Raw genomic sequence first — 61,943 nt, 5'->3', positions numbered from 1 at the left:
GATTCATACCACAAAGATACATGCTCAGCTATGTTCATAGCAGCACTATTTGTAATAGCCAGAACCTGGAAACAACCTAGATGCCCATCAACTGAAGAATTAACTGGATTAAGAAAATGTGGTACATATACACAAAGGAGTACTACTCAGCAGAGAAAAACAATGGCAGCATGAAATTTGCAGGCAAATGGATGGAACTAGAAAAAAATCATCCTGAGTGAGGTAACCCAAACCCAGAAGGACAAACATGGTATGTACTCACTCATAAGTGGATTCTAGATATAAAATAAAGAACAATCAGACTGCAACCCTCATAACCATGGAGGCAATATATATAGCACAGGGGACCCTAGGATGACTATGGCTTATAATAAGTTTTGGTTTTACTCAATTACTGAGCAAGGCTAAATGAAACATTTCACTATTAAGATAAGAATTTATAGTATATCAAACATAATAGAAAAATAAATAAATAAATAAATTTTAAAAAAGAAAAAGAAAAATTTGAACTATTAAAAACAAACAAACAAACATATTTTGCTAAAGTAAAAAGGGGGAACTAGGGACTCATCATTCCTCTCCACATTCTATTCTTTCCCTTGTTTTATATATTTTAAAATTTTTATCGGTGGATTCTGCTGGAGTATCTGTTGCAGATAAGCACTGGAGGGCTCCTGTTGCAAATCATCCTCTTGAGCGATGGAAGGGTCTTTCTACTGGCACTTGGAGGAGACCCAGTCTGGTGTTGGTGTGGACCCGGGGTTCTGTTTATGGCTTTCCTCAGGACAATGGGGTTCCTCTTTGGATTCCTGAGTTCTGGGTGCGCCCTTTGGCTGCTGCCGAATCCCAACATAGCAGAGACCTATTGGACCTTCGTGAAAAACTCTCCCCATCTGATGCCAATGGGTATTGAGAGCCTCATATGGCCAGCCTTGGCAAGCATTTAATGCAAGCCTAGGAACTGTAGCCATGAGGTTGGATTCTACAGAAGGTAATGTACGGTAGCTGCTTTCTCAAGTATGTTTGAGAACGTGTCACCCAGACACTTTAGAGACTAAGGATAACCCTGAAGGTCACTGACCTCCATTTATTAACAGTAGCATGCCAGCTAAGCCTTTTCATTTTCACAATCCTCTTCAAGCTGGTGTAGCACCTACTTTTCAGGAGTGGCTCTGTGCAACATTTATTGGCCTCCTGAAATTCATTTAGCCCTCTTTGAAGATACTTTAAAATTTATGAGCCTGAATGTAGCCATTATGAGACCATTAGTTATGCTCCTTGTGAGCTGCCTGTTTTTTCTTTATGGTTCTTAGTTGTTCTTTTGCAGAGCTACCAGCTTAAGTTGTGCTGGGATCAAGAAAAATGGGCCTTGGCGGTTCATGTTCCTGGAGTTGTATCCATGCCAGTGGATGCCCACACGCTCCAGAAGAGAATTTGACATCATTGCTGCTGTTGTTGCTGTTATAGCAGTGTGGGCACCGCTGCCACTGTTTCTGGGATTACCATTTCATAATTGCTTACTACAGCTAGCACAGTGGAGACCCTGGCAGCAAAAGTAGCTACTACAGTTAGTTAATTTTTCATTCTTTTGGGCATGATAAATTTAATTCAATAGTTATATACAGTTCGATTGGCTTTGAAAATTATAAATTTATAAACTCAAGATCCTTTTGCTTTTGGGATACCATCTTACAAGGACTCCAATTTGCAATAAGGCTTGTTAAGGAAGGGAATGTTAGCCTACTGTCTATGGGTGAGTTAGGACTTCTGTTGGTCTTTCTGTGTTGAACATACAGATTGCAAGCCCAACGCCACTTTGAGATCTTTGGCAGCAGTTAACTCTGCAGCTCACACACAATTGAGCCTGTATGATAATGAGTATTCAGAGACGGGTAATGCCTGGGGGGGGCGCTCACCAACCTAAGACAGAGTGCCTGTGTGGCCTGGGCAGGCGTCTCCATGATGGGTAAGGTGACCTACTGACGGTGACCTGCTGACATCCTATGCAACCTAAGTCAGAAGCTCATTTTCTAGTAAAAGAGGGACCTGTAGGGCCCTGGCCCTCATTTTGGATAACTGTTGGCTTGCTTGCTGACCTTGACCTTGATATCCTTCCTATGCTAATTCCCTGCCAGGTTCCCCCCTCATGAATGCTTAAGGGAAGTTCCTTGTCTGTGTATTCTGCACAATGGACATTAACAGCTTAGATGCAAGATTGTAAAACATTGGTAGCGAACTTCTGCCCTCTGGGGTTCTCCCATTGTGCTGTAAGCCTGTATTTAAGACCTCCTCCCTCCTTCAATAAATGGCATTTGGCAAAAAAAAAAAAAAAGGCTGAAGAGATGGCTCAGAGGTTAAGAGCACTGACTGCTCTTCCAGAGGTCCTGAGTTCAATTCCCAGCAACCACGTGGTGGCTCACAGCCATCTGTAATGAGATCTAGTGCCCTCTTCTAGCCTGTAGTCACATATGCTGTATACATAATAAATAAATAAATCTTAAAAAAAAATTAAAAAAAAAAAAGAAGTGGCTCCTGCATTCACAAAATATGACAGTCAACAGACGAACTGCAGCGAGTTCCCAGAAGCTATACCTTCCGCTGAAACCTCTGCCACCAATTAGCTGATTGGAAGTTAATTGTCTGTGGCCAGGTTGGAATGTTGCGAGTCCAGAGCTTAACTACATTACCTTGTGCTGTTCTCAGCTGTCTAAATAGCCATTCCTTGCCAACCTCTGTGTCTGACTTAATATCTAGTGACTAACAAATAAAGCCCTTTGCATTAATTGACATTACACCCTAGTCTCCACCAATCAAAAGGCTGTGCCATCAGATAGCATTTGAGGTCAGTAGCTGAGATTTCCACGCTGTCTGTGATCCATACTTTATGTTCTCACCAATGCATTTGAAAAATGACTTGACTTGTGATTTTGTTCTGTTACTATAAGAACTTCATCAAATTGTTGGGAGAGATGGGATTTGAGGTGATCTGAATCTGTGTTCCTCAGACATGATCACTCATACTTGGCTTCAGAATAAATTCTCTTTCACCTTTGAGGTGAAGGTTGTGGTTGTGTGTTGGTACTTGAGTGCCTGGGTCTCTATTCATTTGTTAGTTCTTTTTTGTTTGTTTTCGCTTTTTTTTTTTTTTCTAATCAGGGTCTTACTATGTAGCTCTGACTGTCCTGGAACTCACTATGTAGACCAGGGCTGGCCTAGAACTCACAGAGATCCTCCTGCCTCTGCATCTCAAGCACTGGGATTAAAGCAATGGTTCTCAGCCTTCCTAATGCCAGGACCCTTTAATACAGTTCCTCATGTTGTGGTGATCCCCCAACCATAACATTATTTTTGCCACTGCTCCATAACTGTAATTTTGCTACTGCTGTGAACCATAATGTAAGTATTTTTGGAGATAGAACTTTGTCAAAGAGGTTCAGACCCGCTTTCACCAATACACACGGCATCTTTGTGGCTTCTTATTTTCCTTTCTCCCTCCAGTGTGTAGAGAAGTCTGGTTCAACAGAGATGGGCACTGAACTAGCTGGTCACTACAGAAAGGGCTCCAGTCGATGGAGGTGTATAGGGGGAGCTGATGCCATGGACAGAAAAACAGCATCATGGTGGAGACTCTGAGGAAGACTCAGGCCCCTGTGATGGGGGTCGAGAGTAGTGTCCTTTATTATGAGCAGTCCACAGCACAGACCTGCAGGCCAGCTCTGAATCCCTAGGAGAAGGGAAGCAGGTGCATGTGCGTGCGTGCGTGTGTGTGTGTGTGTGTGTGTGTGTGTGTGTGTGTGTGTGTGTGTTACATTGCCAGAGGGGAGGGATCTTGCTAATGTGTAAGTTAGAGGAGAGTAAGGGTAAGTGAAGAGAGGCACATTTAGTTAAGGTATGCCCATTATAAAGATGGGAAAGGTGCCACTATAAGTCCGTCATCTTCCTTTGGGGAAGAATTAGAGCCCCTGTTATGCGCCTGGAACCCAGGCACATGGGGGAGGGGTTCTGTTAGAGGGTCCCTTTCCTCTACAGCAGTTGTGACAATGGAGGAAGAAAGGGGCTGCATCTGGTGGACATGCCCTGATTAACCCCTAGCCCAAAGCTGATGACAGATCTGCTGCAGTCCTTATCAAAGTACAGCTATCTACGATGGGACGTGGGCTAGAGAGTCAGCCCCACACTGCCTGCTGTGGTTTTCTAAGGAGCTCCGTTCAGAGACCTCCACTCAGGAGAAGCCCGGACTCCTGACTCTGCTGCAGAGAAGAATTTCAATGACTCTTAAGTTAAATCTCACAGGGTTGCCAGGTAACCTCACCCCCACTGCTCCTGCTTCTTTTTGGCGAATGAGACGCTAGTGACTTCAGAGATGCCACGGACAGGATTCCAAAAATGATAAGATAAAAATCATAGCTTGCGGGTCACGGGAGTTGCATGAGAAAGTTTCGGTATGTCTTTTGCGGTGAAGGAGGTTTCTCGTGAGATTCCTAGAAAACTGCAGGCTTAAGTTTGGGAGAGGGACAAAGGCCGTGCCTTCAGTGTGAGTCATTGCTACTTCAGCATTCTTATAGGAAACATCTCTATATAAAAGGAATACTGTCTCTGTGTAGGCAATCTTCACAATTGTTCAGCCAGACTCCAGGGTTCTTTTTCTTCTTTGTTCCCGGAATCTTCCCTGTTTTCTCTCCTACTGCAACAGTGTTTTCCAGTGTGGCTATCTGTGAGTTTAGCCTATGTGAGTATATATATATATATATATATATATATATGAATCTGTGTTTATGTACATATATATGCACACACATATATATACAGATGCACATATCATAAGATTTGGAGAACTGGCCGGGCGGTGGTGGCACACGTCTTTAATCCCAGCACTCAAGAGACAGAGCCAAGCAGATCTCACATGTCGATTTTGATGTAGCTTTTTTTTTGTGTGGGGAGGGAGGTCAGAGAAACCCTGTCTCGAAGGGAAAAAAAAAGAATTGGAAGATAATTTTTCTTTTGAGTAATTTTTTGTTTATTTTTCCCCTTTTCTTCTCCTGTGACTCCCAGGATGTAGATGTAGGTGTGCTTCATGCTGTCACTTTTACACTTTTAGTTCTTTTTTTTTTTTTTTTTTTTTTTTTTTGGTCATTGTGACCTAACACCTGCCAGAAACAGAGAGGAATTATTTATGTAACTGTCTGTTTCAGACAGTTCAATTCATTTCTCTTTGTTTCCAGGAAAACTGGGTTCCCTTTGGGGTTTCTTTTCTCATTAATAAAGGAATTTAGAAGTGGACTCAGAAGGAAGCTAGAAGACGATTTTATTAGAGTTCAAGGGGCGGTGGTGGCGCTGGCCTTCAACATCAGCACTCGGGAGGCAGGGGCAGGTAGACCTCTGAGTTCCAGGCCAGCCTGGTCTACAAAGTGAGTTTTAGGATACTCAGGACTACACAGAGAAACCCTGTCTTTGAAAAAAGAATGAAGGAAGGAAGGAGGGAGGGAGGGAGGGAGGGAGGAAGGGAGGGAGGGAGGGAGGGAGGGGGAGGGGGAGGGGGAGGGGGAGGGGGAGGGGGAGGGGAAGAGGGAGAGGGAGAGGGAGAGGGAGAGAGAGAGAGAGAGAGAGAGAGAGAGAGAGAACACATCCCAAGGATGGAAGTGAGCTAGTGAGCTGAGGAAAGCCCCCAAAAGCATCCATCTAGCTACTGGTATACGGTTTCATAGCCCCCAACGTCTGTTTGTATTTTACAGGGTTTATTTCAAGCACAGGCTGTTCATTAGATGATGCCAGGGTCAGGAAGGGCTCCCAGGAGTCCCCTGCAAGCTGACTTTTTCACATGTCGATTTTGATGTAGCTTTTTTTGTGTGTGGGGAGGGAGGCATTGAGATAGGATCACTCTCTGTAGCCTTGGCCGTCCTGGAACTAGATATGTAGACATCTCAACCCATCATCAGAACAAAGGGTTCCCAAAAGGCAGGCAGCAAGGCCCAAGAATCAGATGTTGGCGGAATGGAAAGAGCTGTTGGGCAAAAACCCCAATGTAAGTTCCTGGGCCCAGGGCCTCCAGCCCAGACAGCTAGGTTGGCCAAGCTTGAGAGCAGAGAGCTGAAAGCAACGAACGGCCAGCATGTGTCCTGGGACTGACCAGCCATATTGGCAGGCAAGTGGAGTGGAGAGAGATCCTGCCAAGTGGAGCTTTGCAAAGAGGCGGCCTGGGAAGGACTGGGGAGGGTGGCGAAGCCCAGAAATCGGAAGTCCAGACTGGGGGGCTGGCCGAAGGCAAGGATCTGCTCAGTCTGCAGGCGAGGTAGGGAGGCCATGTCCCCACAAGCCGGTCCCTGGTCCGCTCACAAGCTCCACACAGCGCAGGACTCGTGCCTGCTTCAGCCGCTTCCGGAATCATCCTGGATCAATACAGCTTCCAATTAGAATTCGGTTACTTTAATGGTGGTTTTCATTGCTGCTTATTACGTTGCGAGTTAATAGATTGGAATTGCTTTTTTCTAAAGCTCTGCCCTGACTCCATTTAAACACTGCTTTGAAAAGCTGGGAAATGTCTTGTTTGGTGCAATCCTATACCCTGCAAATCCTTCTTGTCCCTCCACCCACCTCCCCACCCCACCACGCAAATAAGCGACAGTAAGCTTTATTGTTTTTTGCATTTCTTTGGCACCCAAGAACTATATAAGGACGAGACACGAAGATCATGAGCACATGGGGGACGTAGAAGGCAGTGGGGAATGTGAGTTTTACAGGTGGAGAAGCGGACCTAAGGATTGGACCTGGGAGATAGAGAGGTGGGAGCTGCCCTGGGGCTGCGCGTGGTGGGCACAGCACCTGGAGGCTGCCAGACGAAATACAAGATGTAAGAACTGGCTTTGCGGAGAGAAAGGGAGGGTGGAGGCCACTGAGATGTGGGGGAGGGGGGAGGTAGGTGAGGCACTCCTTGCCTGGATCGAGGTGATGTAACCTTAAAGAAGGGCATCTGTGGTGCTCTGGACGGGTGGGGGAGATTGGACCACCTGCCTCCCAGTTCTTTGGCTCCAAGCAGAAGGGCCCCCTGGGGGGACCAGCCAGGAGCTGGCACAAACATGCCCCTGGCCCCACCTCCTCCAAATTGGAGGTCTGGTTTCTACCGTGTCCCTGTCCCTGAGGGCCAACTGGAACAGGTTCACAGTTCCCCTAGGGAGACGTAGCAGTGCACAGGTGAGGACCAGCAGCAGCTGCAGGGCGGTCCTCGCGACCTGAGAGACCCATCCTGGGCGCACAGAGGAGGCAGCTGTCACGGGAGGGGGGGTGCGGGGGGGGCGGTGCGGAGCAGATAGGGCTTGGCTCCTCAGCCCTTCAGGACCAGGGGAGGGGGGTGGTCACATCTGCTACGGGAAAAGGGCAAAGTCTCCCCTGGGCCTCAGGCTGCGTGGATAAGGGACGCAGCCATAAGCACAACTTCAAGACTCGGGCTGGCTGAAGGTGGTAGAGCAGCCTGAGCTCTGCCTCGGGTTCCCAAGACCCCGGCACCAGCTGATAACCCCCTGCATCAACGCCGCTTCTTTTAACAGGAGGGAAGCCATCCTACATCACACCACCCACTCAGACACTCAGGGAGGCTGTCGGCTTCAACTCTGTTGCTCACTGTTTTCTTGGCCTCGGGGTCTTGACAGGTGACCCCATCAGTGTGACCCCACAGAGCTGTGCCAGCCCCTGAGCTTGGACTTCCTGGCTGCTCACATCTGGGTCTTCCGGCCTTGAACCCTGAAAGAGTTAGGTCTCCAGCATCTGTGGATGTGGAGGCCGCTAAAGTCTCCTCCCTGCAAGCTCACCCTGCTCTTCCCTGGCAACTGACCATTGCTGGGAAAAACAACAACAACAACAACAAAGACCACTTCCTCACTGGTGTGCACCTGCACGTGTGGGAAGACATAACGACATTCTCTCGGGTCTGTTTCCACCGATCTGTGTATCTGTCACTTTTCCCTCACCACACACTGCCACGACCCCGAGAGGATGAGACCTGAAACTCAATGTGTCCACCTGGCTGACCTCAGATTTGGGGTGTTCCTTCTGCCTCCGGGTGCTGAGATTACAGGCTCGCCCCCAGCATGGCAGCCCGAGAGCTTGTCCTTACTGCTCAGATCTGGTTTTTGTCTTAGTCACTGTTCTGTTGCTGTGAATATGCCACCATGAGCAAGGCAACTCTTATGAAAGAAAGCATTTAATTGGGGCTGGCTTACGGGTTCAGAGGTTCAGTCCATTATCCTCATGGCAGGGAGCATGGTGGTGTGAAAGCAGACGTGGTCATGGAGAAGTAGCTTAGAGTTCTACATTTGAATCTGCAGACAGAGGGAAAAGAGAACCACTGGGCTTGGCTTGGGCTTTTGGAACCTCAAAACTCTCCATTAGTGAGTGACACACTTCCTCCATCAAGGCCACACCTCCTAATCCTTCTCAAGTAGTGCCACTCCCTGGTGACTAAGCATTCAAACATAGGAGCCTATAGGGGTGTGGGGTGTTTACCCACCAACCCCACAGCTCCCCAGAGTTTCCTTGAGTGTGAGCAGCAGGAAATATTAGATAGAAAATAAAGGATATTTATTTATTTATTAGATAGAAAATAAAGGATATTCCAAGCCCTCCTCGAGAGGGCTTGGAACCTATTCCAATGGGCCCCGACTGTCTCTGCCCCAGGGTATCTATAGAGACACCAAGGGGTGGAGCAAAAGACCTCCTCCCCCCAGCACAGCCAAGTGCAGACCATCTCAGACACCTGCACTCAGGCCCATGGTCCTGATCATCCTCTATGCGGACCTGCTGGGTAAAGCCACCAGGAACCCGAGAACGGGCTCCCACATGGGGGCCATTCTTACTCCAACGCCCACAGTTTGGGTTCTAGTTTTGTTCCTTCTATGTGCATTTTAGAACCAGCTTGTCTATGTCTACAATAAGATCCTGCTGGAGCCAGGCATGGTGGGGCACACATAGTACTCAGGAAGTGGAGACAGGAGGCAGAAGGATTTGAGTTCAAGGCCGGCTTCACCTATGTGCCAAAGTCCAGTCCACCCTGAGCAACACGAAGACACTGTATCAAAACAAAGCAAATCCTGCTAGATGTGTTAGCCAGAAGACTAAGTGGATCAGGGCCCTTGCTGGGAAAGCCTGGTGACCTGAGATCCATGCCCCTGAGCCCACATAAAGATGGAAGGAGGGAACTGACATCATCAAGTTGTCCCCTGACAGCCACATGAGCACCAAGGCACATGCACCCACACACGCACCCACACACACACATCATGCACTCGGGCACACACACGATGAAATAATTTTTAGGAAAATCTTGTTGGAATGTTGACAGCTTTGTATGAAACATATAAACCATATTTTTTGAGCATCTTCACTAGGTTGCCTTCGAATTTCGTAACTCGCAGATTCCATTTGTGGAGGTCTTTCTTTGATTATTTTTTAACAGCATTTTGTAGTTTGCAGTACACGGATCCTGCACGTGTTCTGTTGGATGTACAACCATGCAGTTTTTGGTGGGGTTGTGCATGGTAGCTTTTTAGGCATTTATGCCTATTCCTTCTGTATTTATTATACACCAAGGCTTCTTTTTTATTTTATTTATTTATTTGTTTGTTTGTTTATTTATTTATTTATTTTGGTTTTGGTTTTTTTCAAGAGAGGGTTTCTCTGTGTAGTTTTGGTACCTGTCCTGGATCTCGCTCTGTAGACCAGGTGCGCCACCACCGCCTAGCATACCTTCCCTTTCTTAACTGAGTCACTCTATTTTGATACTTGTAATAATATTTATGTCATCTGTTTGCAATTTCTGCCTGGAACATTTTCATAATAGCTCTTTGAAATTGCTGCTGTTTTCTTTCGGAGGAGGAGTTTGAGACGGGGTTTCTCTGTGTGGCCCTGGCTGTCTTGGAACTCACCCTGTAGCCCAGGCTGGCCTCGAACTCACAGAGATCTGCCTGACTCTGCCTCCCAAGTGCTGGGATTAAAGGAGTGTGCCACCAGAGAAACCCTGTCTTGAAAAATAAAATAGAAATAAACAAAAAAGACTTGAAGAAAAGTATAGATATCTGAAGTCATTGCTTCACTGATGTCTATGATTATTATTTATTTATTTGGTGATTTTGAGACAGAGTCTTACTGTGTAATTCTGGCTATCCTGGAACTCACTTTGCAGACCAGGCTGACCTCGAACTCACAGAAATCTGCCTGGCTTTGCCTCTAGTGCTGGTATTAAAGGTATGTGCTGTAGCTAGAGTTTTCCTGCCTGGCCCACAGTCAGGACAAATCTCTTTCACCTGCCAGTCCCATAGCCGCTCAGACCCAACCAAGTAAACACAGAGACTTATATTGCTTACAAACTGTATGGCCATGGCAGGCTTCTTGCTAACTGTTCTTATATCTTAAATTAACCCATTTCTATAAATCTGTACCTTGCCAAGTGGCTCGTGGCTACTGGCATCTTCACATGAGGCTTGTCATGGTGGCAGCTGGCAACATCTCTGACTCAGCCTTCTACTTCCCAGAATTCTTTTTCTCCTTGTCCCGCCTATACTTCCTCCTGCCTGACTACTGGCCAATCAGTGTTTTATTTACTAACCAATCAGAGCAACACATTTGCCATACCACCACCACCTGACTGATTATTGGGATGTTCATATGTTAAATGATTTTGTTTCTATTCTGGATTTTTTTTTCAAGACAGGGTTTTTCTGTAGCTTTGGAGCCTGTCCTGGACTAGCTCTGTAGACCAGGCTGGCCTTAAACTCACAGAGATCCACCTGGCTCTGCCTCCAGAGTGCTGGGATTACAGGCGTGCGCCACCACTGCCCGGCTTATTCTGGAAAATTTTAATATTATGTTATGAAATTCCAGGTCTCCTTTCTCTAAGTTGGAAAGTTGATATTCTTGTTATTTATCTCATATAGAGTATGTTCCCAAGTCAGCTCAGTTTCCAAAGCTTTGCAGTTCCAAAGCTCAGTTCCACAGCTTTGCTAGTAAGGACCAGCTTGCCTGGACCAGCTTGTGGACTCACAGAGACATAAAGGTTGACCTTCAAGATCAGTTCTCCATAGTGCTCCGATATTCTATTTAGCATCAGACATGTGCACATGCAGATTGAGTGTGAACCCAGGAGTTCAAAACTTTAAAGCTCTTAGGATCATTTCCTTAGGCTTCTTCCTCTCTGTTCTTTTCCTGGTACTCTCCAGTTACTTGGGGCTCCTTTTTCATCCAATACAGCAGTTCTCAACCTTCCAATTTCACTACTGCTATGAATCGTAATGTAAATATCTGATATGCAGGATATTTGATATGACCCCCAAAGGGATCACAACCTACAGGTTGAGAACCATGGCTCCAATAGAAACCAACTGCTTCTACATTTGTAGAATTTGTGGAGAAATTGCAGGCAGATATAGGGGGCTTCCTGGACCGGGGCAATTCACAAAGATCAACTGTATGGTGGGTGATATGTTATTTGTATGTCAATAAATAAAGTTTGCCTGGAGATCAGAGGTCATAGCCAGCCATAAACAAACATCAAGAAGTGTTAGCACACGCCCTTAATCCAATCACATGACAGGCAGAGTCTCTGTGTGTTCAAGGACACAGCCAAGCGTGGTGACACACGCCTTTAACCCCAGTACCAACCATAGAGACCTAGAGGTCTGTACAGACAGACAGTGATGAGGAATGAGGTGGCTGGGCTAAGAGCCAATGAGAAGGCAGAACAGCAAAGCAATAAAGGCACAGGTCAGACAGGAAGAAGCTGGTTCTCTTGGGAAGCTATGGTGGTGTGGTAAGGTTAGCTGGTGGCTATCACTATTTCCCTGATCTCTATGGCTTTCACCCCTATGTTTGGCTCTGTGTTCCTTATTTAATAAGACTATAAATCTAGATGCTGGCAGCAAATGGGCCAAAAATGAAACTGAGAAAACAAGTCCATTTTCAACAGCATGAGAAACAACATGACACATAGAAGTAAATATAACAACCATAGAGCAAGGGTGGCACACTTAAACCCTTAAAGCCAAGTGGCAAGACTGGGGATGTAGCGTAATCGATAGAGTTCTTGCTAGCATGCCAGAAGCCCTGGGTTTGACTCCCAGCACTGCCTAAAACCAGAAATAGAGGTGCACTCCTGCTATCCTAGTACTAGACAGGTAGAGAGGGTCAGAAGCTCAAGGTCATCCTGGGGTATCAAGTTGAAGGTCAGCCTGGGCTACATGAAATGCTATTTATAGAAAATGTAAAAGATTGATCCAGTAGATCCAAAACATTCTCAGCAAAAGAAACAAGTTGGAGGACAGACACACCCTAATTTCAAAACTTACTATCAAGCTGCAGTAATAAAGACTGTACCAGCATGAGGCCAAACACACAGATCCTTGAAGCGTCTACAAATGGTCCACTGATTTCTGACAAAGATATTGAAGTGTCTGGTGGAGGAAAATGTAGCCTTTCCAACACATGGTGCTGTGACAATTGTATGCCCATGTCAGAAGATGAGCTTAGACCCTTGCCTTACACCATGCATGAAAACCAACTCATAATGAACCATAGACCTAAATAGAGGAAGATGCTTTATGCTGACTTTTTGGCTTCTACACATGCATGCATGTGTGAGTTCATACAACACACATATACACACACACCTATACACAGAAACCACACACACACAAAACATAGGATCCAAGTTAAAAGGTTAAACATCTAATCAGATGTTGTAACAAAGAAGATGCATGGAGCCAAGTGGTGGTGGCCCATGCCTTTAGTCCTAGCACTGGGGAGGCAGAGGTAGGCGGATAGATGTGAGTTCGAGGACAGCCTTGTCTATAGAGAGAGTTCCAGGACAGTCAAAAAAGAAAAAGAAAAGAAGATGGAGAAGGAGGAGGAGGAGGAAGGAGGAGGAGGAAGGAGGAGGAGGAAGGAGGAGGAGGAAGAAAAAGAAGAAGGAAGAAGGAGAAGAGGAGGAGGAGGAGAGGGGAGAGAAGATACATGAGTGGAGCTGGATGTGCCTGTACATTTCTGAAATCCTCAGTGCTGACTTAGGAGGATGAGGCAGGAAGATGAGGAATTTTAAATTGTCCTTAGTTGCATGTTGAATTCAAGTCCAGTATGAGCGACTCAAAACCATGTCTCAAAACAGTAGCAAGGAAAGAAGGCACATAAATGTCTTTAAGCACACACACAATGGATGCTTATACCACTGGCGTTTGGCCATTAGAAATACCCAGATTGACACCCAAGATATCACTCCAGCCCACTAGGATGGCTCATCAAAAAGGAATATGGCAGCAGATGCTGGCAGACTGTGGGAACAGCAGAGCCCTGGGTAGCATGCTGGTGGGATGTGTAGCCAGTTTCTTCAAATGGTAACCAACTTGCCGTGGAACCCAAGCAATGTCTTTTGTTGTCATTTGTATCTACCTGAGAAAAATGCCATGTCCACAGGAAGAGTAATCTGCAAATATCTACCATAGCTACATTCATGACAGCCAAAGTGCAGGAGCCCCTGGAATGTGCATCGCCCGGTGAAGGAGCAATCAAAGCATGATTGATCCCTTCCAGGGGACATTCTTGTGAATGGCAAACCTCAGGACCACAGCCTGTGAGAGCAGCCAGACCCTGAACTCAACAAGTTGTGACACTCCATTTAAAGGGAAGGTCCAGAAAAGGCAAATCGATCAAGCAAGCAAGTGGGCTGGTGCTTGCCTGGGCTGACGGTGGGAAGAGGAAGTGACATCTGCCCGGTCTGCGAGCGCGTTGAGGGGATTGAAATCTTCTAAAATTGGATGATGGTGATGGCTGCTGCACAGTTAGATAAACTTACTAAAAATCATAGAATTGTGGGCGGACTTCTGAAACTGCTCAAAGTAGATGGATTTTTATAGAATGTAAATCACACCCTAACGAAGTTGTTTCAAAAATACCTTTTTGCAGATTTTATTAGGTCTCTATTTAGTTCTCTGCACTGTTTAAAGTGACTCAGAGTATTAGTTTAGGAAGAATTTGCTTTAAAAATAAGCCAGCTATCTGAAAGAAATAGGGTACTCTGCTCTTGTTCTCGAGAATATTCTGGGACGCAGTACTCTAGCACATCCTGAACAACCTTGTGGCCACTGTAACCATGTCCATTCTGTGGCTGGACCAAGCCCCATAGCCCTTGGCCTTCCGAACCACCTCCTGCCTCAGGCCCTCGAGCGTAAGCCTGCAGCTCGCTCCAACCTGGCCTCCATACCATAATCTCCTTAAAGTTGCCTTTTCCGAGCATCCCGAGCTCCACAAGGAAGGGTGGAACATCTGCACCAAGCATCTGCAGGGACAGAGGGATGGGATCTCCTGAGAAGCCTGTGAAGACTAGGGCTGAGGTCGCTGGTGCAGTGCGGAGAAAGGCAGCCTAGGAGACTGGGAGGTAAGGAGTGGATAACGGGGGTGGGGGTGGGCGGCGGGGGGGTGCACACCTGGGCCAGAGGGTTTGCAAACTGAGCTGGAGCTTTGACCTCCCAACAGTTGTCGGCCAGCAGGGGGCGCCGCGGCCAGCAACTCGGCGGTCTGGGTACCCGCTGTCCTGAGACTAGGGGTGGCCCCATGGGAACTAGGGTGGGCAAGGACGCTAAGTAACCTGGTGTCCTGACCACGCCCTAGATCAGACCTCTACTTTGCCTCAGACTGTGTCCCTCCACAAAGTGATTCTGTGGCTTCGGGAGTGAGACCACCACACAGGGGCCTGGATGAGAGAGAACCACCGCTACCCATCACCCGGGTGCTGTATCTCATGGCCAGCCTCGGGTTGGAGCGACCCGCACACCCTGAAGGCAAAAGCTTTCACCTCCTTTTTATCCATGAGGGCATCAGGTGCTTGAAAGGCTGGAGATGAAGATCTGACCGGCGCCTACAGCCTGGAGCCAACGAACTAGGGCCAGGCTCTGTGGGCTCTGTTCAGGAGCTAGGACCTGTGGGTCCCTCACACCATGCCCGCAGGTGTCCTGGTGCGACCTGGACAAAGGGTCACTTTTGTCGGTCCTCCTTCTCCAGGCCCCATAACAGGCTCAGGGTGCCCACAGCTAATCTGGCCAGCAGGGTCAGGTACCTGCCAGCGGAGGAGGCTGGGGCCCAGCTGACCACAGAGTGGGGAACAGAATGTCCCAAAGGCTGGAGGACGAGGGAGGGGAGAGCAGGGGGAAACCAGCGGACCAGAGCCGGAATCCCCAGTCCCACCCAGGCCTAGAGGACTGCTGCCCCAGGATAAGCAGAGTTCTCTGGCTCTAACCGGTCAGCACAGTCCGGGCCTGCTCCCTCCTGTTCCACCACACGCTTGTCCTCGGGTGCTTGGGGGAGGGACCTCACGTGTATGGGTATCATAGGGCGGGATCTCTCCCAGGCTGCGCAGTCTCCTGCCCGGCTGGGTCAGAGTGACCTTGTCACTCCTAAACCGTTTGAACCATAACTCCTCCTCTTAGTCTTGGAGAACTGTGACCACTCAGTCCTTCCCTCTTTGCCGGTCCCTGTTCCTGAGGCTGGGCAGGGTCTATACATCAGTGTTATCCTTTCCACCTCCCTCCCTCCCTGCTTTGAGGGTCTGGCATGGTGCCCACCCCAGCCCCCCCTCTATGGCTCTCTGTTGTAATCTGTCTCTCTTTCTCTCTCTTACACACACACACACCACCACCACCACCACCCTTGGGGAATATTCCCTAAATTTCCCTTACCCTGGGTTCTCTGGGGGTAGGGCTACCAACTGTGGAGATAGATGAAATCCAGGATGCAGGGCCCTGGGATGTTCTTCAAACCTGCACCCCGTGGGCAGATGAGATGGCTCCCAGGGGTGAAAGAGCTTGTTGTCAGGGGTGATGACTGGGGTTGGACCCCCGATTCTTCATGGTATTCGGAGAGAACCAACTGCTGCAAGCCGTCCTCTGACCTCCGTGTGCACACGTACACACACACACACACACACACACACACACACACACACACACACGTAAATGTAATAAAAGCTTTAAAAATGAAACCTGCATTACAGACAGTCATCAGCGGCCAACTCCGTCTCAAGATGCACACTCATGTGGCCCTACTGTCCATAAGGCTGGCCAGGGTTCCCATTGAGCAGCCTGGCCAGGAGGACCGGGTGCACAAGGCCTCCTGGGATCATGCCTCCCTCTGTGCCTGCCTGTCTTTCTCCCCGCTCCAGGCTGCTCCTCTGTGGCCATCGTCTTCCTTCGCCTACCAGCTCCCTGGCTCGTCCCCAAGGAACTGCCTCACAGGAGTCTCCTCCACATGCCACTTTGCCCTTTGAGTGGGGGAGGGTGAGTCTTTATGGCAGCAGTGTCGTATGAGGGGTGGGAGTAGGAAGAACACCCTAGTATGGGCAGCAGGCTCAGCCTAGGCTAATTCTACACAGATGCATACACACGTGTGGTATTGTATTCCCCCAAATATTGTGCATGTTAATAAACTTATCTGGGGTCAGAAACAGAGCAGCCATAATATTAAACATAAAGAATAGGCACTGGTAGCACACGCCTTTAATCCTAGCATTCCAGAGGCAGAAATCCAAGTGTTCAAGGATACAGACAGGCATGGTGACACACGCCTTTAATTCCAGAAAGCGAGCCTTTAATCCCAGGGAGTCATGGTAGAAAGCAGAAAGGTATATAAGGCGTGAGGACCAGAAACTAGAAGCATTTGGCTGGTTAAGCATTTGGCCTGGTTAAGCATTTTGGCTGGTTAAGCTTTCAGGCTTTGGAGCAGCAGTTCAGCTGAGAACCATTGGGATGAGGACACAGAAGCTTCCAGCCTGAGAAAACAAGACCATCTGAGAAGCTGGCCAGGTGAGGTTATCTGTGGCTCATTCTGTCTCTCTGATCTTCCAGTTCACCCCAATACCTGGCTCAGGTTTGATTTTATTAATAAGAACTTTTAAGATTCATGCTACACACACGTGCACATACCAGTCCACACAGAGAGTCATACTGGGACACACACACACAAATATACTAAGACGCACATGGAAGCACACATAGGCACTCATGGAGACCCATTTTCTTCTCTTCTCTTTTCTTTCTTTCTTTTTTTTTCTTTTTTTTTTTTTTTTGGTTTTTCAAGACAGGGTTTCTCTGTGTAGCTTTGCGCCTTTCCTGGAACTCACTTGGTAGCCCAGGCTGGCCTCGAACTCACAGAGATCTGCCTGCCTCTGCCTCCCAAGTGCTGGGATTAAAGGCGTGCGCCACCACCGCCCGGCTGGAGACCCATTTTCATAGACATATGGACTCATGGGTACAAACATGTGCACACACAAACACTTAGACATACATGCACTTGGCATTTTACACACCCACTGACACACTCATAATTAAAGGTACACGCTGTGCGCATATATGTGACCTGACACACACAGAACACAAAGTCACATGCACCCTTTTTGTGGGCTGATAGATCCAGCTGCCTTTTTCCACAGGAGGCCTCTTCAGGACCTGGACTGGAGCTAGGCCAACAATGAGACCCAGGTTCTCTCGGATCCAGGTTCTGTGCCGGAGAACACTGGAGCTGCCTGTTCAGCTCCAATCCCATCTCTCAGCAGCAGGATCTGGCAGGGGAAGGCATTCCTGAGCCCTGCTCAGCCTGTGCCTTTGAGGTCAGTCTCCCTGTCCTTGGACCCTTTCCTCAGCCACCTTGAGTAGAGCAGGCTATCCTACTGGAATATTAGACCAACCAGGAAAAGGGTCCTAAGGCGCGTGTGCTAGACTGGGACATCTTAGCTCTTTAGTACCTGCCTTTCTCTTCTCCCTCCTTAAAGCCTAAGCTATTCGTGGAGCGCTCTCTCTCTCTCTCTCTCTCTCTCTCTCTCTCTCTCTCTCTCTCTCTCTCTCTCTCTCTCTCTGTGTGTGTGTGTGTGTGTGTGTGTGTGTGTGTGTGTGTGTGTGTGTGTGGTGAGAGAGAGAGACAGAGAGATTAGGTTTAGTTTAGTAGACCAGGCTGGCTTTGAACTCACAGCATTTCTCCTGCTTCTGCCTCTCAAATGCTACCACATAGGCCCAGGCTATTGTGCCCGCTGGTCTGCTGGTATCCCTTTGCTAGATCTCAGCAAAGCTGCCTGGCATCTTCCAGGCTTCTGTCTGTCACATCTGAAAGCATGGCATCAGTTGTGTCTCAGCTGGGCCAAGTACTAGGAGGGCTATCTATTCCCTCCCAGGTAGAAAGAGGGAGCGTATGGAGAGCAGACACATGGTCAGCAGGTGGAGGCCCCAGGGTGCTCTGCAGAGACCTGACTAGCAGTTATGTGTGTGGACTGAGCACCACAGGGTACCTCCAGGTCCTGGTCCTCTACGCATCACCCACAGCAGGAAGAGGAAAAGGGCCAGGCAGAATCTTTTCAGGATGACAAAGTCCTGATCAGCACCCAGAGCTCAGGACCCCATGTGTGTCCTAGTTAGCTTTGTCAACTTGACATAGCTTAGAGTCACCTGAAGAAGTATCTCTTGAGGGATTGATTGCCCAGGTCGGACTGGCCTGTGGTTATGTCTGTGAGGACTCATCCACATTGATGATGGATGTGGGAGGGCTCAGCCCACTGTGGGCGGCCCCATCCCTAGGCAGGTGTGCCTGGGCTGTGTAAGAAAGCTAGCTGACCTTGAGTCTCTGCGTAAGCTAGAGAGAACTGGCCAGCAACCACGGGTTCTTGCTTTGAATTCCTGCTGCAGCTCCTGTCCTGACTTCCATCCATGGCTTGTGTGACCTGGAACGGTAAGAAATAAAAAGTTGCTTTTGGTTAGAATGTTTTACCACAGTAACAGAAAGGAAACTGTAACACCAGCTTCAAAGCAACCCTGCCAGACCTGGTTTGGTCCTAGGACCCAACACACCTGCCACTCAGGAAACCTGACAGGAACACATTCCCAAGCCTGCCCATTCCTTGTCTGCCGCTACAGACAGCTCTTCTGTCAGATCCAGCCCGAGGGTTTTTAGCCAGCACCTTCCTTCTCCTGGTCCCCTGATTAACTAGCTTGGCCAGGGAGGTGGGGATCACCAGCCACAATGATTGAAGGGGACACAGAGAAGCATCAGCTCCTCTCAGGCAAACTGTGACTGCTGTCTTCTCCAGGGCATCAGCCACAAGCCCATCTTTAAGCTCGGGCCTCAGAATGAAGACAAAGCCTTCAGAGCTCTAGCGACCGACCCCAGGGCCTTGGGAAGGGTCTATTGTAGCCTCCATAAAAGGCTGGTCCAAGGGTTTCCCTGTCTCCTCACTTCCCACCCCGACACTGTGTTAATGGAGGACCAGTTGGCAACTGGGCTGGGCAGGACTAGTGGCCTCCTATTAGCATAGTGGTCAGCAGGAGCCAGAGGCCAGGCCAGAGCCAGCTGGTATCTCTGAGTCCCTTGCTGGGGAGGAGGCTTCCAACCATACTGCCCATGGGGCATCATCTTCCACAGTGGTTAGGTAGAGGCCCTGTGTGGTGACATTTTGTGTATGCTCTAACAAATAAAGCTTGCCTGAAGATCAGAGGGCAAAGCCAGCCACTAGTTAGCCATAGAGACTAGGCAGTGGTTGTTGTGGGTATCGCTCTATATAAATAAAACACTGATGGCCAGTGACCAGGCAAGAAGTATAGGCGGGACAAGGAGAAAGGAGAATTGGGAAAAAAAAAAAAAAAAAAGGAGGGAGAGACACTGCCAGCCACCGCCAGGACAAACAACATGTAAAGATGCCGGTAAGCCACGAGCCACGTGGCAAGGTATAAATTTACAAAAATGGGTTAATTTAAGATATAAGAACAGTTAACAAGAAGCCTGCCATGGTCATACAGTTTGTAAATAGTCTAAGCGTCTGTGTGTTTATTTTAGATGTGGGTTGTGGGACTGCGGGGCTTGGTGGGGCCTGGAGAGAAGCTCTCCAGCAATAAGTGGTGGCACACACCTTTAATCCTAGCACTTGGGAGCTCATGCCTTTGCTCCCAGTACTTGGGAGGCGCACACGCCTTTAATCCCAGCACTAGGGAGGTGGAGACAGAAGTGATATGGCTGGGCAGAGAAAGGAATATAAGGCCTGAGGAGACAGGAGCTCAGTTTTTTCAGCTGAGGAGTTGGTGAGGTGAGAGGTGGCTGTGGCTTGTTCCTTTGTCTCTCTGATCTTTCAGCACTTACTCCAATATCTGGCCTTGGGTTTTTATTAAGACCAGTTAGGATCCATGCTACAGCCCTGTGCTCAGGATCTAGATCTGAGCCTACTTAGGTGATATGATCTTGGGGAGTTAAAATCTTCCTTAGCCTCAGTTCCCCCACCTGGTTCATGCAGGGCTAGACAGAAGTGGCCCACCTCAGGGAGGGGGACCCCTTTGACTTACCCAGGAGGAAGCATCTACCCCAGCCCTTCTAACATTAGGATCCCACCCCCACCCCCAAATAAACCCGTTCCTCCCTTAAGGCGCTTTTGGTTAGAGTGTTTTACCATGGAACAGAAAGGAAGCTGGAGCCGGGCGGTGATGGCGCACGCCTTTAATCCCAGCACTCGGGAGGCAAAGGCAGGTGGATCTCTGTGAGTTCGAGGCCAGCCTGGTCTCCAAAGCAAGTTCCAGGAAAGGCGCAAAGCTACGCAGAGAAACCCTGTCTTGAAAAACCAAAAAAAAGAAAGAAAGAAAGGAAGGAAGGAAGGAAGGAAGGAAGGAAGGAAGGAAGGAAGGAAGGAAGGAAGGAAGGAAGGAAGGAAGGAAGGAAGCTGGAACACCCGGCTGGGCTGGTCTCTAGGTGCTAGGATCATGTGCCTGCCACCCAGAGACACTTTCCTGAAGATGTCTGGTCAGGAAGAAGGCAATAACCAGTATTGGGGAGCAGCCCCTGCCACAGCCTGTCACCGGGTAACAAAAGTGGGTCAGTTGTGTAATCAAAGCTCAGGGTTTCACTAAGGCGGTCTGACAGTCATGTGTACCCATCCCGACAGAGGTTCCTGTAGAAAGATCATTGGAACTGCCGAGAAATCCAGGGCAGAGTTCAGGGATGAGCCAGGCCTCTGGTCTCTTATCTAACCCACTGCTCTGTGCTCCGGGGCCAGGTCTGCTTGATACTCTCTCCCCCAGACATGGACTTGGGTCTAGCAACTTCTCTATATTGTCTCCCCCAGACCCCTCCTGGGGCCGTGTCCAGACTCTGGCTATTCAATAGCTCTCTCTGCAGAGCCCTGTTCTTCTGGCCAGCAAGGCCAGCAACCAATATCCTCTTCCTCAGATTCTCTCCTCCCGGGGCCCCAGTGGAGTACCACTGATAGGCCTGGGTATCTTACCAGACGCTGAGGCCCTGGGGCCACCACAGAGACTACAATCTGTGACTGTGGATCAAATGGGTGAGCATCCAGACCCTCAACTCTTGCCTGGCCAATCCTTGCTGCCTGTCTAGGGGTACCCAGCCTCTACCTCAGACAACCTTTTCGGACTAGGCGTGAACTACAGAGCTGCATGGTGTGCCCCTCTAGAGCCCCTTCTTTCCTGCTTAGGGCTCTTGTGGCTGGGGTCTGGGTGCTCAGGGGGAGCAGGCAGGCTCCCAAGGCCTCCCAGGATCACTTCCCTCTGCCACACAGCTTTGGCACCAAAGCCATAGCAGGACTTCATTTCTGGAGCTGCCTTGGAGACCATCCCTGTCCCAGCTTCCCTTTATGGGAAGTCATCCTGGCTTTGGGCCCAGTAGGTGAGGAGGCAGAGGAGGCAGACCCACATGGGGGCAGGAAGAGCATTCTTGAGGCCAAACTTTGCTCCCTCATGAGCACCCAGTGGTCACGCTGGGACCAGGTTGGGGCCTAGTGATGTTCACACCAACCACTCTCCCTTCACAAGCTAAGTAAGTATCATGTCGGCTCAGCCCGCAGAATCTGACTGATCCTAAGGATGTCTTTAAGTCAGTCATGTTGGCAGAAAGTTTTAAGATGTGTAGGCTTTAAGGACCTAATGCCATAGAACATCATCTGAGCTACCAGACGATGCTAAGGAGGACCAGCCTAAGTGCCTGTGTGAAGTGGGGAGCTCGGAGCCTGGCAATGTTCCTCGGGGAGGGACGCAGGAGGGAGAGAGGGAGGAAAAAACCCAGGAAGCTGTAGCCTAGAGGAGGCAGGAGCCTAGAAGGGCATTTAAGGCGGTCTGCCCATTCTGCTCCAGCTCCACAGATAAGGCATGGCCAACAGTGCAGCCTCAGGAAGGACCAGGGTCTAGCCAACAGCTACAGGCATGTCCTGCTCCTGAGGAGTTCATTGTACCAGGCCTTGGACTCTGTAGATGGGTTCTGTCTCAACAGAAGAGCATCCTATAAATATCAGGGCCTGACCTTTGCCCTCCACAGAGCATCCTACACCGAGGAAGAGGGTGGCTGGAGAGGGTGTTAGAGGCCTGTTAGGTCCAGATGGCCAACTGATGTGCCCTGCCGGTACACGTGTAGTGGAAGCATACATATCATCTCTCTGCCCCAAGTTGCCAAAGGGTCGCTGCGCTCTTGGAGGTTGTCCGGGCAAAGTAGGAGGGGCCTATCTATAGGGAAAGGGCTTGAACACCCACAGCCAGATATCCGGGACCTTAAGACAGGGAATGGAGCTCTGCTTTACGTTCTCCCCAGAGAGAAGCCAGACCTCACTCAGGGTCTCCAAGGCCCAGAGAGCAGAGGTTCGAGTCCACCGTAGCATATCGGTCACAAAGATCCTGACAGAGCCTGTGTGGCAATGTGTTAGGGGCCACCAGACAGAGAGCCCGGGGCAGGGAGTCAGGGTGGGAGGGGCCACTGACTCTTCCACTGTACCTTGTATACCAATTAGTCTGGAGCAGGCAGACACTGCAGCAGGCCAGGCTTCCTGGACAGCATGTGCTATAGTTTGGATCTGGAGTGGCTCCCAAAGCCCTTCTGTTGAAGGCTTGGTCCCCAGTCTCTGGCCCCACTGAGGTGGTAGGGCTCCCAGGAGGTAGGGCCTATGTGAGGAAGTAAGGTCACTGGAGGCAGGCCCTTGAGGGGGTTTGGGGACCTCAGACCCATCCTGTCTGTCCTGTTTCCTGGTCGCCACATAGTAAACAGGAGCTCCGTCCTCCTCACCAATGTGTACTTTGCCACCATGGACCCAAAAGCAATGGGGCAGATAATTAGGGAGTAGAACCTCTGGCACTTTGTTCTGGAAGCCAAAACAAACCTTTCGCCCGTTTGTTTATCTGGTATTTTGTCACAGTGATGGAAAGCTGAGTAACATTCCTGGCATTCCAGCTCTGGAATTCTGCCGGTCCAGGATCTGGGAGTGAGCCCTGGAGGCTTCTCAGAATCTCATTGTGGGTGTGGCCCAGATGCCAGGAAAAGCCCACAGGCCCTACACCCTGGGCTACTGCTGTGTGGTGGTGCCTAGCCCCACGGGTAGACCAGACCTAAACCCCCTTCTGGAGCCTATGGAGTTGTGTCAAAGGCCCCCTGGGCCAGTCATCTTAGTGTTGGAAAACCAGTGCATTGGAGTCTCACCCAGGGCCCTGCACTGGCCTCTCCTTTGCAGCTCGCAATGGGTTAAAGGCATGGTCGTGGGGACGAGGGTCCTATTCTGCTGTCTACACAAGATTCTTGCCCCTCTGGCCCTCAGACACAGGGAAAGCTAGACAGACAGACAGCCCTAGCCTGACAGAGTTGGAGCTGGAATGGTAATAGTGGCTAGCCTAGTGGTGGACAACTCTCCAGGGACAGACTGAGCTGAGGTGACAGGGTAGGGGATGGGTGTTCAGGTGTCCCCTACCTCCACCCCCTCGGTCACCTGTGCCCACAGCTTCAGCATCTTTCCAACCTGCCAGCAGCCACTTGCTGCCCCCCACGGTCCCCCGTGCTTGCTCCACCTCCACAGCATTCCTGGATAACCTACTGCAAACTCAGTGACCCTGGCCTCCGGGAGAGCCTGGAGGCAGTGTTCCCAGGATTTGTGGGACTTGCTCCCCTGCTGAGCAAAACAGAGCTCAGACCTCCAGACCTCTGTCCAGATTCAGTCACTGGGTCTCTGTGGAGGTCATGGACTCAGTGTGGTGGCACTGGGCATTTCATGATTGCCACCTGCCTCTGCTTTGCTAGTGGTGTTGGCATGTGCCAAGGTCAGTGTGTTGCACACAGTGTGTTGTACACTCTTTATGAACAAGGTCTGCTCGCCTCCTGACCTCTGCAGCACCCATCAGCGCCACCCTCTTGGAGCACTTCTGAATACATGTGAGGGCTTCAGGAGGCTGAGAATTCCTATTGTCCTACTCAATTCCTCCGAGGGTTTTCCTTCCTCAAAATGACCTGGTTGAAGGACCTGATAGCTAAATGCATGGAAGATCAATCTTCCCAGGGTTTGACTCAGGACCCTGCAGAGCTCAGGGATCCACGGCTGGTCAGGTAGGTGGGCAAAAGCGTGGATGGGTATCCTTGAGGTGACAGAGAGGATGACAGGCAGATGGTGGGCCTAGCATCCTCAGCCAGTGTCACAAGGAGGGGCCCTGTCTGCAGAGCCTGGAGGCTGTGGAGGTGGCCTGGCTCACTTTCTGAAGCTGAACCTGGTGCTCCGAACCTCAATGTGAGTTCTCAGGAGAAATGGGCAGCAATGACACCCCCAATCCATCTGCTCCAGAGGGCAGGCAAGTGGCTGTATTCCTTCCACTTCACTTCCCACAACTCCCTGCTTCTCAGTCTTCTGCCACTGTGTTGCCTGCCTGAGGTTCAACAGGTGGTGGTGCCTTAGAGGCACCCAGTGGCCTCACAAGACAGGCCGTTGTCCACCACCGACTCATTTTCACACCTGGACACGGCTTCTGGCTCTCCCTCTCACATCTGTCAGGCCAGGGTTCAGTGGCTGCTAACCAAACCTCAGCACACCATGCACGATGCACTCAACCCCACCCACCTACACTTTCAATGATTGGTCTGCCCAATCTACACCACCCCCCCATCCTACCCCCACCCCGCCTACCTCCCTTGATAATTTCTACTCGTCCCTCAGAATATCCACCAGGCTCGAAGGCAGCATGTCACTCACACACACAGGAAACAGACTTCTTCCCCTCATGGACCAGCCTCCTCTATCTGGGTAGAGAAGGCTAAGGAGGGACACTGGCCTGGCTCATCTCCACCCTGCCCCCATCGCCCAGTTGACACAGCCCCAACAGTAACCTGGGTGGCTAACTCAGGCCCCCAAACCCTTTTCAGGGTCCCAGTCCAAAAAACCAGAAGACATCCATTATATACCAAAACATTTAATTGAAATACCTGTATAAAAAATATGATTTCCAGACATCTCACACTTTTGAACTTAAACAACCCCCACCCCTGATGCCTACTCACACCAGGGTCACAGAAACACAGCTGCTAAAATAAATTAAGGGCTTGAGACTCTGTCCCCCACCCCAGCTTTCAGAGCCAGCAAGCAGACTGTACAAGGTCAATAATTTAAAACCCACCCCCACCCCCCCCAGCGCAAGAGTGCCCAGGGTGGCAGGGTCCCCCACTTCCCTTAAATTAGCCACTGTACAAGTTCTTCCTCCCACAGACACGTGGGCTGGGGACCTACTCCAGGTGCAGGTAGTAGGGTGGGTGGGCTCTGTGGACTCCACAGCCACCCTTGACTTCTCCTGTACACCCCAGGGGCCTGGAGGAGGAGGGGCTGCTTGGAGGAAGTAACCTCAGCAAATAAATTAAACAATAAATAGCCCCAGCAGGGCAGGGGCGCCCTCCAGGGTGGTCACACCATAAATAGAGACCCTGGCACGCCTAAGCTGCGTGCCCAGGGTTGGCAGATGGGCACCAGCGGCCCAGCCGTTTGCATTGCTTGTGCAGACATGCCCAGACGAACACCATGAGACTGGAGGGTGGGAGGGGGGCACCACGGGGTGCTCCATGTCAGACACAGTTGGTCAGGAAGGCTGCCTCCAAGATGCAGCAGCAGGGTAGGGGTCTCTGGTTCAAGTATCCACCCAAGGCAGGCGGGACCTTGCTCAGCCCGCAGCCATCTTTGGACAGAAGAGCTCAAGAAAACCCAGGCCCTGTGGAGCAGCGTTCAAAAAGGCACTCAAAGCAAAGGAAACAGGCCCGGTGCCGAGAGCAAAGGTCACCAGGGGTCAGAGGTCACTGCTTTTGCAGGAGACATCCCAGGCAGAGAATGTTCGTTCTGGGAGAGGGCTGGCTAGGCTGAGCCCAGGCCCCCAGTGTGGAGTCCAGGCTCCTCCTCCTCCTCACAAGCTCTCACTGCTGGAAGTGGTGCTGGCTCCGTCATCAGTGTCCAGGGCACAGAGCCGAAGGTCACAGTTTTCTGGAACGCTCCCCTCTGTCCCCAGCATCCAGGGGTGGGCAGCAATTTGGTCCAGTGAGGGCCTCTCTGAGGGCCGCAGGGAGAGACACCACTCGATGAGCTGCTGGCACTCTACAAAGACAACAGGGGTCAGGGTCCTCCTGCACTGCCCTGCCCCCACCCCAGCCACAGGCCGTCCAACACACACCTGGGGAGACCCTCCTCCGGAAAAATAGCCTGCCACGCAAGATCTCCTCGTCCTGCTCGAAGGGAATGTCCCCACACACCATGTCATAGAGCAGTACACCCAGAGACCACACAGTGGCAGAGCGCCCATGATAGCGGTGATAGCGGATCCACTCTGGGGGGCTGTACACGCGAGTGCCTGGGCAGGGGAAGAATCGGGATTAGGAACACGTCAAGATATACAGGGGAAACTCAGGGCCACACACACACACAGTGCCCTTGTTAGCTCGCAGCCTGCCTCCACCCTGGCCTCCGAATCTTGCTTGTCATCACCCTGGAAAAACCCCAACACAGCAGCAGGCGGGGCTCAGGAAAGGAGGGACGTGGCGGGCAGGGGAGGGGCTGGAGTGAAAGGGAGGTGAAGGCCCACCCCCAACAGGCCCCACTGCAGGAGCGCGTCACATGAGCTCCGGCTCCAGTTTCACAACAAACAGATACAAACGTAAGCCACAGGGAACTGGGCCGGGCGTTCCAGCTCCTCCCGCCCCGGCTTTGCCTGCTCAGCTCTGCGTGGCCAGGGAAGGGGAGGAGAGGAGCTCGGGAAGAGGAGGGGCGGGAGGGATGGGAGGAGGGAGCAGAGGAGTGGGGGAGCCCCGGCTTCCCCGCGCTCCGCAATGCGGGGATTTCTACTGCGGCGCCCCCGCGCTCCGCACGCACGCACGCACGCAAGGGAGGCCCGCGAGCGCCCTCCCCGGCACAGGGAGGGGCCAAGGCGCCGAGGCGGCTGGCTGAGCCCTGCGTCACGCGCGTACCGCGGGTCTCCCTGGCTGCCAACCCACCGTCCCCAGACCCTGCGCCCTAACACCGCAGAGGGCTACCCCGGTGTCCCCACTCGCCACCCCACCCCACCCCCGCGCGCTCCCGCGCGCGCGCAAACCCGGCGCGGCGCGCGGCCTCCCAACAGTCGCCGGAACGCCGCACCACCTGCTTACCATCAAAGTCAGTGTAGACCGTGTCCTTGAGCACCGCGCCCGAGCCGAAGTCGATGAGCTTCAGCTCGCCCGAGCGCAGGTCCACCAGCAGGTTCTCGTCCTTGATGTCTCGGTGCACAACCCCACAATTGTGGCAGTGCCGCACAGCGGCAAGCACCTGCGCGAAGAAGCGGCGCGCCAGGGGCTCGTCCAGGGCGCCCCGTTCCGTGATGAAGTCGAAGAGGTCCTGTGCCGGTTCTGGCCGCTCCAGCACCAGGAGGAAGCCGTCGGGCCGCTCGAACCAGTCCAGCAGGCGGATGACGCCGCGCGCGCCGCCCGCCGCGCCCACCTTGCGCAGCAGCACCACCTCCAGGGGCACGGCCACTCCGCCCTGGGGGGGACAAGGCGGTCAGCGGACAAAGCCAAGGCGACCCGCGCCTGCCCGCACCCGCAGGACCCGCGCCCGCACACTTACCAGACTGCCCCACTCGGTCACCCGCTCCTTCACCACGTGCTTCACGGCCACCTGCGGGGAGGGGGGCGACACGCGAGCGGTCAGCCGGGCGGCCGAGCGTGGCCAGCGACCACGCGGCTGCGCCCGGAGCCCCGACTCACCGGGAGTCCGTCGGCGATGCGGCTGCCCGCGTAGACCGTGCCGAAGCCCCCGCTGCCCAGCACGGCGCCCACCTGGTACACCTTCTCGAAGCTCTCCTTGTCCGCCTTGGCTGTAGGGACACGCAATCCAGTTGGTGATGGCCCAGAGACCCCCCCAGTCATCGCCCGGGCCCCCTCCCCAGCCCGCGCACCTACCTGGCTGCAGGATCTTCACCGGGAGGTGGTCCACGCCTCCAGGCCCGCAGAGGTGCGCCAGGGAGCCGAACTTAGACAGCAGCATCGCGGGTGGCCTCGCGTGCGGTGCCGCCTCTGACCCGTCCGGCACGGACGCGGGAGGGCGGTCTTCCCGACCGCAGACAGCGCGGCGGATCCCGCGGCCCCGAGGCCGAGCGCTCAGCGAGGCAGCCGCGCGGCGCAGTTGCCCGGTGGCCGCGCGGAAGCGCGTCTACGACAGCTGGCCGAGCGGCTCACACGCCCCGGCCGCCTCGCCCCGGGGTTTTGGACCACGGAGACGCGTATCCTTCCGCGAAGGCGGGGCCGCCTAAGGCTCCGCCCCCTTCCTCCCCAGGCTGGCTTTGCAGTGCGGCTGTTGTATCGCTAGGCGTTGCTGGGAAAGCCGGACGTTCCCTGTCGGTTTGTCAAGGGCCCGTGCCGCACGGGGACGGCGACCCGTCCGGACTAGCTTGCCGTAGTAGAGTCGCGGAGGCGCACAGCGTACCGCGGCTCCCCACGGCCCGCTCACTCGCCCTGCGCACGCGCAACTCGCGCGCGGGCGGCGGCCCCTATGCTTCTGGCCGCGCGGGCGGGGCCGTATAAGCCAATGAAAACCGAGGTTTTGAAAGGACACGGGGACTCAGCCAATGGCGACGCGGGGCGGGGCCTTCCGAGCCTCCCACCCTCCCACCCCCCACCCCCCACCCCGGCCCCGCAAAGGAAGGTCACTCTCGGTCTCCGCGACTTACGCGTGTTCTTCCCTCGTTTTCCGTGGGCGTCCATGGCGCGTGGAGTGCGAGGAGCCGGCTCCCTCGGAGAGGCGGAAGTCCAGGAGGATACCCAGGCGATTCTGAGGCCGTCGCTGACACTCGCCTTGTGTGCGTCACCCGTCGCTCGCGCGCCACGGTGCGCACGTGGCTGGCCAAGGGAGAAAGCATTGCCCTCAGACCTTCCAGCCCAGCCCCACCTCCGCGGAGCACACCTTGTGTTTGCCCATCAGCTGGGCTCAGACCTCATGCTCCTAGCTGGGGTACCTATGGTAGCCTGCCTAACCCCAAATCCTCTGCCCTGGGGGGCCTGTCCCTCTGCTTTCCAGCCCCCTGACAATGTGTCCATTGGCTGCCCACAGCTACCAGTGGGCCTTCGTTGATGGCGATCATGTCCGTGGTCCCGTTCTGAGCAGCCCACGTAGACACGGCCTACCGCAGTTTCCCTGTGCCCTTTATAAGGCACTGCTGAAATTGGACTCCACTGTTGTTGACCTCAAGCCAAGTCACTGGCCTAAGAGCAGCCTAGGACTTGGGAATGTGAGTGGTCATCTGCCAGCCTTAGCTGAGTCAGAACGGGTTGAGAGCAGGGCACTGAACACATTTTGCAGTTGCTCCTAGGACCTGAGATGGATGTCTAAACAATTCAACTGATAATCCTGTGCCCTTACCAGGGGTATCTGGAGCCTGGCTTGTCGGTGTCCCTCCGACTCATGCCACGGACCACGCCAGTTTTCCCACTCTGGAACCCTTCTGAGGCACATACTGTCTTGATTCAATAATCCAGGGCCCACCCAGTTTCCTTGTCCCTTTCTGTCCCTGTGGCTTTAGTCCCTCAAATGGTCTGGGTACACACACTCACAGACACCTCCAATGGTGCGCACTGTGAATGGGTCTCAGGTTCTTGGAGCTCTGTCTCTCCCCTGAAGTGCTTCCAGGAGGCTAACGGGCGTCTATCCAGAACAGAGCTCCCTGCAGCACCTATCAGCAGGATTCACAGGGCACCTGCTCAGGTGGAGTGTCTGCCTATGGGTGCTTTCACAGGACCAGCTGACCAGCTAAGAGTCCACCGGGAGCTGTCCTCCTCCAGGCCGGGATAGTCTGGTTGTATTGGACCCCAGATTTGGGGAGAAGCAAGGAATCTGTGGAACAGAAAGCAGCCTTCTCCTCAGGTGGGGGGTTTATCTTTATTGTGTTGTGGATAGATTACTCTATGGGCCTCTGTGTGTGTGTGTGTGTGTGTGTGTGTGTGTGTGTGTGTGTGTGTGTGTGTGTTGAGGACCGCAAACCTACTAAGCTCCACGACGTATCAGAATAGACCCTGGCCCTCATCCCCAGGAACCATACAGGCCTCATCATATTCCATTTGGCCTGAGGGGGAGGTCTGATAAGAGGCTTGATCTGAACAGCTACCCATGCATCTGCTCTGGAGAGGCATTGGGAAACCCCTGTGTCCCCAAATAATCCTGCTTCATCCTACCCGCTACCAGCAATGGGCATGGATGACCCTATTTATTAATTTATCAGATGGAGGTTCTGATGGGTCCTGTCTGTGGAGCCTCTCTCCTCTTGGCATGGGAGTCTAGACTGAATCAGACCCAGGGCTTCTGGTCCTGTGCTCCCCCTGGGCATGGCTGTCGGAAGCTGGACCTCAGGCCATCCCTGCGCCACACGTTTCAACACCCCCAGCCAGTTCCTGTGCCGGGGACCAGTCCTCCACCTGTTTTTTCCTGGTTCCTGGAAGGCCCATCCGGTAAGCCTTAAAAATAGCCCTGGGCCCCACAGGTCAGTCATTCCACAGGCATCAGCAGAGCCAGAATACTCCAGATGAGAAGGGCCTTGCTGCAGATGCCCACGCCCCGTTCCTTGCCTTCCTACCACGCCAAGGGTGCCCTGGGTCCCAGATCAGTGTGACATGGGGAGAGTGTGTCTGTTGGCCTTCCCCTCTTAACCAGGTGTTACTCACGGAGGGGGCTGGTGGAGCGGGATGGATGCTACCAGAGGGTCTGTACTCTATCTCTCTCTCTCTCCCCCCCCCCCACTCGGCAGCCCCCAAGCCACCCTGTCCCCCATGTGCTTGCAGCCTTGGAAACAGGCATCTCTGCCCTGCAGTGGGCACAGACAGAACGCACAGCCAGCCCCACCGGGTCACTCTGTCCTGCGGGTGGGAGGGGCTGTGCTGTTGCTGTGGTGACCAGAGCCAGGCTGTCCTTCCTGCTAGGAAAGAAGAGATGATGGACTGGAGGGATGGTCAGGGCCTCAGTCCACACACACACACACACACACACAGAGAGAGAGAGAGAGAGAGAGAGAGAGAGAGAGAGAGAGAGAGAGAGAGAGAGAGTCATATGTACTTACAAACACAGTCACATGCAAGTAATTGTCCTCAAAACATGGACACACAGACACACAAAACCACACTTCAGACCCTCTTCAGATCTGTGATATCACAGGGAAGGACAAGGCGGGGCACCTCCCACACTCTCCCCAAGCTGTCCTGCCCTGGTACCCTCAGTCTCCCTGGTGCCTTCACCTCCCTGCGGATCTCGTCCACAACCAGTGCTCTTGCCAATGACAGAGCCCATGTCCAACTGCCCCACAGGTAGGCAGGTAGGTCCTGGGTCTTCTCAACCCCTGGCTGTCTTTGATGTCCCTCCATCCCAAGAGTCTCCTCAGTTGCCCTTTATGTCTCTATTCTGTCTCACCTCCTTCCTATTAACCCACTGTCTTCCTGTTTCTTGCCTCATCCCAGGCCAGGCCCAGTCCATGCCTCTGTGGCCTTCGGAGTCAATCCTTTCTACAAACGGTCCCTATTGGACCCTGAGCTACCTCTGACCTGGCTCCCACCAGAGCTGCTGAGCCCAACTGAACAGGCCCCTCCTTGGCCCCCATTACCTAGCCAGGCAGTATCCCAGATAGGCACACCTGGCACCAGTCTCACACCCCTGGCCCTGGCCCTGGCCCTGGCCCTGGCCCTGGCCCTGGCCCCAGATCTAGACTTGGTGTTGTGCCAGGCCAACCTCTCCCTGAGCCTGGCTCTGGCCAGCTGATTAGCCAACAGGCCCTGGCTGCCCACCCTGTCAGGCCTGTCCAAGGCCAGGCCCCCAGGCTGGCTGGAGGCAGAGCTCTCAGTTTAAGGCAAGCAAGGCCCTTTCCCCTCCTGCCTCCACACTCCTTGGCAAACCTCTCCTGAATGAGAAGAGGAGCCAGAGGAGCTAGCCAGGATTTTGCAACATTTTGCCAAAGGCGTCCCCGGGTTGGGGAGGCCCAACAGGATCAGAAACAGAACCCCAGCCTGCATGAACTCTGGCCCAGCCACTATTGCTGCCTCTTCCAACCTTGTCCCAGAGGCTGATGGACATCATCTCCCTTCCCAGGGGACCCTGGCCTGTCCTAAGTCCTCAGCCTGAGCTGAGCCCGTCCATTGTTGACGAATTGCCGCTCCCCCTTGGCATGGTTCTTGCTGCCACTGAGGAGCATTTGCTCGCATTCTGCTATAACCAGGGTGCACCCACAGGCATACTCACCTGGCCTAAAAGACCCTGAAAAAGATGCCATGAGTATCCAGGCCTAAACCAAGTCTTCATCATCACTGAATGTTTTCTATCATTCACCCAGAGCAGCGATGATGGTGGATGTGATGCCATTGGCCCATCCCATCTAGATCCAACTGTCCAGAAAACTTCAGCCACGTTGGCCCCAACGGAGTCAGCTTGAGCTGGGGCTATGGGCCCATGTAGCAAGGTGGTCTGGACAGGGTCCTGGCAGACTGGGCTGAAGGTCCTCTTCCTCACAAAGTTCCTGCCTGTGGTTAAACCCAGCTGCCCACACCATCTGTGCTGGACCAAGTTTGCCCCCACCCCTACCTCCCCTCAACCTCTTTCTAGCTCACCTCTGAGGACCACCTTCAGAATCTCAGCCTGTGTACCACAGCCCAGGACCCACCCAGCACTCAGACCTTGCTTTGCTACTGGCTGACCTACCCTTCCAGCTTCAGCCTCCCCGTGTATAGATGGGACTTCTGGTGACGGGTAAACACCTGTGAACCACTGTCCACAAGTGTCTAGTGGGTGCCTGGTGGGCACATAGCCTGGAATTTCATAACAGAGCCTCAAAACTTCCCACACGGGTTGGCTTATGGTGGGCCTCCACCGTACGAGGGACACCTCTGGGCCAAGCCCAACTATGTATGTAGTATAGGAATAGGAGTACTCATTCACACTCCTCCTACTTCTAGCACATCTACACAGGTAGGCGAGTGCTTGGAACCCCCCTAACTCCTGGTGGAAGACTCTTGTCCCCTAGGGATGCAGAGGGGCCAGGAGAAATGTCCAGCTCAAGTGTGATCACGAGCTCGGAGACGCATACTGAGTGAGCACCTGCTGCGGCGTGTCTATCAGTTTGCCAGACTCACATGCCTCAAGTCAACCTAGGATGCTGATATTGCAGGCCCTTCCTGCCTCCCGTAGGTGCATGTGGCCAAAGAGAACAGCGCTCTTTGCTGGCGTGAAGATGTTGGGGTCCAGGACATGCCTGTGGACAGCAAGCAGCTGGCTCCCCGGAGCTCTCAGAGAGGACTGTTTCTGCCAGCATGACCTCTGCCCAAGAGTAGTCGGGGCCGGGAGAGAACCAAGGCAAGACAGAAGACTGCTTCAGGCTAGATGTGAGTCAGCCCCTCTCCGATAGCTGTGGGCAGCACCCACACCGTGTGGAGCCGGAAAGCCTAGGTTCCCAATCTCTGTGGACCACCTCTAGTGGCTCAGAATTAGAGGAGGGTTGAGTAAGTTCCCAGTACCTGGGTGTGGTGAGGGGGCAGTCAGTGGTGTTGAGGAAGAAATATGGGCTCGAATTTTGCTTGTAGAAAAAGAGCTGGAAAAATCCCGGCATGTCTTCACAAAAGATCTAAGAAAGTACCAGCTTGTCTTCACAGCACCTGGAGGTACATGTTGGTATACCAGACTGCCAGGAGCCTGCCCTCATCTTCTTCCCCTTTCATACCTGCTGGGTATGCCAGGCCTGCAGGCAGGGTCCAAATCCTGGAAGACACAGTATGGATACGGAGCAGCCAGGCCGGGGCTGGGCTCTAGGACCAGTCCACAAAGCTGATGTTACCCCAGGCTGTGTCCTATTGCTCTTTCCAACCCCCCCTACGTTGAGAGGACACTGATCTGGCTCCTGAGCCAGGTGCTAATGGGCACCAGGAGCAGTCATATCCCAAGATGCAGCGGGAACAGAAGTGAGGGTGTCTGTGTCCATACCCAGCTGGCTGGGGAGTGATGAACCCAAGCTGTGGCTCCCTCTTCTGGAACCCCTCTGAGTCTCTCAGGCCCTTCCTGCCCCTTCGAGCAGTACTAGGTGAAGAACCAGGAGGGCCAGGAGCAGCTAAAAGCAACGGGACCAGGGCTGCTGGGGCTCCAAGACAGTCCTTTGAGTCTGCTCTGGAACCCAGTTGTATGAGAGTCCCGAGAGACCCACTGAGGCCAGAGGAAGGCCTTGCCCCGTCCCTGTCTCTGGGCAGGGTTTCACAAACCCATCCTGACCCTGGGACTCTGTGGTGGCCTGGGCAGGGCATCCAGTTCAGAAGCCGCTAGGCTTTGTTCCAACCACAAGACCACTTCCCTATTCCTAGGAAATGGCAGGGATGGCCGGGGGAAGGGGGGGAGGGTGCCCTGGTCTGTACATAGGTTGAGCTGGCGTCTGCAGAGGGGAGGCCCCAACTCTTGACCAACTCACCATGAATTTCCAGTGATTGTTCTTGCTCCAGGAAGTAGGGTTTCCAGTTCTCCAGAACCCAGTCAGAGGGGCCCAGTCTAGCCTCGAGGACCCTCCAGAATGTCCCAGTGGCTAGCCAGTTGGGATCAGTGCCCAAGAAGGAATGTACTTGGTGCCCATTGGCTCCCAGATGGGCACTGGGCTATAGGCACTGTAGTCAGCATCCCCCCCATGTACTTTCACTGTTTGTGGGGTTCATGAACCTTCCTGCTTTTTTCCCTGAGACCCCATCCCCCAAGTGGAGAGACCCACACATCACAACTGCCTTAGGGCCACTGGGTCCAAAGGCACAGCTTTGTGATTTTTAGCGTTGTCCCACTCCTCAGGAGGAAGATCCAGGGAACTGCATCTGGGGTGGTCAAGGGCTGTCCATTGTCTGGGGGCTGGGGAACAGAGGCCCAAGGAGAGGCTACTCTACCTGTCTACCCACACCCCCAAGTGAGGCAGCTGAGTCCTCTTGGGGTAAGGCAGGACTTGATTATCATCCACTCTGGGACCCTCCTCACAACTTTCAGGCTCCTGCGCCGCCGCCCGCCCGCCAGCCACCCTGTGCAGAGCAGTAAAGGAGAGCTGGCTGGGTGTTGAAATGGAGTGGGGTGGGCGCCTGAGATGGGAGACTGGGGTTGAGGGTCCTCAGGCACAGCCGCACTCCTTACCCCATCCTACTAACTAGAAGGCTTGCGCAGGAAGCCCCGTGGCTGAGTCAGCTGAGTCAGCGCTCCAAATGGAAGGAATGGGAAGAATTCTACACTTTCACTCTCTGGCTGGGTTCCCACTCTGCATGCTCCCCCAGTTCCCCCAACTCCACACCACCCCTGTCCCCCACCCAGGTTAGCAGTAGCCTACAGGCCCCAGCTCCTTCTCCTCCAGAAGCCCTTCCGGCTCCCACTGCCTCTCTGACCTTGGTGATTATTAAGCTCTCACTGGCTCCTTGGGGCTGCGGGTGCCAGGCCGACAGCCTGGCACTTAGAAGACCTGCTGTCCAGAGTCCACCTGCCTATGTCATGACGCACTGCCCTCCCCGGTTTAGGCAGCCAGTCTCACTGTCTACACAGGGCTCTGCTTGACTTTCTGGGCTTACGCTGCAAAGCTGAACTGTGGTGGGGTACCTGGGATCCATGCTCATCTCCTGGATCAGAGGCACAGCGGTGCCCACTGACCATACAGAATCCTGCCCGCGCCTCCTGCCTCACACCTGACCGGCCATTCTGCCCTCTGAGCACACCTGCTTTTTCTGAGCACATACTGCTGTCCCTCGGATAGAGAAAGGTCAGCCCCAGCCAGGCCGGCAGTGGGGTGGGGAGTGAGGAGAGGGGGAGATGAAAGTTGGTGGGGGGTGGGGGGGTGGGGGTGGGCTGAAGTTGGGGGGGAGGGAAGGGATGAGCAGATAACCCACTAAAAGCCATTCAGCCAGCACCGCGCTCAAGTGCTGGTGTCACCCCAAAATCTGTGGTCCGGTCCTTTTGAAAGATTTGGGGACAAGGTTACGGCTCTGAGTTCCCTTAGCCAGGTTCAGCCCTGGGTTGTGCAAGGAGGAAGGAGAAGAAGAGAGAAGAGTTCAGGGTTCCCCAGGAGCTTGTGGGGCCAGGGATCTGAAATCTCTCGCCCATTGCCCTCGAAGTCCAGCCAACCACTCTTGCTAACCCCAGGTCCCTATCTGAGCATAAGTATACATCTGCTAGGTAATAGTAGGGAAGTCGTCTAAATGGGGATAGGAGACACCCAGAGCAGGGGACCAGCTTTCTGTCCCTCAGGGGAAGAACTGACAACCTAGGCAGGTAGCCCCAGGTCCATTATCCATTCCAAGGGGAAGACTTGTGGACCCCAGGGAATATGTGCAAAGGAGATCTCCACTGGCTCCATGACCTGCTCCTCTGTCTTGACTCTCTGTGGGTTCCGGTCCCGGCCACACCCTTGCCTGGGTGTTCCCAGAGCGGCTTCAGTTTCCCTAGAGGCTGTGGGAGGGGAGCGAGCCGCTGACTAGCAGTTTCTGGGACGCAGTTTTGGGGTTTCGACCCGGCCCGGGTAACCCGCCCAAGTGAACAAGTTGGCTGCTCTTGGACCCTAGGCAGAGGCTGCCCCCACGGGCAGCAGCAAAGAGGTCATTCACTTGGTGCTATCCAGCTGATGCATTGGCTCTAATCCCCAGCTGGCCCTGTGCCAGCTGATTCACCTGCAGCCCTAGAACCGAGGCCCCCGCTACTGCTCCGTAACCAAGGGTCCCCCTCAGCTTTATCTGTCTCGAGAGGTTTCTGAGCATGTGAGTCTCCTGCTTACAACCTTTCATTGAATCCCTATTGCCTGAGGAGGAAAGGCAGAGATTGGGCCTCAGTTATCAGCTGTAGAATGGGTTTGCTGGGAGCTCCACCCACCTGGTAGGACTTCAGGGGAAACCTCCAGTCTATAAACAGTCTGTAAGTCTATAAGCAGATCCTGACCTGCTCTGACATCTCAGCTCTTCCCAGCACCCAGAACTACCTTTCACCTCCAGGACCTGGTTTGACGCTCCCTGTGTGTCCTCGGACCTCAGCCAGGGCTTTGTCTCTTCCAGGGGCCCTCAAGCCCAGCTAGGTGAGCTCCACAGGCCCGCAAGAGGGTGAGTGACGCATTGGAATGGCCAGGGTGTTGGCTCAGTCCTTGGTGGGGTCCTTCCAGGCCTTGGCAGCTTGTCGAGGGAATAGGCTGGCTGGCAGGAGAGGGAGATGAACAGTAGCACCCATACATGTAGGACCTGTACACGGGTTCTTCCCTGTCTTGACATCTTCTTAATTATTGTTTATAGGTAGGGAAACTAAGGCTTGAGAAAGTAAAGTGGCTGCCCCCAAGATAGCCAGGAGGGAGCCTGGGTATGTATGTGGTCGTACTCAGGTTTAGTCCAGGCCCTCGAAGGTCGTGCTGGAGGAGCAGGGGCCCTGGCCCACACAGTTCTCTGTGCCAGGTGCTGCTGCTGCTGCTGCTGCTGCTGCTGCTGCTGCTGCCGAGGTAGGAATGGCCATAGGCTGCGGGGCAAGGGCTGGTTGGGATGATGGAGCTGGCTCCAGTAGGGGTGAGGGGACCTCAGCCTTCTGAGATCTTGCTTGGCTAGACACAGTCTCTCAGCAGAGGTGATTTAGTGACCTGTCCAGCAGGTGAAGAGCTCAGGGTTCACCAGGAGCTTGTGGGGCCAGGGATATGAAATCTCTCGCCCATTGCCCTCGAAGTCCAGCCAACCACTCTTGCTAACCCCAGGTCCCTATCTGAGCATAAGTATACATCTACCAGGTAATAGTAGGGAAGTAGTCTAAATGGGGATAGGAGACACCCAGAGCAGGGGACCAGCTTTCTGTCTCTCGGGGGAAGAACTGACAACCTAGGCAGGTAGCCCCAGGTCCATTATCCATTCCAAGAAGACTTGTGGACCCCAGGGAATACGTGCAACCTTAGTAACCCCTGGACAAGGTGAGCATGAAGCCAACCTGGCCGGCCACTGGGGGTCAAAGGAATGAGGAGCAGGGCAGCTGTCAGACCAGCCCTGCCACAGCCAGCTCCAGGGCTTAGAGTGTTGGCTGGCGTCTCAGGGGCTGAGGTTAGGCCGGGCAGAGCCAGGGATGGGGCTGGAGTCTCTGTGTCTTTCAACACCCAGGGACCCGGTCCAGGTTTGGCCTTCCTGGTGAGGCTGCCTTTCCCCAGCTCTGCTGGGTGCTTTCTGCTTCTGACCTATGAAGACGGGTGGAGTGTGCACTTGGGTGCTGTCCAGCCCACCTATTCCTCTCTCTATCCTAGCCTTCAAGGCTCAGCTGTACCTGCTCTGCCACTCCCAGCTGAGCCAACACCCCCAGCAGGTGGCCACCTGACGGAGGAGGTGATGCCCATGACGCAGGCCAGGGCCCGTGTCCTGCCTGCCTCCTGGCTGGGCCCCAGTGCACATGTCCACGTGAGCAAGCAAGCAAAGGCGTAAGAGCACACACACACACACACACACACACACACACACACACACACACACACACAAGGGTGTAGCTTCACCTGTCAGACCGGTTCTGCACCATCAGCCAGGCCTCTGTACGGTTCACATTGGTATAGGACTCACTGCCGCAAGCACTCTATATACTCACCATGTCCCAGCCCCCAGCACATGCCCTAGTGATACCCAGCCTCGGCTTTCTTACCGGTGAGCCAGAGAGTACGGCTTAACCCAAGGATTTTGGGAGACTGGGCATGAGGAGACACTTTGCAGCTGAGTAGAGTATATCTCCAGCATGGACAAGTACGGAGACTACACCCCCCCCAACTCTCCCACCCCCCACCCCCACCCCTGCCGCTGCCTCATGAGGCTGAGCTAGCAGTGAGGCCAGGAAATCCAGCCACTTATCCACCGTTTCACAACCTACCTCATGAGGGACCCTTGCAGACGTGGAGGATGCCAGCTGGGCTCTGCTTCACTGAGTCCAGTCCACTGGGTCTAGGAAGACACTGCCATAGATAGATAGCCCTTGTGTGTGGAAGAGGCTTGGCAGAGCAGCAGTCCCAGATGAGCCCCAGCGGGCAGCTGTCAGTTCATTCCTTAGCCATGGGCTAGCTGATTGAAAGACTCGGTCGCCAACCTGATGCCCCCCCCAGACCAGACACATAGTCCTGCATCTCTCTTCCCTAGGGCTGATAGGATCACACTTCCCTTCTGTCTCTGGCATCAGCAAGCCACCCCGAGGGAGACTCCGGGGCGGCAGAGGTGACGTGTTTGTGCTTGTGAATAGGACCCATGTGGGACCTGGGGTGTGCAACAGGATGTATGAGGATGTAGGGAGTGTGTGGATCTGGGGGCACTGGATGGGGATGATGACGGAAGGGCAGAGGGCAGCGTGGGAGGGGGTGGTGAAGGAAGGGACATGAGGTGTGGGGAGAGGTAGGGGTCAAGGTTCATGGAGGTCTCGGGGCATCAAGCGTAGGTGGAGACTCAGTATTGGCAAGGTGATGTAGACGTGAGGGGTGAGAACGCTGTGGACAGTGGTGAGGGGTCACAGGGCAGAGGTGGAGGTGGGGCAGGATGGATGGGCCAGTGGGGCAGGATTAGCCAGGATGGTTGGGGACACAATGGGCCCTTGTCCCATGCCGGGCTCCAGGCACCCTGAGCAAACACACACCCTGTTCCCGCTGCACACTGTGTCCCCATCTGGCCGTGGCTCGGGGCCACGGGGCCAGCAGGGAAAGTAGCCTGGCCAGGACACGTGCCGAGCTTGTCCCTGCGGCCTCCACAGAACCCTCTGCATAGCACCCAGGAGTCCCTTGTGCTGGGTGCGCTACTTAGCTGCCGCTCTCTGCTGCCTGGCTGCCGCCCGTCATTTCCGGAGTCCTATGGAAGAGGGGCCTTCCACCTCCACTCTTCCCTGGCTGTCCTCTCTGGCCCTGGGGACCTAGCTGCCGCCTTGTGCTGTCTCTGGACGCTTTGCCTGTGACCGAGGCCAAACTTGTCAGGTCTGGTTCCAGTCCCTGCTGAGGCCCCTCCTGGGCACTGGCCCTCTCTGGACAGTGACTGGCTGCAGCAATAGCTCCTCCAGACATCCTGCCCACACCCAGCTCTCCCGTGGCCTGGCCCGGAGCTGCTCTATGACAGGGTGGCTGGGTCCCCAACATGTACTGAAAAGGTCCCTGGCCAGGACTGGGAGTCAGGAAGGACAGGGATGGAATCCCCCTACAGAGGCCTGGGCCAGGGGCGTGGGGAGTGCCCCTTATCGAGTTTCTAAATGGGGCTGGAAGGGGTACAGTGCTGATGTGGCCAGCGGCAGGGCCGCTCTCGGGTGCTGGAGCTAGAGAGGGTACTCCGGAACCACCTCTATCTCTTGGCACGACAGAAGCAGCCTGATAGACACTGATAGACACCTGAGACACCTTGCTACCTACCGACATGGTACCTCCAGCAGGACCAGAAACTATGAGAGAGACAGACCCTAAAAGGGACAGTGGGAGAAGAGTACTGCCAGCCTCCCCAAGACACATGCTGAAAGACCTTCTGTGGGCCAGCACAGGCTGAGACCCCTGCCATGGAGCACCAAGGCACCTCCAAGCATAGGACATTAGTGATGGGAGTCTGGGCACAGGGAAGCTTCATGGGAGAAGGTCTGTGTAGCCCCATGCACCGAGCAGCTCTGTGACTCCGGTGGGGGTCGGGTGAGATGCATTAGTGGCTATGTAAACCTGACGATCTAAGTCTGGTACCTGAGGCCCACAACGGAAGGAGAGAACCATCTCCCAAAAGTCATTCTCTAACTTCCATATACATGTCATGGTATGTGCGAACTCTTCATCAAATACGTATCGCACACACACACACAGCTAAATTAAATAAAAACAACAACAAATAAAAAGTCAAATGAGATGAACCAGCAGTTTCCCAAAGATGCAGGCACTTGGCCACTGGGAAGTCACTAAGGGCTCCCCCAAGATGGGTTTCTGGGCTTCTCTTTGGGATAGGATTGACCACATACCCCTCCCTACACTGAGTGCCTAGGTTCTTCTGGGGGCAGGACAGTGTGCACTAGGTACTCGGCTAGGCCCACAGGATGGCAAGAGAGTCCCCGTCACACAGCCACCCTGGTCCTACATGATACTTGGTTCAGAGACTGACTAGTATCGGTACCAGGGCCCAGAGCTGGTTGGGTATAGACTCCCCAGCCCACCTAATCACCAAAGAGTGACTGATGGGAGGGCTGAGACCCGACCCCCCCCCCACTCCCTCCCTCTTGGTGTTAGGATGCCATGTGGTCACGCTGAGGACAGGGTTGGGCGGTAACCAGAGCTGGACACTGAGGTTGTGACAGCCTCGCATCCAGGGGGGCAGGAGTCAAGTCCCAGGCCAGGCCAGGCGAGCAACTAGGGACCCTCTGTTAAAGGGATGTCCCTCAGCTGTCATTTACTGTAGGGGAGGGACCCTTGATGTAGCCAGCCAGCACCCCACCTTGGCTGGACAACGGTGACCCTGTGGGGGGTTGGCAGGGCGATAGGAGGTGTGGAAACCGGGTTCCTAGCAAGTCCTCGTGCACATTTATACAGAGGTGAGATGTTTCTACAAGCCCACAGCACCCACCTGCCTCTAGACCAGCCTCAATTTAGAGCCACACTGAGCCTGGCCATCATCACCAAGTACCTCTGCCTGTCAGAGGCCTGTACCCACATACCACTGGCTCCTAAAACCTTCAACCCTGTCATCCTGAATCTCCAGAGGAAAAGTCAGCCATGGACCACAGCCAGGGCCTAGATGATTCTGGGCTGCAGAATGTCTCCTCTCATGCAGGTCAATTGGGAGGACCTGGTCCAGGCCCAGTTTGAGAACAAGGGAGGCCCAAGGACATCACTGCCAAGCTCCTCAGTTGGTGGAGGGAGCTGTAGGGTAGCAGGGCGTGAAGTGTCTTCTAACCCCTGGTAATAGTCTATCTACTTTCCCCATGGCCCCGGTCTTGAACTCACAAAGGTCCACATACACCTGCCTCCTGAGTGCTGGGATTAAAGATATGTGCCACCAGGCTTGGCCATGCCCCCATCCTGTGGGCCTAGGGCTAAGGGCAGGGGAGAGGATTCTGAACAGGCCCTGGGCCTCCTCTCTCTGAGATGCAGAAGGACAGTAGGGTATGGACAATGACCAACCCAGGGAGGCTTTGGACATGAATCAAGCTTGGAGACAGAGATCTAAAGAAATCTGCCTGCTCAAGGGTAACTGCTGAGTGCCAGGGTGAGCCTGAGATGTGTGGTAACTGAAGCCTTGGAGCTCCAAGTCCATGGCAACAGAGGTGGACAAAGATATCTTTAAGAATGTACACACTGGGACTAGGGTGTTGCTAGGTGGCCAAGAGCTTGCTAGCACGCACAAGGACTTCAGTTTTTTCTCCAGCCACACAAACAAACACACTTTTTTTTTTTTTTTTTTTTTTTTGGTTTTTCGAGACAGGGTTTCTCCGTAGCTTTGAAGCCTGTTCTGGACTAGCTCTGTAGACCAAGCTGCTCTCGAACTCACAGAGATCCACCTGCCTCTGCCTCCCGAGTGCTGGGATTACAGGCGTGCACCACCACGGCCCGGCTAACACACAGGTTTTAATGCTTACATTGTTAAATGTCTCAGGTCATCAGTAGAGCCGGGGCCTGAGCTCTGGCAAATCTGCCCTATAGAAGAGTAGATGTTAAAGGGTCCCTGACTTTCTTCTATGGTTCACGGGCTATGCGAGACCACTGTATCCACACACTTCTTCAGGCCGCTTATGGCCACTCCTTCCCTGAGGGGCCAAGTTCAAGCTTGCAAAGGGCACCGCAGGCAGCCCACCTCACCCTGTTTCCCTTCACCCAGCGTCTAGCTCTACTTCTCAACCTTTGGCCCTATGGGGTCTAGCGAGCAACAGAAATTCACAACCCCAAAATTCAAGGTCCCTTGTTCAAGAATTAGGGGAAAGTGATACAATAGGTATTAAAATAGACAGATTTTTTTTCAATAGTTTCAACTTGTATTTTCTGTCATATAACATCATCCTAAATGAAGAAAAATTAAAAGTTGATTTTCCCGCCCCCTGGAAATATTGGGAATCAAACTCGAAGCTCTCCACCTGCTAGGCATGCACTCAACCACTGAGCAACACTGCCAGCCCCCCACCCCACCCCCCACCCCACCTTTGGTTTTTAAAGCAAGGTCTCACTTTGGAACCTTTGCAGGCTGGACTCTACGTAGACCAAGCCAGCCTTGAACTCACAGAGGTCCTTACACTCACAGTGATCCACCTGTCTCTGCCTCGCAAGATCTGGGATCAGCGATGTATGCCACCGCACCTAGAGCCTTCCACTTTTAATATTTTTAATTTAATATACTTTAATATTTCTAAGTTGCCCGGGCTGGCCTTAAACTCACTCTGTAGCCCAGGCTGGCCTTAAACTTGTATCCCCCCTGCTTCAGCCTCCCGACTCAAAGGCAGATTTTTCAGTGGCTGTGCTGAGATCTCGGGGCTCCGTGCTGAGATCTCGGGGCTCCGTGCTGAGATCTCGGGGCTCCGTCTCCACGCTTGTTTTGTTCTCGCCGGGCTGCTAGAGGCCCTGCTATCTTGTTTTGACTGTGGTGATATATAAATAGCACCAAGGTTACTTTTTTTGCCATTATTAAGTCTACAGTTCATGTCATCAGGCAGACTCACAATGCAGCCATCGCCGCCATCGTCTCCAGGATCACTGAAGAACCCCAAAACCTGTGCCGATTGATTACACAACTCCTGGTCCCAACCCCAGCTGCTGCGACTCCCATCCTACCTTATGTCTCTCGGACTGTGACGGCCCCAGGGACCTCACGTAACCAGAACCCCCAATGTTTTCCTCTTACATCCAGCTTCTCTGACTATGCCTGACTCTATAGTGTAGCATTCATCACAGTTCTCTTCCTTTTCAAGTCCGAATCATATTCCATCGTGTGGACGTGCTGTGCCTGGGTCATCCACCCATCAGTCCTGGACACTGGAGTTGCCTCCATGTTGTGACCATGACAGATGGCACCGCCACGTGTAAAGCCAGCTGGGCAGGAAAGTGTGCGAGGGTCTGTATAGTTATCCATATTCTAGACTTAGAAGTGGAATGGGCTAGACCATACAGGACTATGAATGTGTCCCTAAAACTCAAATGTGGGAAGCTCGGTCCCCAATTGGGTGATACTGAGAGATGAATCCCAAGGCCTGACCCTCTAGGATGGGGGCCTTGCCTTGATGCCCTTATCATGGGATTGGGTTCCTGGCAACAGAACTAGTTTGGTTCCTCCTGCTCCTGCTCATTGGCTTCTGCCTCAACCCTGTCTTTTTTTTTTTTTTTTAAACCCGCTTCATCTTCTCCCTTGTCCCTCTGTGCTCTTCTCTCTTGCCTTCTGAATTCCACCGTGGGATAACAGAAAGAAAGCCCTCACCAGACTCCCACACACCCCTGAGTCCCTGGCTTTTAGAGCTATGAGCGTTGAGCCGCTTCAGTCCTGCTTGTGAAAGACCAAATCTCGGGAACGGTGCTGTAAGGACACGGAACAGAGGGGCCTAGAGGAACTCGTGACTAGCCGTCTGAAGAATGGCAGCTGCCCTGTGTTCCACGCGCACCGCCCCTTACCGTCATCATTTTCTCCCAGCAGCCATCCCTACGGTTATGAAGTGGCGCCTGACTGTAGATTTAGAAGGCAGTGCCCTGTCTTTCCTGCCCCCTTCCTGCCCCCACCCCAGCTCAGACTGTGTTGACCTTACTCTCCTGCTCCCCCACCCCCCGCCCAAGTCTGTGCTCTTGCGGCCCTTGCAGCTGAACTTGGCTGGAGAAACCCCCACCTGCACCTGCTGTTCCAACCTCCCCCCCCCCAAACTCTGGCATCCCATCCTAGATGCCCTTTCTGTGAGTGCCCCAGCAAGATCCCTCTCCAGGCATTGCTTCCCCACCAGGGTTCCAAACCCATTGTCTCTCCTGTCGACAGGTCTCCATAGACCACCAGCCGTGGGACTCCAGACAGAGCAAGCTCCTCACAGAGTGGGAGTCAGGCTAGCTTCTATACTGCATTCTATGGCCAGCACACAGTTCCTGGACCCTCCCTCCTGGCCCTCCTCCCTTGGTGGACCTAAGACTCCAGTCTGGACCTCTATCTCATGAGAACCATCCACATTGTTTTTTTAGACGGGGTCTCTCACTGAGACCCAGGGTTCATTTAAGCTAGGCTGGATGACTGATGAGCTGTAAGGATCCTCCTGTCTCTGCCTCCCTTGTGCTGGCATTAGAAGTATGCACCACCACACCCATTTTTTAAAATGGATGCTAGCCAGACGATGGTGGCGCAAGCCTTTAATCCCAGCACTTGGGAGGCAGAGGTAGGAGGATCTCTGTGAGTTCGAGGCCAGCCTGGTCTACAGAGTGAGTTCCAGGAAAGGCACAAAGCTACACAGAGAAACCCTGTCTCGAAAATGCCAAAAGAAAAGAGGAAAAAAAAAGAAAGAAAGAAATAAAATGGATGCTGGGTGGTAGAGTGCGGATCCTAATGTTTGCACTCCGAGCACTTTATTAACTGAGCCATGTCCAAGCCCCTTCCTGCTCCTTCTCCCTCTTCTCACAGTGGTGTTTTGATGTGGTTTGGGGGCTTCTCCCTCTGCCCTCCTGAGGACACATTCTGTGTTTGCCCATCCACTCCAGAATGTCCTACACCACCCTCCTTGCTCCAATGATAGGTCCAGTTAAGCTCATGAGCCATCCCGAGTTCTGGTCTTGCCACCCTTTTCTACCTCAGCTTTCATGCTAAGGTCAGGGTCCAGCTCCACTTCCACACTCTGTGACTGACTTGCCTGACCCAGCATCCATTCATTATCACAGTTTCTGAGTGGGTCTGAACCCCAGTTATGGGTTAGCTCCGTCCCTCCATCTTGAAAGTGCCCCCCTGGTGAAAACCTGGGGTCTGATTGGGCTGTGATGCTCTGAAGCATGATCCCTTTGGTGCTACAGGACCCAAGTGTGGGATGGGAGGCAAACTCTCAAAGAAGCAGCTTTTGCCTCCGGCGTCCTGGGACCCTGAGTGCCTGGTGAACAGTGAATGGCACTTTGGGTGGGTCATGAGCTCATTTCCCAGGACAGCTCTGGCGACTAGACCCTCCTCTGCAGTCTGCAGACATGCACACCTTCTGATCCTGTCCCCGTGGGTTGCTGCTGGCTGTTGGAATGAGGGCTGCATGTTCTGGAGTTCTAGATGCTCACACTCTGGAGGTCCCTGGGTTGAGGCTATTGCCTGGTGTGCTGACAACTATTTTCTCAGTGCTATGAGGGATTACAGAGACTCGGGACTCTAGTGGAGAGAGTGGTGTTGAGGCTGAGGCTGGGGTGTGGGACCAGAAAAGGCTTAGGTCTAAAGTGACTCATTCTCCCCACCTCCTCTCTCTCTCTCTCTCTCTCTCTCTCTCTCTCTCTCTCTCTCTCTCTCTCTCTCTCTCTCCACACACACACACACACACACACACACACACACACACACACACACACATCTGCCACCCTGCATGGGGCTCACTGTGGCCATGAACAGCTGCAGCTTTGTGCCTTCAGAAACAGGAGGCAGTGGCCTCCGCTACTCCAGACACCCAGGCGCTGCCTGCAGCCCCAGAGTTAACGCGCTAGGCATCTTGGGCTATTTCTTGTTTCCCACACATGGCCTCTGCTACCTGGGGGCTCCACTCAAGGGGCCTGGGATTTGCAATGAGAGCTGGGGGGAGGGGCAGGTCACGTTCATGCACACACAGCCCTTCATTCACTCTCAGTCTCTCATTCACATTCATTCACTCACTCAACTCTCATTCTCTCACACTCATTCATCATTGGTTCGCTCACCATCCATTTGTTCATTCACTCACTCATTTATTCACTTACCCTCATTCACTCACTCAACACATGCATTCACTCATTACTCCTTCATTCATTCACTCACTCATCCTTCAGTCATTAACTAATCACTTACTATTCACCCATTCATTTATTCACTGCTCATTTACTCTGCCCAGTGAATTCCCTTTTCCTGGGAGCTAACCCTGGCTAGTCCCCTTTCCCAACTGACATGTCCAGAGGGGGCTCCAGGATTCCCTCTTGCCGAATAGATGCCATAGGGGATGTTCTGCCTTCCCTTCCTTTTATCACATACTGTAGGTTTCTGGCTTTGGTGCTCAATTTGCAGACAAATCCTTGGACTTCAGGAAGATCAGGAGGGATGATGCTCCTAAGATCAGGACTCATAGCACGTACCATCCGAGCATCTACTCTGTGTCTGGCCTAGTGTGGCTAGTGAGTCCCCTTGACAAGAAAACAAGGGACACTACCTGAAGGGGGTCTTGAATAATGGGGACAAGGCTGTAGGACATTCAAAAAACCACAGAAGACTAGGCACAGGGACCACAACATAAGGCTGGTGCCATGGATGCTGCATCTGGACCATGAGTACTGGGATTGAACCTAGACAGCAACAAGGGTGATATACCCTGAGCTATTCTGTGCCAGGTAGTGCCAAGGTCATTATGTCCAAACTGCCCCTCCTTCACCTCCATCTGACCTTCTGGCTTTGTCCTTTTTTTTTTTTTTCCTTCGTTTTTCGAGACAGGGTTTCTCTGTGTAGTTTTGGTGCCTGTCCTGGATCTTGTTCCGTAGACCAGGCTAGCCTTGAACTCACAGAGATCCGCCTGGCTCTGCCTCCCGAGTGCTGGGATTAAAGGCATGCGCCACTGCTGCCCAGCTCTGGCTTTATCATGAACTCATGCTTTTCTCAGAGGAAATCCCTCCCAGCTCCACGCTCTTATCCTTCTAGTCTCAAGTCCACTTCCTGAAGAAGCAGGTGGCCTAGCTTCAGCCCCCACCCCAGAGCTCCCTCCCCATCAGCCCCAAGAGAAGGCTGCAAAATTGAGGTGTGAGAGTGTGGGGGCATCAGCCAGACCTGGGTGAATCCCTTCCCCTCCCCTCCCCACCCCACCCCAACCTGGCTCCGCCTCAGAGCAGCATCCTACATGCTCACCAATGATGCAGCTTAACCCTCACCCAGACGGGGCACAAGAGGTGTTCCGGGATGGCCAAGCTGGACATGAGAACAAGGGAGCCAAGGAGTGAAAGAGCAGCATCTGGGATCCTTCCCAGGCAGGTCGGAGAGAGCCGCTGGCAGTCAGTCCACACACCATTGCTGGCCCAGCTTCTGCAGCGCCAGGCGCCACACAGTGCCTCACAGCTGTCTGAGTACCGCGATTCTGACAGGGCAGATGGGCTCGGTGCTCCCGGTGGGGTGGTGCTCCCGTTAGAGGCAGGGGAGACCCTGCCATCTCTTGCTGCCTCCCTGGCAGGTAGTGTTGGAGTTGGGAGCAACTGCTCTTGGGCCAGGTGGAGGAGGGACTGCTGAGTGATGACATGTGACTTTGTGTGTGTGTATGTGTGTGTGTGTGTGTGTGTGTGTGTGTACACGTACGTGCAGAGGTGAAGATGCTGAGCACACCTCGGCTGGTGTATGGTGTTGGTGCATGCCTGACATGTGAACGCACACTTGTTCATACAACAATGGGTTAACCAGTGAGTGGCAAGCAGTGTGCGGACTGTCACCTAATGCTGGCATGGGTAACTGGAACACATGGTCACTGATCCAGGACCAGGACCTAGCTGGCCTTCACTGTGTGTTTGTGTTCCTTGGGCTTTTGGCTACTTTGGTCGCCTGGCTCCTGGATAGCTCGCCTCCCCCTGTCCCCCCACCCCCATCATTTTCCAGCCCTTCTCTGTGAGACCGCCCTACGTTGGAGTATTAGTTCATAGACTGCCCTTAGAGGCACCCTTGGCTATGGGACCTAACAGGAGCACACACACACACACACACACACACACACACACACACACTGAAGGCTTGGGGCTGGTCTCTCAGTGGGCTTCCCCCAGAGATTGGTGGCTCATGAATAATGGCATCAAGAGGCTGGCTGTGCCTGTCAGGTTCACAGCTGGGTAGAAGGTGACAGCGGAGTTCTGTGAGGTATCCGCCCCTCTGAAGGAGAGTCCGGGTCTCCACACTGCAAGCTTTGGCAGACAGCTTTGCCTGAAAGCTGGAGGCCTGAGTAACCAGCCAGAGGGATGGACCAAACAAGGACGGACAAGAGGAGCAGCTGATGACTGGCAGAAGCTATGAGAATTGGCGGAAGCTGGGGCAAGTGGCCTGCGGGTGGCCTGGCAGGTCCTGGAAATCCTGGCTTCCTGTTTTCCCAACAAAGGACCTCTGTCCCCCCCAGGAAGGCCACTGGCCGGAGGTAACTTTTCCGTAAACAGGGTTGTTTTCTTCTTTTTCCTCTCTACACAATACCAGCATCCCCCAAGTACCCCCACCCTGACGCCTGTCACCACCAGCCACCAGGCCTAGGCAGTCGGAGAGGAGAGGTCTAGCACTCCTAGCCCAAACAGCCATCCTTTACCAGGGAATTGGGCAAGAGTTCACAGCTTGCCTGCCATGGTGAGACCTGAGGAGGACACAAGGAACAGGAATTCAGAGGTACCCACTCTACAGAGCATGTGGAGAGCGGACCAGCTTTGGGGTGAACTGAAATGGCTGAGCCTATGCCCCTTAGGAGTTGGGACTCAGTGACCCTCATAGCCTGACTTAGTAGTGGGTAGTCCCCTGGAAAGGGGCAGCAGATCTAGGCCCTCCCTTCAGGCAGGTTTCCCTTCGGGCCAGCTGCCAGTTGCTTCACAGATGAAGAGCTAGAGGGTCAGAGAGTACCCCACTATGCCAAAGTCCCTGATGGAGAAAACTGGGGGGCAAAAAGAAGCCAGACTAGCTCCAGGCCCTGTTACAGAAATGAGGACAAGCTCCCTGGCCCGGCGGTGGGTGGACCCTGAAGGGGTGCAGGGATAGAGTCTGGTCTTTCTGGAAGCCAGATGAGGTGGGGGTTGCCCTCTCCATGTGCCTGGCTCTGGAGGAGCCAAGAGCGGGCAAGGTGCCCAGTGGACGATTCTGAGCCGCAGTGTGCAGTGTGTGTGGGTGATTGTATGCATCCCAGCGGCGGGCGCCTGAATGGGCCTGTGTAAGGGGCTGGGGGCTATTTATAGCGGCTCCTGCAGGGAGAGTGCACTATTAATAGTTAGGGCCAAGGGTGAGTGGAAAATGTGCCTGCCCCTGCTGCCCAGGCGGTGGGGGCGGGGCCTTCTCTGCTGGAGCCACCCGGGGCTGGTACTAGCCCCCACTCAAGCAGCCCAACAAGGGCCACTGTTATCTGGACAGCAGCTGAGCCAGGGACTCAGAGCTTACCTAAGGCTAAAGCATCATCCCTTTCTCCTCCACACTTCACCTGAGGGTTGCTGAGTATGGCTCAGGGGGACCTAGAATCACCGGACTCAGTGGGGAGTTAGGGAAGGTCTATGTCACAGAGATGTCATTTTCCTGCCCCCAACCTATGTGGCAATCTCGCTGCCACAGGTTACATACACTTCTGGAAGTTCAAACAGATATCTTGGCGGTCAATGAGTGACCTAGAGGAGGTCGGCAGCCCTCAACTATAGGAGTGGCTATATATCCCTGCAGATATCCGGGCTGGGGAGGGCAGCTTCCCTGGGCTCGGCCTCAGGCTCCATTCCTGGATTGCTTTTGGAAACGCTAGGGAGAACAGGAGTGTAACAAGAGACATGTAGATTAATCATAAAAGAAACCAGTGGGGCCTGCGAGATGGCTAAGCAGGTAAACATATTTGCCGGCAAGCCTGAGGAGCTGAGTTCGATCCTCAGGACCCACATGATGGAAGGAGAGAATTGACTCCCCACATACTGTCCTCTGACTTCCACTTACCGACCCCGACCCACCCCACTCACCCACCCACCCCCACCAAACAAATAAAAATAAGAAGAAAAGGAGGAGGAAGAGGAATAAAAAGATAGGAGGAAGAAGAGGAGGAGGAAGCAGCAGCAGCAGCAGCCAATGGCAGAAAGACTGGTAACCTTCCTCCCTTGGGCTACAGCTAACAGAGGAAGTGCAGAGAAAAGCCCGGATCTGGGAATGCGGGAAAAGGTGGACACTATGTTAATGACCTATGAATGAAGGACTATCCTGGCAGGAGGCCTTTGAGCCTTGGATCTGGCCCAGCACTTTAGCCCACTTCCACTCTCGGAAGTGCTTTTCTTATAATAAATTCTCTATTCCTATCACTATCCACGTGACCCTGCTCCCATTGCTTTGTGTCGGGACACAGGAACGCGGGAAACTCAGCGGGTGCCCTCCAGGTTGCAGCCAGCCCACACTCCTAACAATACAACTGGTAAAAACATGGGTCGGACCCCAAAAGGCGAGCACCCGCACTGGGTGTGGTGCGACGTCCCAACCCTGCGGTGTGGCGCACCGGCTCTCAAGCGGAAGGTTCACCCCACTGTGTCCCAAAGCCGCGGACCCACACACCCCAACCCGTGCCCAGACACACAGGGAGGGCCCGCGCGGCCCAGGGGCTCATCTTCTGCAGGAAACGTGGGTACATAGGAGGACGAGGGGTGCCAGCGCCCGCCCACGGTCATTTGTTGCCAAGTGCTTTCCAGGAAGGTCGTGGCCTTCGCCCTGAATGGGCTGGTGTGGAGCTGTTATTCGCTTCTGTGCTGGGGGCGGGTGTTCCAGGAGCCTCGACCGGGGCAGGGGCGGAGCAAGGGGCGGGACTTGCGACTCTGAGCTCGGCGGTCCCCTGCGCATCCCCGCCCCTCCCGGTTCCCCACCGGAAACCCTCCGGGATTCCTTTTCCAGTGGCGCTGCTCTGCGCCCTTCCCAGGACCCGAACCCGCCGGTGCCAGCTGCGGACCTGGATCACTGCGGCTCGGGAAGGGCCTGGAGGGGATGTGGGAGTGTTCTTGAGTTCATTGGCCCCTAAAGGGACAGGGTCACTGAGGCCGGCCGCAACCCATCTCAAGGGGCGTGGCGAGTCTGGTCAGAAGCCCGCTGCTGGCGGTGGGTGCAGCTGGGTGTGAGCCTTGGACAAAGGCGGGGGCAAGCGGCTTTCTGGGTTGGGACAGCCAACTTGGGAACCTGCCTCCAAAGGAGCTGGCCTGGAGTCTGGAGCAACCAGCCACAATGAGCGCTTTGAGAGAGGGATGGAGAGGGAGGGAAGAAGAGGGAGGGAGAGAGACGGGGGGGGGGGGGGGAGAGGGGAGACTTTGAAGCCAATTACTGTCCTGCCCCCTCCTGAAGGTCAGTTCTGTCAACTGGGGCTAACCAGAGGTACAGCCAACTATCTGCTGTCCCCAAGGTTTTAACACCATTAGTGGATGACCTTGTCACAGTTCGGTATCCCCACCACCTACCTCTGTGTCCTCACTATGAGACACACTGCCCCACTGGGCTAGATCACCCACCCCAGGCCTTCCTGTCTGTCTGCTGCCTTGGCCACAAGATCAGTGGATCACAGTTCCGTGGCGCAGGACCCAGAGGGAGGTTGCACGGGGGGGGGGGGGGGGGGGGGCGGGGAGCAGAGAGTGGCAGGTCAGGGGTCTCCAGGGGCCAGTCCTGTCCAAGACATGAGTTTAGGAGGACACTTAGCTTAGGGAGCGTCTGCTGGAGGCTGGGGAAGCCTGGCTCACTAGTTCACCGAGCTCGGTCTCTGAGAGCTGCAGGGGGAGTCCTCTGGCATTTCTGGGAGCAGGCAGGAGTTGTCTGGTAAGGGCCAAATGGTGCAGACAAAAGTGGCTGTTAGTGGACAGGCAGTGGTCACGGGGTTGGGTTTAGAATTAGGTAGGCTGGGTTTGGCGAGACTAGGGGTCCAGCACCGGAAAGATGGGGAGGCAGGAGCATGCCAGCTGTTGGGAGCTCAGGTGAAAGGAGAGGGACCACTTGCCCCAGGCTGGAGCCTTTCTTCCTAAGCAGCCCATGTGGGTCACAGCTCCCTTGCCAAAGCTCAGACCACTTCAAAGGGTCATCTCAGGGGCTTTGCGGCTGACTGCCCCCCTCCGAGCTGTTGCCTTGGGCTTCTGCCCAGCAGGTGTCCAGATGTCGTGACTGTCCCCGGTGGTGGGTTGAGAGTTGACAAGAAGGAACTGTTTGCTGGGCAGAGTCCGAAACCACTTATCGGTCGGCTGTCTGTCATGGTTTTAGAAGTTTCCGCCTGTGTTGCCTTTGAGCTGATGGAGGTAGACCATCGCGGCCAGGGTGGAAAGTGTCTGAGGCAGGGTCCCACAAATTCCCCCCAACTTTAAAAACACATTTATTTTTATTTTATGTCTATGAGTGTTCTGCCTGCATGTATGTATATGTGCGTGCCATGTACATGCCTGGTGTCAGATCTCTGTGAACTAGAGTTACAGATGATTGTGAACTGTCATGTGCATGTTGGGACTCTAACCTGGGCCCTCTGCCAGAGAATAAGGGGCTCTTACCACTAAGCAATCTCTTCAGCCTCACCACAATCTTTTTTTTTTCATATTTTTTTTTGATTCTCTGTGAATTTCAAATCGTACACCCCAATCCCACTCATTTCCCAGTCCCTCCATATCCACCCTCCACCCTTGTAACCTCCCCCCCCAAAAAAAATTAAAAATAAGAAATAAAAAATTAAATAAAAAAGCCTGGCATGGCCGAGCGGTGGTGGCTCACGCCTTTAATCCCAGCACTCGGGAGGCAGAGCCAGGCGGATCTCTGTGAGTTTGAGGCCAGCCTGGTCAACAAAGGGATTTATTTCCAGGGCAGCCAGAGTGGTTACACAAAGAAACCCAGTCTCAAAAAATAAGTAAAATAAAACAAAACAAACAAACAAAAAATCTCACCACAGAAGTTGTAGTGTGTCGTGGTGTGCCACACAATATATCCTTTTGTCCAAATGGCTTTACTTGTAAATATTCATTGCAACGAGTCATTGGTCTGGTCTGAGGCCTCTGGCTTCTGCTGCACAATCAATATTGGACCCTCATTGAGACTCCTCTTGGATAGCCTGCTGTTGCCCTGAGTCATAGAGATCCTGCAGCTCATAGATGGGGTAGATGTTGGGGTGGGCCAACTCAAAGTCCTGGATCTGGGCCTGGGTGGTAGCTGAGTTGGTCAGCCCACCAAGCTCTCCCGTGCCCATGCCACCAGGACCAACTCTCCTGCACTGGCCAGGTGAGGGGCAGAGTCCGCTCTCTCTAGTTCCACAGCCATCGAGGGGTGAGGGGTAGGGCCGGTTTTCCTGCATTCAGGCCATCAGGATCAGCTCCGATCTCTGTTATTTCATTTGCCAGCAGGTATTTATTGACAGGGAACACCACCGGCCAACACCAGGGTCTTCGTCATCCAGCTGGCGAGCAGGCACATAGGTCACAGTGCTCAGTCTGCAGCAGCAGGAGGGTCTCCTGCACATCCAGGCTGTAGGCTATTTTCTGAAAGTCATGGAGGGTGTACTGTGTGTGAACTCAAATGCATAGCAATCAGCACACACAGAGAGACACACACAGTTGGCTCTAGCAGAGCCAGGCTCTTCAGCAGCAGCAGCAGCAGCAGCAGACTCAGCAGTGAGAACAGGGCAAGGGGACATAGTTGAGGGGGGAGCCTGAGCTACCATGACTGGCAGTGGAACGGCAGCTTGGGAAGAGAGCTGTACAGTCCCCTTGAAGGGCATATCAATCCCTGGTGTTCTGAAACTTCCCTCTAGGCCCCACCTCTTAAAGTCTTCTGGTCCTCCCAATAACACCAAGCTGGGGACTAAAGCCCACAACACATGAGCCTTTTGAAGGGACACTTAAGATGCCAACAATAGGAGCTGGAGAGATGGCTCAGTGGCTAAGATCACTGACTGCTCTTGCAGAGGACCCAGGTTCTGTTCCCAGTACCTACATGGTGGCTCACAACTGCCTGTAACTCTAATTCCATGAGTTCCAGTACCCTCTCTTCACCTCACGCATGCCGTGTGTGTGTGTGTGTGTGTGTGTGTGTGTGTGTGTGTGTGTGTGTGTGTGTGCATAAATGCATTTGTTATGCCCAGTGTGTTGTGCCCAGGTGGTGGTGGGGATATAGCAGAATCTCCAAATCCTCCACGCAGCCACTGCATCAGCTGGGAAATATGCAAAGCGTGCTAGGACTTCCCCACCTCCCTCCTGGACACTAAACCCGTAGCTAGAATGAAGTTATAGTACATGTTGGCAGGGACAAGCTGGCTTGGAAGAAACAAAAAGACTACTCCACAGGAACCTCAGTATCTACAATGTGCTCCTGGCAGAAGGTCCCCTAGGGGGGTGAAGGGAGCTTGGTGGCCATGGTGTCCTTTCCCGAGGACATGGGCTGAAGAACATGGTATGGACACAGTGTTAGGAGGCTCCCAGCAGCACAGGAGACACGATAAAAGGCATATGTTAACACAGCCAAGGAGACAGACTACAAGACCTGCATGGTGGGTATGACGGAAGACACAAAAAGAGCAGCAGGTATCCTGGTCCTGGAGGATAAAGGAAAGACTATGTGGTCACACCCTAGGGAATACCCAGCGAGGCCATGGTGGAGTACTGACGGAAGCCGTCAACGAAAGCTGTGACAATGACGTGGATGGTGGTGCAGGTGGCTGCTTCTGGCTGTCAGTGGCTGGAATGCGGCTGGCTGTTTGAGAAGCGGCTTGGCGTGGGGCCAAAGGCCTGGCTAAGGTGAACAGAACACCGTGTTCCTGGGAGGTAGATGGGCAGTCAACCAGGGAACTTAGCCTGCAGGGCAGAAGAAAGCAGGGATGCGTGACTAGAGGCCAGGGCAGTCACTGGTAAAATCATGACCCATTGCCCAGTTTCCAGACTCAAAACCCCCTAAGGAAGCTGGGTCCCTAACACCATTGCAAGGTCCCCCTAAAGGTCCCAGGCCACTGGCTTGGGGGACTATACAGTCAGAGGGGATGTATCAGGTATTTAGAGAATCACTATCCTGTCCTGACACTAATGTCCTGAGGCCATCAGGCATGTAGAGAACCACTGTCCTGTCCTGACCCTTATGTCCTGAGGTGCCATTATGGCTACCCTAGTGTGGAACTGTAGCCATATCCAACCTGCTAATCGTGAGTCCACACCTCCAGATACCAGTCAACAGCAACCAGACCCAGAACAGAGTGGGGCCTCAGTGTGGATTCTGTCCTTGGTCACTCACAAGTGACCAAGGTTACCTTTTTTAAAGGTTGTCGGGGACACCATTTAAAGACTCAAAAGACGCAAGGCTGGCAGTTTCACAGGAGCTCCATTCATCCCACTAGAATGTCTATTACAAAGCAAGGGGATGGGCATAGGGGGAGGAGAGTAGATGGCGCAAAAACGGTCTGAATAGGAGCCGGAGGTGGCATCTTTGCCGAAGCAGGGCTCTCGAGCTCTGGGCTTACACGTCCCTTGCATGTGTGCGTGCACTGCCACTTTGCTTAGCGGAGGATCCATACACTTGTGTTCATGACAAGTTATGGTGCTTCCGCCCAGGGCTGTAGTAACTCTCGTCTTTTGGTTGTCTAGTGGCTTGAACTTGCTGGGTGAGTGAGAGCTGGGAGGCCTGTGGGCCCAGGGTGCTGGAGGAAGAGAACTTCAAAGCAGGTCTCTCGGCTGCAGCCTGTGCCCCCCACTAGATGACACACAGCGTAGGGAGGGTGCTCCAGTGGTGAGTGGTGGCTTCTACACTTGGGAAATCTTTAGCCCCAAACCAGGGACACAAAAGGGCAGGTTTACATAGGGAGAGCCGCCAGTGAACCACACATAAAGTGGTCTGGTTTCCACATACTGCAATCTGACTCCAGACTGAAGGGCTCGGTAGGAAATATGGAGTCCGTGGCCGAGTGCCTATGGTGGACCTGTCACAGAAACTCAGGGTTCAGGGCCAGGCTGTTCACCCACAGTGAGGGATGGTGCCTGCTGAGGTGGAGAAGAAACAGCTGACCACAGACTGTTCTGTGACCGTCTTCTTCTTAGACTGACTGACTACTTAGCCTGATTCTTTCATGCTCTGACATCAGGTCAGCAAACCCCGGGAGAGTCACTAGGTAATGTAGTGATTCTGTGATGGCAGGATATATAACTTGCCACCTGCATGCGTGGCTCAGGTCTTTGTGGGCCTTGCCACATGGTACTCACTACCCATGTGTGCCTGGCTCTGGGCTCACAATATGGCCTGTCAGGAGCTCCTATCACCAACTGTAATGGTTCAGGGATGTCACTTTGCCATATGGACACAAATAGACAGTCATCAATTATTGTGGAATAGAATATTTGTTTAATTATGTAAAGATGTGTTGCATTTGTGTTGCAGAATAATTGTTTAACTATGTAAAGATGTGTTGCATTTGTCTGTGCTGCATTTGTTTAACTATGTGAAGATGTGTTCCTTTTATGTTGCATTTAACTATGTAAAAATGTGTTATCACATCTCGGCCTTTTGGCTAAGATCAAGTGTAGTAAAAATGTGTTGCTGTTTTACCTCGTCTGCCTAACGCACCTGATTGGTCTAATAAAAAGCTATACAGCCAATAGATAGGCAGAGGAGGGCTAGGCGGGGCTGGCGGATAGAGAGAAAAGGGGAGCCAGACAGACAGACAGACACAGAGGAAACAGGAAAGCAGGATGGACAGTACATAGATGAGGTAAATGAGCCTTGGGGCAGCATACAGATGAATAGAAATGGGTTAATTTAAAAAGAAAAAAAAAGCCAGCTAGAAACAAACCTAAGCTAAGGCCGAGCACTCATAATTAATAAGTCTCTGTGTCATGATTTGGGGGCTGGAAGTCCAAGAAAGCCCGCTACAATCAACAGTGTGGCAGGTATGGGAAGAGTTAGTGCTTCTGTGGTGACCCTGGTCATACACTTGAATGGAGAAACCAGGAGACTCACAGATATATAGTCTGTTTGATTGGGTGGCTGCTGGGAGGAGAAAGATGGAAATACCAGAGAGAAGAGGTCTGGTGTGAGACAGATGGAAGGACACAGGTGTTGACAGTGAAATATCACCCCAGTCTCCAAAGGATGTCCCTACACTGGAGATTACTCACCATGAAAGTACAGTACCCACGACTGTGAAAGTGGTGAGACCCTACTATGGAAGCAGGGTTGTTGAAGAATGTCATGCCCATCTTGAAATCAGAGTGGCTGTTGATTATCTGCGCGAGACCCTTACAAGATAGAAGACTGCGAGTTGGGGAAGGGTCTTCAGCCCTTTACTTGAGATCCAGCTGCTGCCTCCTGCCTCAGCTTCATGTGCTTTGGGGGTGGTTAGACTACATACAAGGTGAAGGTGTAAGTAAGGGGTGGGGGCTGGAGAAGACTCCCTCTCTGTGGCTTCCAGGTTGTCACCCATGCTAAGGTGGGGACTTCTGGGTGACATGACTGTCTTAGAGGACCACCTATGCGCCTGTAACTCTTCACCAACACATTCATTGCTTTGGCAAGCTGGGCTTAGGTCGTGTGGTTTCTGCTACAGCTGACCTTTTGGGGGTGATGAGATTTTTTTTTTTCATGTGTCTCCAGTAATCAGCAACAAGCACCTACCGTGGAAGCTGTTTTGGACAGCCAGACAGACAGGATGACTTAGTTGGGTGACACCATCCATGCTGTCAGTCTCTGTCACGTCACAATGAGCATAGGAATGGAAGGCAGTGATTGGTATGCCCTCACTGGACAGCAAGGCTGCCCCAGTGTTCTGGGGTGCACCCAGGACAGTGCCTCCAGGAGACTGGCTGTTGCCCTGCCACAGTGGGAGGTTTGTTCTCACCCAGCAGCCCATGGGTACAGCCCAGCTCCCCTCTCCCCAGAGATCTTGGCTGAGAATCAGGCTGCCCTGCCGGGTAGTCCTGTCAGCATTTCTTCTCAGCTGTGGATAACTGGAGCTAGCCATTGGGTTGTGTGTGTGTGTGTGTGTGTGTGTGCGCGCGCGCGCTGTAGTGTTGTGCATCCTGGAATGTGGAGTTACACTCCTGGACCTACCTACTCCGGGCAGTCACATTGTGACACAGTATTTTCAGACAGTGTACCCCACCACTGGGGGCGAAGTGGCTGCCTGCTGATAACCACTGCCTTGAAGAATGGCTTATCCTTATCCTCTAGCGTTCCCAGATGGCCACTTAGAGGTATACCTTCTAACAAAGTCAGGCTTGGAAAGAACTTCTACCAGCCAGGTCCATAAGCTTCCACCATGCCTGCTAACGGCGGGCCAAGGAAGGATGTACCTGGCAAGGCTCCAGACCTGGGCTTATGTAAGACCCCAAAGACCCTGCTGGTTCTAGAATCAAAAGCGAGATCCTTTTGATTCTACAGACGTACATGTGCACATCTGTGTTCTTCCTTAACGGTGTGGCAAAGAGGCGATTGGGCCAGAAAATCAGCACAGGCCCCAGGTTAATTCCTTGGGGACTGTGGGGCAAGTCCTGGCTGTTCTGGAACTCTCTTTGTAGACCAGGCTAGCCTTGAACTCAGAGATCCACCGCTTTTGCCTCCCAAGTACTGAGATTAAGGGCGTGTGTCACCACCACCTGGCTTATGCGCAGTTTTGAAGATCAGTTTTGAAGATGCTTTCTCGCAAACACTAGTGGGAGGGAAGATCATGATCTTGCCATGCTCCTGACTTTCCCCAGCCTGGAGTTCTGGGGCAGGATCACATAGTGCAGGATTGGCCCAACCCAGAAACAGTAGTCCTTTACTGGAACACGGGGGTTCATTGACTTGGCCAGCACAAGTCCATACTGCCACCTGCTGGCCATATACCCAGGGAGGACCGATGTGATTGATTCCTACAGACCATCCATACTGTCCGAGGGCAGAGGACAGCTCTGCCCTCGGACATGATCTGCTGGGGCCGAGGAGCAGAGGGAACCTGGGTAGATAAGCTATTTAGGTCCCCCACCCCAACCCAAAAGGCGGAGTGCTGGCACAGAGGTGCCTACATTCGTACCCCAGAGTCCGTCCACCCCCATCTCCAGCTAGTGACCACCCCCCACCCTCCCCCACCCCATCCCCACCACCTCTGTAGTCAAAGACCCTGCCTGTATCATTTGCATACTGGGTAGGGTCCTACTGAAGCCTCTTTTCAATCTATACCCGTCTAGTTCCCTCCACTACCAAGCAATGGACCCTCGCTGCTGCATATGGCCCCAGGTTCCTCCACCAGAAACATTCATTTATTTAGAGAAGTAAAAGTAGCGGCCCCCCACCCTAGCCTGAGAAAGGGTGCCAGGTCATCAAGTTGGTGGACTCAGATTATAAGAGCACATCCCAGCAGCAGGAATTCCTGGTCCAAGGTCACAGCAACCAGTGCCGAAAGAGCAGCCACCCACACCCAGCTCCTGGATACCTGCAGCACCATTGAAGGGAAGAGGGCTGCCCCAGAGACCTGCCCTTCACTAGGGTTTATACCTACCTCTCCACTGGCCGTGTGGAAACAGCGCCACTTAGGGACCCCTCTGCTTTAGGAGGATGGATGGCTGTGGAGTCTGCCTCTAGTGACCTGAGTGGCTGTGGCATAAACCCTGGGGGAACCAGCAGGGAGTGGGGCCTGTACATACAGGTCGGTTAGCTTATTAACCATGTCAGTATCCTGACATAAACACCCTATCCCAGTTGGATAAGAACAGCATCTAACAGACAGAGCCAGGCAGATGGAATGGACAGAAGCCAAGGGTCCAGGTAGACACTGACTACCAAGGGCCCAACTGGCATGATGCTAGTTGTATAAGTGTGGTAGAGGGGTGTCTTTTTTTTTTTAATTTAATTACTTCTTACTTTAATATTAAAAGGGTATCACAGACCATTATTGCTCAATCTTGGGTGGCTGAATGCCACTTGTCCCTCTATTGGGGGTGTCTTAATTAGGGTTTCTATTGCTGTGAAGAGACACCATGACCATGGCAACTTTTTTTTTTTTTTTTCTTTCGAGACAGAGTTTCTCCATGTAGTTTTGGTGCCTGTCCCAGATCTTGCTCTGTAGACCAGGCTGGCCTCGAACTCATAGAGATCTGCCCGGCTCTGCCTCCCAAGTGCTGGGATTAAAGGCGTGCTCCCGGCTATGGCAACTTTTTATTATTAGTATTTATTTATTTGTATTTTATGTACATTGGTGTTTTGCCCGTATGTCTGTGTGAGGGTGCTGGATCTCCAGGAACAAGAGTTCCAGTTGTGAGCTGGGAATTGGGTGCTGGGAATTGAACCCTGGTCTTCTGGAAGAGCAGCCAGTGCCCTTAATTGCTGAGCCATCTCACCAGCCCCGACCCTGGCAACTCTTATAAAGGAAAAACATTTAATTGGGGTGGCTTACATTTTCAGAGGATTAGTTCATTATCATCATGGCAGACATGGTGCTGGCTACATCTTGATCAGAAAGCAATAGGAAGTATACTGTCTCACTGGGTGCGGCTTGGGTATATATGACTCAAAGCCCACCTCCACAGTGACACCTTTCCTCTAATAAGGCCACATCACCTAATAGTGCCACTCACATTGGGGGCCATTTTCTTTCAAACCACCACATTCCACTCCCTGGCCCCCTAAGGCTTGTAGCCACATCATAATGCAAAAATGCATTCAATCCAACTTCAAAAGTCCCCATAGTCTATCACAGTCTCAACAATGTTTCAAAGTCCAAAGTTCAAAGTCTCTTCTGAGATTCATGCAATCTATTAGCTGTAATCCCCTGTAAAATCAAAATTAAAAAAACAGATCACATTATTTCTGACATATAATGGCACGGGATATAAATTACCATTCCAAAACACAAGGAAGGGAACATAGTGAGGAAATACTGG

General features: G+C 53.1%; 1 protein-coding gene across 2 annotated transcripts; it reads right to left on the bottom strand.

The window, feature by feature from the left end:
- Positions 1 to 25,201: 25,201 nt before the first annotated feature.
- Pim3 (Pim-3 proto-oncogene, serine/threonine kinase) lies at positions 25,202 to 39,432 on the bottom strand. Of its 2 annotated transcripts, none has more exons than XM_076556538.1 (7): positions 39,143 to 39,432; positions 28,216 to 29,151; positions 28,021 to 28,130; positions 27,881 to 27,931; positions 27,427 to 27,796; positions 26,457 to 26,633; positions 25,202 to 26,380 (listed from the first exon to the last, which is right to left on the bottom strand). In XM_076556538.1, the coding sequence occupies exons 2-7, from the start codon at positions 28,298 to 28,300 to the stop codon at positions 26,193 to 26,195; spliced, it is 981 nt and encodes a 326-aa protein (XP_076412653.1). In that variant the 5' UTR covers positions 28,301 to 29,151; positions 39,143 to 39,432; the 3' UTR covers positions 25,202 to 26,192. The 2 variants fall into 2 exon arrangements, with proteins under 2 accessions (XP_076412653.1, XP_076412652.1); XM_076556537.1 differs by lacking the exon at positions 39,143 to 39,432 and adding an exon at positions 29,367 to 29,500.
- Between the last annotated feature and the right edge of the window lie 22,511 nt (positions 39,433 to 61,943).

Source organism: Peromyscus maniculatus, chromosome 20, assembly GCF_049852395.1.
Source record: "Peromyscus maniculatus bairdii isolate BWxNUB_F1_BW_parent chromosome 20, HU_Pman_BW_mat_3.1, whole genome shotgun sequence".
Taxonomy (NCBI): domain Eukaryota; kingdom Metazoa; phylum Chordata; class Mammalia; order Rodentia; family Cricetidae; genus Peromyscus; species Peromyscus maniculatus.
This window is presented reverse-complemented; position numbering and strand designations above follow the sequence as displayed.

Excerpts from the sequence above, each read along its gene's own strand:
- Pim3 (XM_076556538.1), bottom strand. The coding sequence starts at position 28,300 with ATGCTGCTGTCTAAGTTCGGCTCCCTGGCGCACCTCTGCGGGCCTGGA. Across the intron at positions 27,932-28,020 it reads GCATCGCCGACGGACTCCCG|GTGGCCGTGAAGCACGTGGT; the intron begins GTGAGTCGGGGC and ends CCCTCCCCGCAG. Across the intron at positions 26,634-27,426 it reads GGTCTACACTGACTTTGATG|GCACTCGCGTGTACAGCCCC; the intron begins GTAAGCAGGTGG and ends TCCCCTGCCCAG.